General features: G+C 39.8%; 2 protein-coding genes across 10 annotated transcripts; one reads left to right on the top strand and one right to left on the bottom strand.

The window, feature by feature from the left end:
* Positions 1 to 3,690: 3,690 nt before the first annotated feature.
* LOC133522055 (protein Gawky) lies at positions 3,691 to 27,771 on the bottom strand. Of its 9 annotated transcripts, none has more exons than XM_061857237.1 (15): positions 27,290 to 27,758; positions 26,322 to 26,420; positions 25,029 to 26,046; positions 23,281 to 23,379; positions 21,095 to 21,217; positions 20,404 to 20,573; positions 19,056 to 20,329; positions 18,782 to 18,938; positions 17,757 to 17,879; positions 16,913 to 17,047; positions 16,109 to 16,260; positions 14,900 to 15,035; positions 14,150 to 14,479; positions 13,755 to 13,874; positions 3,691 to 12,498 (listed from the first exon to the last, which is right to left on the bottom strand). In XM_061857237.1, the coding sequence occupies exons 3-15, from the start codon at positions 25,813 to 25,815 to the stop codon at positions 12,241 to 12,243; spliced, it is 3,864 nt and encodes a 1,287-aa protein (XP_061713221.1). In that variant the 5' UTR covers positions 25,816 to 26,046; positions 26,322 to 26,420; positions 27,290 to 27,758; the 3' UTR covers positions 3,691 to 12,240. The 9 variants fall into 9 exon arrangements, with proteins under 9 accessions (XP_061713221.1, XP_061713225.1, XP_061713222.1 ...); XM_061857241.1 differs by having other exon boundaries at positions 23,281 to 23,382; positions 25,029 to 25,400; XM_061857238.1 differs by having other exon boundaries at positions 14,150 to 14,470; positions 23,281 to 23,382; positions 27,290 to 27,756.
* A 5,052-nt stretch (positions 27,772 to 32,823) lies between these two features.
* Positions 32,824 to 47,109, top strand: LOC133522054 (transmembrane protein 104 homolog). The gene is made up of 5 exons (XM_061857233.1): positions 32,824 to 33,089; positions 34,847 to 35,059; positions 36,625 to 36,869; positions 44,853 to 45,058; positions 45,663 to 47,109. The coding sequence occupies exons 1-5, from the start codon at positions 33,012 to 33,014 to the stop codon at positions 46,421 to 46,423; spliced, it is 1,503 nt and encodes a 500-aa protein (XP_061713217.1). The 5' UTR covers positions 32,824 to 33,011; the 3' UTR covers positions 46,424 to 47,109.
* The last annotated feature ends 4,606 nt before the right edge of the window (positions 47,110 to 51,715 follow it).

Here is a 51,715-nt window from a genome sequence, read left to right as displayed (position 1 = left end):
ACATTTAAAGGGCCATATGTACTGTAAAACGTTGTACGATACATGTGCGAATAGGTAATTCGCAACTCGTGTCGATTTAAAACACTCCCTTCGGTCGTGTTTTAATTTATCGCCACTCGTTTCGAATTTCCTATTTTTCGCACTTGTATCGTAATGTACTATTTTACATGGTGGTGATGCTAGTGTCTTATTCTAATGGTGTTATTACAATTTGCTTTTGGTGCAAAGTATACGGTTATAGTTTTGTTCTAACCTAAATATGAATGGAGCTCGAGCTCTCGAAATAAGACTGAATCCCAAACGAAGACCGGATAGAAGCTGGACAGTCCTTAAGAACCGTGAGATTGAAGACCTAGTGGCTGAACCTAACATCATGGGAGAAAGTAAAGGTCACAGACTCCGTTGGTTGGGCCACCTCGGGAGAATGGATGAAGATAGGAAGGTGAAAAGAGTGTACCTGGGTCGCCTATCGGACGCCCCAGGTATCGTATCACTGGAGCGATATGGTGAAGTCGGATCTGCGCGAACTTCGAGTCAACAATTGGCGAGAAGTCGCAAAGGCATAGGACCGAGAAAAGTGGCGCTGTCTTTTGTCGGAGGCCTATGCATGATAACGAATAAAAAAGGAGTTAATTAGAAAGATAACTATGAATTATTGGTGTGGGAAAAAATATCTAGAGCCTCTTCTCCTCCATGATTGCTTTGAGTGCGCTGTTTGCTGGTATTAGGTGGCCTAAACAGGGCTTGATAAGAAAAGGGACTTGAAAACTAAAAAAAAATGAAAAATAAACATATACTAAAATAATGAAGTGTTGTGTGCCGTCTCTCCTGTAATGTTATCACTCTCGGACACCTCGGGAGAGATGGCCAACAGTTTCTTTTTTTTTCAAGCTGATCTTAAGACGAACGTGGAAGACACGCGCGAAATCGCCTTTTTATACAAACTTAGTCCTGGATATTAACAATATTGAAAATATTTTGACGTAATTTGTTGTATATTAACCACAGCTATGCCCCTACGTTTGTTTTTTTCCGAATTTTAAATTATTATAAGAGTTAGGTAATAGGACTTACCCTAGGTATACCTACAAAAATATAAGTACTTAGTATAAGCACTAGAAGCATAATTAAAGTAACACCATTGTGAATTGTAATAAATCACGGTGCGTCATACGGTACGTCTTTGGTTTAATATTTTGGTATGAAACTCGAGAGGGACGCCGATTAAGGTCATGTTGGTATCTTATTTTTCTAAAATTTGAATACGCGTCCACGTCCAGAGGGAGATAAGCCGGTTGACTCGCTGCTTGCATTATTCATAGGCATGCATTTTAAACCACCCTGCCTCGCCTACTCATCTCAGAGAAATACTTAAGCATAGAGAGCTCACTCCATCCATCAGTTTTCTTACCTAAATGCTTATTAATTCAGAGTCACGAGTAACGCGACTGTCGAAAAGTGTATTGCTCAACAATTTACAACTAATATTACAAGCAGAAGGAGTTGAAATTAGAGTTCCGGTTAATCCGGTTATAATATTACACAATTATTACACACATACACACCAATGAAACTGAGCCATTAGACTTTTTGTTCGTCGCGACATCTATTGTCAAGTAGCAGTACTGATAAATCCGCTATATACTTGACGCTAGATGACGACTACGAAAATAATAAGCGTTTCGGTAAGAAAACTGATGTACGGAGTGACCACTATATTATGCTTACGTCGTGTGTCGTCGTGTTCTAACCGATGGCGTTAGGAAGCTAGAACGCATTTATGTAGAGCGCTACGGCGCGCTTACGGAGTTCCACATGTCAGTTCACAATGTAAGTATATTTACAACTTCTGGCCAATTCTCAATGGACATCGGTCCTCAGGCATAACACCAGCCTGGAGACAGTACTCTCTATTGGCCATCTCTCTACTTTTCCAAAGGTAAAGAAGTAAAAACTCTGAAACTCTGGGAAAAATAAACGTCTGCCACCTCTGCGGGAAGTTGTATTTTCCTTCAGCGAATACAAGACGTGAATATGATGATGTTTTTATACCACATCAGTGGCAAACAAGCATACGGCCCGCCAGCAACTCTGGGAGTGTTACATGCACGTTGTCGACCCTTACACATCACATTATTTGATTCGTATTCAGTTTACCAAATCATTCTTACATAATCACCTGAATTGCAATTTAAATATTTAAAAACTACTTGTATTCGATTAAAACGTGTTCTCGAGTGAGAGATCAATTGAATACTTACCTACGGGTAGGCTCATGATCATCGTTTGTAAATCGTTTGTAGAAGAGTGATAGAGATGACTACGCTACGCTACGCTGCGGAGCATAAACGATTGGCACGTTGGCTAAGCACTCCAGGGGCCTAGCAAAGATGACATTGATCACAATCATTCATATATAGAACACGGCAATCGAAACTTATTAACTTAAAAATTTTAGTTACCTATATGTTTAATCACGTGACTTTTCGTAGCATCCGCGATACATTTTTACTTTTGTTTGGCGTTTGACGATGTACGATTGTCATCTTGGCTAGGCCTCACTAATCATAACAGCCGTAACGGCCAAACTAGACAAGCATTGTTCTGATTTGATACGATACCTACTACATTCATTCGCATATCAACAACAAATCAAGGACAGATTTTTTCAACTTGAATGACGCTTAACACGTTTAGTGCTACGAGCGTAGCGGATAGCACGGTTTTCCCGTTGGCGAAACCGGAAGCAAAAAGCAAACTGGATCCCACCAAACTGAATCTTTACTTACACCAACCATACCATAATACGAGTTATTAACCTTTTCACCGCTAATAGTGTCATCAACGTCACGTCAAATATTGCACGCAAACCAGATAGACCGCGAGCCAGGAACAATTTCCATGACCAATCGCGTCCCGGCTGAAAACTCGTGTAGTGGTTAACGGCTAAGTATGATGAACCCTCGTGGACATCAGCTGCCGCTCCGTTGGTGGGTTGAGAAATGGCAGCCACCGAAACACGTAAAACAAAAAAAATGTCATCGCCTCCCGTTTGATACTTTGTCAAATGATAGTTCAGATGATGTTAGTTTAAAAAATCCGGTTATATCGCAGTGGTAAGAACATCAGCTGGTCGCATGAACATGTAAAAAATAAGCGCTATACCTTTTATGATAGCAATAACAAATCCACAGCTTTACAGCAACTTTGCATGTAGATTTCATCAGGCGTAAACGCCTGAAAGCTATCAACGGATTACGCATTTACACATTACATTACGCATATTTTGCCGCACATAAATTGGTAAGGCGCATATCATTTACATGTTCATTTTACAGCTGATGGTCATTCCACCGCGATAGAACAGGCTGACGGTTATTTTAGTTTAATATGTACAGCATAAACTATCATCTGACAAAGTATCAGCCGGGAGGCGATGACTGACGAAATATGCTCCTGACCCGCGGTCTAAGACCAAAACCACGACTTGATATGATATCGTGGAGTGTGGGGCACGAAATGTACTGACTTTATATCAAGTCACTGGCGGCGAAAAGGTTAAATCAATTTATTGCTGTACTTATAACCTATACATACTTAGATATAAGAAGTAAGAACCTATACGATTCAAACTACTTCGGATTAAAGGAATAGGACCGATTTCGGTGAGGAAGAAAATAAAACCACGCATTTTTATTGATTTTTTATATTTTTTACAATTAATCATATAACATACAAACCAGCCGAAGTATGGCTAAACCCATTTATTATCTAAACTTATGAACAATACAAGAAATTGATACATCTCAAATTCACCTTATTTTAAATATATAGATATATTATATATGCATTCACTCTACATATTAATCTACAACCTACTTAATCATAATCTACGTCTTGCATAAATTCAAAGTAAATATGCCCAAAAGAAATATTGTTGAACTATGAATATACATATAACTTTTTGGCAATTAATTGAGTATCATTTCTGTGCATAGCAAAATTAATTTTCTTTTAACATGTAACTTAGATCTTATTTATAAAGAGGCCACAAATATAACATGCGTTTCTGTCGTCAGTTCGATTACATAGGGACTTTTTGTTAAATATTATTTATTGCCTATACTATAAATGTTACTCTTATGAAATGTAAGAAAAATATCCTTACGCAATAACTGAATTAGTCTACCAGTGCTGTGCAGTGACAGTCGAGGGTACGGTCGAGGAGCGGCGCGGGGCGGGGCGAGCGGCGGCGCGCGCCTGCGCGTGGCGGCTGCAGCGGCCCGGCGCCGGCGCCGGCGCCGCCCCGGCCTTGTGCGTACACATTGCGCTAACGATACGATACGATACAACACTTCACATAATGCTCAAAACAACTATTTTGTCATCTACATAAAATTTGCTCCAAATGTTTTTATATTAAAATATTTCTACTTATTGTAACTTCTAATTAGTTACAGCCAACTTTACAAATAATTGATACATTAGACTCTCAAATAGATCTCTACTAACTATTATTAATGGTAAAAAATAAAGAATAAAATACTTCTAAACATTGCATTTCAATCACATAAGGTTTAGTTTAATTACACATAATAATAACATCTTTTTAAAACCCGAACATAAGTATTACAAGAACATTGATATCGTTGAGTTCTGGAATGGAAAATAGCACACTTAAATTCACTAACTGTTACACTTACATAATAATTATTGTTCTCCTGCTTTGTTTGTAAAATACATTGCTTTTAGGTAGTCCCAGAAAAATAACAGTAAAATACATCAACTACTCATTACGCTGATAAGTTTGATGATGATAATAGACGCCTTAAATTAACTTAAGAGAGGTTAGTAATATGAGTGTGTACCAAATAACAGTGCAGTGCTCGTGATAAGTACGGAGAGTCGATAAATAAGTCTGATATAGGACACTAGGTGAGGTTATGCATGAGGTATTAAGACGGAACGTGGCTGGCCGCAGCCGCGACGACGCCGCTACTCTATTATTTGGTACGTGCTGTCCCCTGCGGAACATTCAGGATGGATGGTGTACAGTATAGATTAAAAGTATTACTAAATAAGGCAGCCATTACTAACACTTACTATTCGAACATCCTTACGCATGCCTCAATATATTACGATATTAATTGAGTTAATCAATTTTAGACACGAGAATACAAGGTTCAAATAAATACCCAAAATAGTTAATTCGAATAAGAACATAAGGAACACTAGAGCAGCAATCAAATTGCGAACACATTTGTACTACATAAAAATAATACACAACCTTTTGCGCGAAAAGACTGATAAGTTTAACTTTAAAAGTTACCATGAAACTGTTTCATTTTCAGCTAATACTAGATCTTTAGAATAAATTTTCCCATCACAGAGATTTGCACAGAAAAAATCTCCTATTGTAAGCCTATTGATATTATAATTATGACGTAAATTTAGTAAGTGTTCCAATACATAGGGTATCAATGTTTAGTAGATGCACGCGAGAGGAGACCGAGCTAGGTCTACTCTAACTTATCCTTAGTTACAGCTGATATCCTTACGATGAATACGTCATTGAGACAAGTTTACAACTACATTGTACTTTAACTCAAAGGTGGTACCGAAAAATATATACTTTTATTATAAAAACAACGCCAATCATTACTTTAAGAGTGTCACTCACTACAAGGCATTCGATTTAGTACTCATTATTATAACACAAGGATTTCAATATCAAACTTAACGCATACCATGGGAATTACGGATATGAATGGAACAAAATTAATTCGAATTAGAAATGTAGTAGATATGCAACGTTCAAAGATATTTAGGAAAAACAAATTTCAGTTGACATCGGTGGTATTGACACTAGGAATATCAGTCTCCGGCGCGCCGCGTGTGCTCACGACGGGCGAGGCCGGTGGATGTCATGAACATTCACTTACGAGTAGTTCTCTTTGATACACACATTGGGATAGCTACTTTACACGTGGTGGGTGATTACTAGGTTAGCTTGTTCGTCTTTGTACGACGTAGGCAGTCATCCACTCGTATAATGCACGCAGAAAAATACGAAGCGGTTGTCTCGTCACCTACATACGGGTCGCTGGCAGTAGGAAACCTCTAATAAAATAAATATTTCATCCGACTCACTGGATAATATTAAAAATATTTTCTTAATCACAGCTATCAGTCTGTCAAAATTTAAATTAAGTATATTTTCAGAATTGGATTAGTCGTTCCTCACTTACATAGGTTTATTATTCAAGTACAATCAAGGTACAAAAGTGACTAAATAACGAGCGCAGAGTATTGTCGACGCCGATTCAAGTACGAGTCTGGGTGCAGCAGTGGAACTTGCGCGGTATGAACTGCGAGCACGTACGTATTCTAATACGACGTCAAGTCGAGACCAGCACAGTTCTTTAGAGTACAAATGATTGAATATAAACAATTTCACACAGGTACAACAGAGATCTAATGAAAGAATAATACGAATATAAACTAGTTTCATATAGGATATGATTGATAATTATGCTCGATAACAAAAGCTTATTTAAAGCGATATTTGAATGCGAGAGACTAGAGAAGCAGTGTTGTGTAGTTAGCGAGCAGCAACTGGAGTCTACTGCATCAATTAACTGGTGGTGGGGGGTTGGCCGCACGCGGTACATATATACAACGATCCGCTCGTGGGACATCCAACGCTACACAAATATAAGGACCGCTCGGGGAACTAACAGATAATGGCGACTTATCGATCTACAACTATACATATAGCAGTTAAAAATATTCTCAGCAATCACATTCAAGTTAAATTACCACATTAAAGAGAATTTAGCTTAGTCAACATTTTTTTATCAATGGCCCTCTGTTACACGTAAAGTCACTCAGTACATTTTTTTTTGTATTAATCAGTTGTTAGTGTTTATCAAGAACACCCTTTTTCTTACAGCTATATACCAATAATACAAAAATCCATTCACTATAATTAAGGTAAATTTTAGATATTTAAACACTAAAATGTAAAATATTAAACATCCTAAATAAACTCTTGATATTCCAAATGTAGGCGTTAGCTCAATCAATAATTAAATATATGCTTGAGTGACTATGACAAAAGAGAAATAAATGCATATAATAATACTAGCCAACCATTCCCTTGTAACGTGTTCCTTTCCAAGCTGCTCGGGCCTCTAACATTAGCGCTAACACTACGTATGTCAAAGCCTTCGTTATTTTATATTTGGTATCTATCTCTTATGTAATCGCACCACATAACAAGACTAGAGGAATGATTGCCTCTCGCGCGCCTCGCCTCCGCGTGCCGTAACGTCAAACAAGGAAGACTAGTTTTACAAGTAGATATCACTAATGTGCTTCTATTGATCGGGACCGGGACGACCCGACGACGAACGCCCTAACGTACAAAAATATTTATATATAAATAAATAAAGACAACAAGCAAAACTTTAACCTTATCAAATTAAAAAGGCCCTTCTGAATATTGTACACTATCACTATAATAAAGTTACGTTACAGTAAGTATTCATTAACAAGAGATTTTATGCGCTCGGAAAAACGTAAGTATTTAACATTATGGAAAAAATGTTTGTCTTTTAGATGTCACCAAATTAATGCTCAGGCAGGATTTTTTGTAGAATGAACGACCGCACACATATTTGGTCCCTTCGAGATGCGTGTTACACATATTTGCCGAGTTAGTCAAAAATTCGTCAAAACACCGATTCCACGCTCAGCCGCTTGCCGCACCATTATACTATTATTTTAATCTACAGGTAAGATTAAAAATTAGATTGTAAATTCATGAGTATTGGCCGAATAATTAAGGCAACGTTGACTTAGCAAAATGTAAATATATATTCTCTAGAGACAAAAGGTTGTCCTATGTGGAAACCATAATAAAACTTATGCAACTGGCAAGCAGCGCGGCGCTCGGCAACAGGTGACAGCGGTCTGACACGCAATCAAGCGGTATGTGATATTCGCCAAACACAACTCTCGATAACGGTTCCTTATAATTAAGACCTAACATCGGAGATTACAAAATATTACAAGAATTTTAAAAGCACTAATTAAGAGATAAACATAAAAATTAACAACAATATTATGAGCAAACTACTATTGAATACTTGAGCTAAAATAATACCAGAGCAGCTTGGAGACGCCCGCGAGCGGGCTCCGTTTTGTACGATCATACAGTATATTGTGATGATAGAGATCTACGCGGGACTATCTAAGAAAGTTAGTGGTCGTTATGTTTCAAATGGCAATTACACATAGACTTTGGCATAGTGTTATGGAATAGACGCAAATTTTGGATTCACATTCCACACGAGAGACAGACGCTAGACTAAAATTAAAAAGAAACCGACTCGAAAAAAAATTACTTACTTATTAATTCGGGTAAACTTCATGAAAAACAAATAAATAAATAGATAAAAATATTTACACATAGGTTTTATATAAAATATATATATAACTATTAGATGTTGATTGATGACATAACACTTACGATAAAAGTAAAACATAGCTAAGCTCATTAATGATTACACAAGGCGAGGGCACGGGCCCCGCGGCCGTGGCCGAGTATCGACTGCAGCGCGGCCGAGCCGAGCCGAGCCGAGCCGAGCCGAGCCGAGCCGAGCCGAGCCGTGCCGGACCGGACCGGGCCGGGCCGGGCCGGGTCTGACCTACCGCCCGGCTCTTGCGCCGAACGCACAATTCATTATATTTCTCTCCAAGGAAAAGTTTACACCTGCCATCGGTTACGGTAACGTACCACAGTTCATTGAGGCACAATCATTGGTTTCTTTTAATTGCTTCTTTTTTTTCTTTTTTTTTTCTTTTTTTGTTTTTTTTTTCTTACATCTCTTACCTATGATAATTATTATAATTACTTTTAGGTACGTAAATTTATTCTAAATAACAGAAACGAGTCACGAAAAAATGTTTTTAAAAGTGAAAGCGTGAAGCGTATTAAATCTTTTAAGAATATAATTTCACAATATACACATATTACAGTATAGGTTTAAGTATAAATATACAACAACATAATAATTAACATATACTAAAATTGCACGTGACGCAATCGTGTGCAGGAAATAATGATGCAGTCATTGAACCGAGAGGAGATTCAAGTGACGCGGCGCGCCGCGGGCCGCGTCTCACAACCTAGCTGCCGCCGGCACTCCACTCATGGGGCCGCTCGCGTCCCTGTTGCCACTGGCACATACTTAAACCCCGTTGACGCGATGCTTCTGACGTCTGTGGGGCAAGATGTGCAAAACGAGCGGGGGACGCCAAATAGGCACAGCCGGTTTGCGGGTCAGGCGACCACGACCAGCTTACATAGTGCGTGTTATGCGTCCCGCCACTCCTGTATATTGTTTCTCAGTGACAGTAGGGCGAGTGCCGCGTGCGGCCGCCGAGGCAGCCTCGGCGGCCGAGCCGCCCGGCGTGCCGTACTCGCGGCTTATACCGACACCTAACACCACTATACCGACGCCCCTACACTTATAATGTTTCATTACAATATTATACCCATTATTAAGTACTGATAACTTTTTAACTGACTAAACATTTTCAAGGCATGACTTCTTTCGTCTAAGTCTATGGACAACGTATTCTACAGGGCACTGGAACGTTATACTTTCCGTTATTGGCTTTATCTAACTTTAAAATGGAAAACGTTTTATAAAAATTATAATTATGACATTTATTGCTGTATTATAAAAATTCACATATGCACCAGGAAACTATTGCGATTGAGGCATTTCGAATTGGTGTAGACGTTGGACAGAACAATTTCTGTTAAATAATAATTATTTAAATTTAGTTATTACTTCAATAAACTGTTAAAAAGAACACGTTGATCACTTAAATTGAGCTTTACGACAATAGAATTGACGCTGATCTGTTGGTTGCGCGGACGCGCCGAGATAGGAACATCAGATCGATTACCCGTACCGCAAAAATAATTTCAAAACGATTTGGAAGATTGTCACTAAACGAAGAGATGCAAACCAATCGTCCCAGACACCTCTTACTTATCTTTGATACTCACTCTTTGGCACCTAACATTAAACGTCATGACATTGTCATAGTATCGGCCCCTCCGAGCCGACATTCAATTTGTATCGATAGCAAAAAAAATAATTTCGCGATAGTCACCCGAAGGGGCTTAAAACGAAAGCTATACTTAAAAAAATGTTAAATTATATTGGTGTTACTTTACTTGTACTGTCAGTAAAAAATAGAACTCCGCGTCACACCGAGCTCGCGGCGGGGCTCTCGCCCTTGGCCGCGTAGGGTAAGTATAGGTAGTCTATTTAATGAGAAATGCTGATCGTTTCCAATATGAACACATCACACATCAACACATTTAACACTAAACTACTACAGGTCCAAGCGCCTCCTAACTTACTTCATTAATTTGTGAAAGAGTTCTCGAGCGTGCGGCTCGACAAGGTACAGCTTTACTTACACCTAACTTAGCGCTACAATCGTTATGTTTAATCGTAAGATCACTGGAAGATGCTCGAAATAGAATAGATAATGTACATTATTTATTATATTATAGTCATTCGCTTTTGTGATCGTAGGTCGGGATCGTAAAGCGTGGTGGGTCCGTCTCGGGCGGCCGGGCGTCCGCCTCGGGCGGTCGGGGCATCCGCCTCGCGACTTGGCTGTCCCGTAACGTATTGGTAATGATATATTTTGGCAGAGTATCTCTGTGGCACACCATCAATAAATTAAAAGTAAATAAAAATGTAAATAAACTTTATGATAACGAACATTTACACGTGCGATCGTTGCCGTAAAATATCAATAGTATGCTTACCGAAACCTACGATAGGACTTAAGTGTAATCTTATACCTACAATGATGTAATACCGAGACGCCTACTGCTACAATATATTATTAACAGAATATCTAAAGCATATGTCACTTTGAATAACGTTCAAATTGAGCCTATAGAAAATACCACAAATCTTTTATTAAATAGATATTGATATGGCTAAATTTAAGTTAGAACTTTATTCTTACCTATAGGTACACAAAAGTGTAATATTTTAAATTACTGTCAATTATAGTACTTTATAACACTTCTCACAAATGTATGTAATATAAAATGATAAAACAATTTTCAATTTAATATATTAGGTTACCCTTACATTAATCGTATAATCTAGATAATCGTTTCATATATTAAACATAAAGTGGCACTTGAATCACAAATACTGGAAAAAATTTGGGGAAACAGTAGCATCGGCGGAGGCCGACCGCCGCCGGCGGCTCTACTCTGATACTCTCCAACAAAATAGATTATCCTTACATTAGGCAAGATACTTTACATCACAGGATTACTGGATTGCAAGGAGCGCGCCGCCCGGCCGTCAGCCGTCGTCCGTCATCCGGCGTCCGTCATCCGGCGTCCGTCATCCGGCGTCCGTCGGCACGGCCGGGCCCGCCAGGCGGCCAGCGTCGGCGTCGCTCGCTCTCGCGTACGTGGCTATCATTTCCGTCTCAGACTATACGGCTTAAAAGGAATTTACCACTACAAGAATGCACTTCGAATCTCATCAATTGCAAATTTTGTTATCTTTATAAAAATTACGAACTAATTATAAAACGTTTGTTAGTCTGCGAAATGCACTTACTCATTTATTGCTGAATAAAAATATCACTAATGGAAAACAAAGGCTCATCGCGAGTGAGAATTCGAAACCGAATAAATAATTAAAATACGATCAGTATATAAAACGAGAAGTAAAAACACGAAAGAAACTCGGAACGAAACATCTCGACGGGCGAAACAGCAACAGCCCTCGAGCGCAACAAAATAAATACACACTAAAATAAGGCCACGGGACGAGTGACTGAGGTAGCCCGCGACGCAACTACTCTACTCCATGCCTAGCTCTATTTGGTAAGGGGACCGAGCCCCCGCGACCCTATCCTATATATACTTCATACAGGTATAACCGTCGATACATTATATGTCTGCCGTTGTATATGTATAATTCTTATGTACACTAAATAATCTACATGAACACTTACAACACAGTAGATAATAGTATTGTGGACAGTTGGCTACCGCGGGCGCGTCGCGGCGCGACGAGCACCGCGGCGCGACGCGGCCCGCGCGATGTGACTAGGCGATTAGTCCGTCCCGGGGGACGAGAAGCGTAATTACAACCACTAGGCATGTGAGGGCGCCTAGATGGACTCGCCGCCCAGCAGGTCGGGCGGCAGGAAGGAGTTGAGCGAGGACGGCGTGGCGCGCTGCTCGTGCTGGTCGGGCCACAGGCCGGGGAAGCCGGCCCAGTCCTTGCCGCCGCCGCCGCCGCCGCCGCGCCACGCGCCGCCGCCGCCCGAGCCCAGGTGCTGCAGGATCATCTGCACCTCCGACTCGGCCGGCGACTCCGCGAAGATCGTCGTGTTGCTCAGCACGCAATTGTTCAGCGCCATCTGAGCCTGTGCGACAATCCATGTTATAGCTATAGTTCCACTTTATCATCGGACCTATTTATTTTAATTAAGGATAGAAATTCTTAGTCTGATAAATAATGTAAGGGTTTTTTAGGCAAAATATCAATCGAACCAATCAGATTTTGGTCTTTAGAATGTTCATGATGTGCGGTTAAAGAATTCGACTTTCACACACTGCCGATTTGTAAGCGAGTATTCGACAGTTCAGTTTGAATAAAACATTAGAACATTTTCATCACACTTGCTTGAAAAAGATCTTTTTTCATGCAGGTGTACTGAAGGACAAAGGCCTATCATGTTCCCGCGGGAGTTATAGATTGTGAAAAAAAAGCAATAACTCCCCAGGGAGTAATAGCTTTTTTTTTAAACTATGTCACTTATTCATACAAACCATGTAGCATAAATGAATTTAATTTTTTAAATACTTACGTTTATTATTTAATATTTTTGTTTGTTTAAAATTATTTAATTTGATTAATTCAATAGCCATTTAAAATATTTTTACATAATTTTCAATCGTGGCCGAATGCCGAATTTGTCTGTGCCTTTGTTGCCTAACCTGTCAAGAAATTACAAAATGGCGGACCAATGTTTCATATGTTACCATATTTAAGAATTATTTTGCTTAAAATTTCGTTTTTTCTTTGCAAGAGTGATGAAAAACATTGTGTAAATCCGAGGGTAAGAATATTGCAAATTCGGGTCTTTAATTCCCTCCAGCCTACGGCTGTCGACAATTACTACCCTCGTATCCAAAATGTTTCTTACCCGCCTCGTTGCACAATGTATATAAATCACGTGCGCGTATAATCGACGTGTGACGGATTCGCTACTCTTTCGGTACTTACCGCTTACTCCCGATCCACTTCCGGAACGTCGCCGGAAACACGCTTCCGAAACGGTCACAAGTCAACAGTTAAGAGTACTAAGGCCCGTAAATAATAATTGAAATTCAATCGGAATATTTTTGGTGACGTTCTTATGCTTTGAGTTCTCATTGGCGCCAAGCAGGATCATAAGGATCAACACCTTTCTAATATGATTTATAAAATCAAATTTCCACAGGACAAATAATCCGCAGGTGTAGTTGATTATCCAATGTCCAATAGCAAAATATAATCTAATTATGTCAAATGAAGTCAATGTTTCAATGACCAAAACATCTCTCATCTCTCATTTATATAGATCTGTTATTGACCATCACAAGATGGAACTGTTACTAAGTTCGTAATAGTACTCACTTTAGCTGCCTCTTCGCGAGTAGAGTAGCGCGCGAGCGCGAGTCCCTGGTTCAAGTACAGGTGGAAGTTCTGCAGCGGTCCGTGCTGCACGCACAGAGTCTTCAGCGTCGATCCGTCGATCTGTTTCAACAACATATACAATAGAATAAATGTTTTAAGTTATTTTTTATTCTCTCTATACATTTAAGTAAAACTTGCGCTATATTTTGCCAAGTTGGGACAAATACAGTGATCCCATTTTGAAGATAAAGGAATGCAAACCATACCTACTGTACAGTATTGATGTCGCACCGCTTGTTCACTTTCATCGAGTTCGCAAGCAAGTTCTAATTTACGAAGGTATCGTTCAGTACTAGTATAAGTCTCGCAATAAAAAGTTTGTATGTGTTCGTCACCTGCGCGGTAAGATTCTTGAGCAGCAGCCACGTGGAGGCCTGCCAGGAGGGCACGTTGTTGCGCGGCGGCTGCTGCACGTGGTGCTGCGGCCAGGCCTTGTTGAGGCCGGGCGGCGGCGCGGCGCGCGGCTTGGCCCAGGCGTCCTTGCCGGCGGCGGGCGGCGCGTAGCTCCACGTGGACGACGACAGCGAGCGCTCGCCGCCGCCCGGCGGCGACGTCTTGCCGCCCAGCATGTCCGAGTCCTTGATGGCCGTGAGCGACAGCGGCGACCGCACCACGGACCCGGGCGTCATCGACGGGTCGTCCTCTACGTTTTTGATCTGGTTGCCCTGTATTCGTTATAGTTGTAGGTCAAAAGGAACTTTTTGTAGCGGTAATTGTTAGACTAGTTTTAGGACTGGTTGAAGGGATGTCTCTATAAAACAAGCTCAAACTTTTAAGAACATTTTAAGCTATGGTATGATTCACACCCCCGCATTATAATATCAGGATTTATGTATACCAATAAAGAAAAGAAGAATTATTACCAATTATATTCAACAGATTAATTATTAAACTTTATGAGAATTACAAAGTTACCCTTTTCACTTAAAAATTTTAATTTAATGTCATAAAATCATAAAATAAGGAAGTATTTTTAAAACAAGTGTTTTGTTAGTTATCATACATTCAAAACTGAATATTTTTATCTAAAGAAAATGAGAGGGGTTAGATGCGGGAGTGGAGAGAGCGGCACCGCGGACACCGACCTTCCAGGGCTTGCCGGGCTCGAACTCGGGCACCATGTCGAACACGGGCTGGTGCTGCGGGTGCTGCGGCCACGCGTCCTTGCCGTCCGCCACGTCCGCCTCGCCCCAGCCCTCGCCGCGCCCCACCGTCCATGTGCTGTACACGAACACAATGCATTTACTTCGCGGAAAGAATCCCAATATGTAGTGGTACACAAGTGCTATGAGAATACTTAAAAATCAAAACTGTAAGATGAATCCTTATAGTATCGTAACCCATCTGCGCAATCAGTAATAGGGGACCTGGGGGCCTACCGCGAAAACCGTAATTCGCAAATTGCGGGGATTTTTCTCTTTTACTCTCACTAACACGTAATTAGAGTGACAGAGAATATTGCCCGCAATTGACGAACTTCGATTTTCGCGGTTATAGCCCTGGGCTACATCATCAATTCCATACATTATTTAAGTTTCGATTGGAGTTTTCTATAAACAATTTTCATTTGGCTACATGTAGACATTCTATTTCACTTGATTCTACGAGTAACTTTATTTAGCAATATTTTGAATACCTTATTGAATTAATTACCGTAAGATAGGGTTACGATAAACGTCAAATTGGGCACGACGCTAGGGGCTCAAACATAAATAAAAATTGGAAAAAGGAAAAACCCTTTTAAAACTAAATTAACTTCCAGATGATTCTGACAGTAACTGTTCTCCTCATCATATACCATCGAAAACCTAAGTACTAAAGTTGCATACTTGGATAAACATTATATTCACGGGTCGGGCTGCAGGCCGAGCTGGTTGGGCTGCAGGCCGAGCTGGTTGAGCTGCGGGCTGGTGGTGGACTTGGCGGCGCCGGGTGCGCGCGGGAAGTCCGTGCCCTCGCCGTCCTTGTCCAGCGACAGCAGCTTCCCCTGGTTCAGGGCGACATATACTCACGGGTCGGGCTGCAGGCCGAGCTGGTTGAGCTGCGGGCTGGTGGTGGACTTGGCGGCGCCGGGTGCGCGCGGGAAGTCTGTGCCCTCGCCGTCCTTGTCCAGCGACGGCAGCTTCCCCTGGTTCAGGGCGACATATACTCACGGGTCGGGCTGCAGGCCGAGCTGGTTGAGCTGCGGGCTGGTGGTGGACTTGGCGGCGCCGGGTGCGCGCGGGAAGTCTGTGCCCTCGCCGTCCTTGTCCAGCGACGACAGCTTCCCCTGGTTCAGGGCGACATATACTCACGGGTCGGGCTGCAGGCCGAGCTGGTTGAGCTGCGGGCTGGTGGTGGACTTGGCGGCGCCGGGTGCGCGCGGGAAGTCCGTGCCCTCGCCGTCCTTGTCCAGCGACGGCAGCTTCCACTGGTTCAGGCGCGACTGCTGGCCCGCGCCGTACGCCTGATACAGATAAACATTCATGGCGTTATTCATACAATTTTGCAAATCTAACAAGCTGTTGATAATCGTTTGTTCCCCATCTACCATTTACGACTACAACAAAAATGCAACATTAAAAAACTCGACATAGCAGGGCTTAAACGTGCTGCTGGCGCCCTACCTGGATGACCATCAACGACCTATCAATTTACTTATTGGTCCAGCTACATCTATCTTTCAACAAAATTCAATGTTTTCTCGATTAAACAAGCAGGAAACTGTCCAATTTTGTTGATACAGTGAGATGTAGATTTTAAACCCAAAGTATATCCAAATATGTTAATCAGTGTGTTACGTTTGCGAGATACACAGACATATTAAATATATTAGAACAGGTCACTCACGTATTTTAAGTCAAAAATTGCTCGACATGATTCGACTTAAAATACACTAAGTAAGTAAATATTCTTTATTGCACCAAAAATTATACATTTTATATACATAAAACTACAAAAAAATTTTAAAGGAAAATAGAACCAGGTAGCAACAGGCGGTCCTATCGCTAGAAAGCGATCTCTTCCAGACAACCCAACACACACTAAGCCCAACAGTCTAAGTGACCCTTTTAAGATATTTAAAAGTGTGTCTAATAATAAAATCGAAATGTACTCACGGCCTGCGAGTCCTTGGCGATATCCATGTTGCCGAAGTTGTTCTGCAGCTGCGACATAGGGTCCGGGCCCTGCTTGAACAGGTCGCCGCCCGCCTGCTGCTTCATGTACAACGCCTGCTGCGTCGCAATCTGGTTCTGTCACAACAAAAGTACCGTTGTACGAACAATTTTGATGGTCAGTGACCAGGCATTTTGCGGTCTGAGACAAAGTGACTTTAGGCCGTTTGCTTATGCGACAATCCATGTCTATTACACTATCAAATTTTGCGTATTTGTCGAATTTTTCCATATTACTCTTATTATTGGGGTGTTGCGGGCCTTTGAGTGCCACGTCGACCAAGCAGGGATCTATTGTGACGGCCCTTTAAAGTTCATTACTAATGCCCGTGGAATCGCGGTAGTTCCATATTACTCTTACATTGACGTCATAACTTTTCTTGAAGAGACACACTCAGACATAGGTGCAAACCCCACATGTAGAGCTTTAAGAAAATAACCTCAGTGCGTGCCGTTATGTCTCTCAGCCGTAAGAGGCACTTGAAAAATGTTTATGATTATTTGGACAAGAATAATCTTGTGACATAAAGAGAAATTCTCGCGACTTTTTCTGTCCATAAACGCTTTCGTATTAGTAAAAAAAAAATATTTCATGAAATAGAACTTATTCTTAATTCATAATGCATGTAGTAGCTCCTAAGTCCGCGTCCAGTATTTTGTACGATTTTAAAATAGCAATAAATTTGGTCCAAAAATAAGTCCACATTTCTCCAGGTGAAATTAAAGGTGATAAAGTGTTTAGGTGAAAATACAATATGTAGATATTGATTGTGAAAACAGAACTTACTTGCAAAGCAGTGATCTGCTGTTTAGCCTTAGTAATCTGCACCGAGTACTGCAGTGCGAGAGACGAGTTAGCCTTCGATATGGCGAGCGTGTGCTGCTGCACCAACTGCTGCAATACTTTGATCTGCACAAAAAAAAACTTAATGTTCCTTTTTTCACAAATTACAATGTCAATAGAGTTGGACTAAACTAATCTTACACTTCCACAGTTTAGCAATAAACAGAGTATAGATATCTAAGCATAAAGCCAATTTCTATGAAGTGTTTTTCTCACACTTGTGCACTTTGACACTTCAAAGGAGGTGCAAAGCTAGACGGACTCTAACAACACAACACTTGCAGTTGTTCATCTTCTTTAATTTGTTGTAATGTTAAATAGCAAATGTTCAAAGTTCTGTTTTTCTTTTATTTCTATTGTATGTGATGTATCTAATAAAGATTACTTGTAATGTTGTGTTTATACATTTTGTCGATATAATATATTGGTAATATCACAATTATCTTTGTTAAAGGTTAACTATAGTATCTTTTGAGCATCTTTTGCGAATTTGAGTTCTCGACAGTTCTGCGTTATCATTATCATTGACTGATTTCTAACAATACCAATCACAAATTATCCCTTTGCAACAGCAATGATCGCGTAAACAAGTTTATGAAGCGGAAAAAGACTGCTCGGTTGGGTACACAATTTCTCCGCTCCGTAAGGTACAGCATGGGGTGAGTAGGTACTTTACGACCTACAAACGAGAATTGCGTGCATAATGAAGTTTTAACATCGTGATTCGGACTAAAAATTTTCTAACATAAGAAAATTAGGCCTTCACCGTTAGGATTTTAGAAACTTTATTATCATACATATTTATTTATTCAATGTCTCTAAATTAATGCAATGGACGAAAAACACGTCTAAAAAGTCAGGAAATCCCTTTACGACTTCCGCCCGCGACTTGTGTGAAATTCATAACTTGATTTAAACGTGACCCATTAGAACGTGAGTTTCATATGTTGCACAAATACAACATATACCTGCTGCAGCAGCTGGTTGAGTAGCACGAGGGTCTGCGGCGCGAGCGGCTGGTTGAGGATCTGGTGGTTAAGGTAGCCGGCCGACACCGCCATCTGAATCTGCTGCACCAGCATGCGCAACTGCGCCGTGCTCGGCTGTCCACTGTTGGCAGTTCCACTGTCACACGAAACAAGTTAGACAAGTATAAAATTCGAACAATAAACAAAAGAAAAATGTAACTTGCAATAAACCCATATCTCAAAAATATTCGGTACTCGTTAAAAATAATAGTACCTATTAGGATTGTAGGACTGATGATGATGCAGAGCCTGGGGCGGCGGCTGGTTGAGCAGCTTCTGCACGACGGCCGCGCTGACGGGCGGCACGGCGGGCGGCGGCTGGAAGGGCCCGCCGTGGTGGCCGCCGAAGTGCTCGTCGCGGCGCCAGCCGTCCCGCGGCGCCGCCAGTATCTCCAACGCTTCCTCGGCGTTCATGTCGCTGCGGCGCAGCGCCGCCTCCGCGTCCTCCTTCTTGAAACCCATCTCGACCAGGAATCGGAACTGTTTGCTGTTCCACAGCATCTCCTTCGGGATCTGCTTGCCGAGCGGCCCGCCGCCCTGCGGCGGCTTCGGGCCGGGCCACTCGCCGATGTCCTCGGGCCAGCCGCCGCCGGGGTTCGGCTTCGGCTTCGGAACGGGCCACAGGCCCGGGTTGGCCGCGTCCGGCCAGGCGGGCACGTCGCGGTCGGGCCAGGCGGGCGTGTGCGGGTCCTCCCAGCTGCCGTTGCGCTGGCCGTGGGCGCCCCACACGCCGTCGGGCTTGGTGGGAGTGGGCGGGATGCGCTGCGGCGGCTGCGGGCCGGCGGGCGCGCCGCGGCCGGCCATGCCCATGCCGCCGCGCTGCGCCCACAGCGACGTGCCGTCGTCGAAGCCGGTCGGCGCGCGGCGCGCGGCCGGGGGAGACGGCTCCTCCCAGCCGGAGCCCTTCATCGAGTCCTTGGGCCCCTGCGCGCCCCACTGGTTGACGCCGGAGGGCATGACCTTGTTGGCGGGCCCGTGCTGGTGGTGCTGGCTCCACATCTCGCCGTTGAGGCGGCCGGAGATGCCGCCGCGCAGGTCGTGCTGGCGCGGGTCGGCGGGCGGCTGGCGCGGGTCGGGCGCGCGATGCTCGAGGCGCGGGTCGGCGGGCCGGTGGGGCTCGCCCCACGCGTTCCAGTCGTCCTTCTTGGGCACGCCCCACTGCTGCGCGTGCTGCGGCGGGCCGGCGGGCCATTGCTGCGGCGGCGGCGGCCCGGTCCACACGTTAGCGGACTCGGCGGCGTCGTCGTCCTCGCCCCAGGTGCCCCCGATGTTGGTCGTGGGAGTGTGTCCCCATGGCGTCTTAGCGGCGGGCTGCGGCGGTGGTTGGCCGCCGTTCCTCAGGTTGGCCTCCCAGAGGTCTGTGCCGAGGAAGGCGCCATTATTGACGTTCGGTTTCCAAGCGGGCGGGCCGCCGGCGGTGGGCTCCACCTTCGATCCGGGCTCTGGTGATCCAGGCACGTCCCAATTCGTATCTTGGTTTACGTGTTGCTGTGAAAGAAATAGATTTGTGATTACATGTTTCTGAAAGAATTACGACATTCAACTCGGTTGAAGTTACTTACACCGCCCCAGCCGTCCTGGCTGAACAGCGCCTCCCTCATGGAGTTGAGTTGTTCTATCTTAGCGGAAGACGTTGTATTCGATGTCCCGTTACCGTTGGCGGGGGGCGGCATGTTGGGGGCGGCCGAGTTAGGAGAGTTGCCGCCGTTGTTCCCGTTGTTGGGGTTTGTGCCTATTCAAACAAAAAATAAAATAAATATTATTACCTAACATAGTATAATTTTAGTTTGGTCCTATTTTCTCCATCATTCCAAGGTGGAACTACTTTAAGTAATAGATAGATGTTTGTTTCTAGCTTGCCTAAACATGGAATATCCCCCAAATAGCCAGTGGAATACCTTCCTATATTCAAATGTTTAATCAATTTATACTACTAAGTGAACCAATAAAAATTATTTAGAATATCATCCTTTTTACTTTGACCTTGACCGCGCATCGTCACAACAAAAAGTTGTTTGGGAGATGTAGTTGATGCTACAATTTCATAGAATTACAGAGTGAGACGAACTTATCCTACTGTGTCGCTTGAATTACAGGAATGTTTACCATTCTGATATCATTCCTAGTCAGTGTAAATCGTTGAGAGTTTTATAGCTGAGAGTCATTCAATGAAAACGTCAGACAATGACTACATGTTTGTATGTATTGTTCAAGAGCACCTGTACTAAACAATTCGATCGGTATGCGACTAACCATTGCTTGGAGGCGCACCATTATTGTTTGGCTGTGCATTTGGCATGTTGGGGGGACTGCTCTGCCAACTCTGGGAGGCAGCGCTGGTCGGTGGCATCTGGGCGTTACCCTTGTTGCTATTCACTGCAACGAAAATCTCTTATCAATGCACGTGGAACGATTTGCAAGCTCGCCAGTAACCATGCGATGTTTTATGGCCTTTGATATTACTTATTTATTGCTATGCGCAGCCTATTCGATCTCTACGGAAAACGATAAGTTTATTCTTACTATTAAGTAAGACTTGAGGCCCTATTTGAATGGGTTTTATTTTATATGGTAATTACAAAAAATTTATTCATACTTCCATTCTAGTCTATTATTAATTGTTGGTAGATAGAAGCATAAGGGAAACACATTTCATTCTCAATTAAAGGTTATAGTTAAAAAAAAACAACCATTCCTTATTTAATTGCTATTGTCATTCGTTTTCTTTTAATTTATTTATTTCAAATAAATTTGTGATTCGAGTATTCCAAGTAGGACTTAGCAATACAGATTTTATGAAATGAATAATAATAATATGTATATGTAATGTAGGGTTCCGTCGTAGTTACCATTCTGACAGAATAGGCTAAACGAGGGCTATTAATATCATGTACAGTGATCTGCGAAATTGCATGGAGAAATAATGAATTCATGAATTCATTCATACCGACCACGACTCCATAGTCGTGTATGTGGCTGATGGAGTACACATAACAAGCATAAGGGAGTACCTTCGCAGCGCTTTGTACGTCTTTTTACTAAGAAAGTTTTTTTTTTTTTTACCCCTCGAGAGCGCTGGTGGCCAGCGGTAAGAGCGTGCGACTTGCAATCCGGAGGTCGCGGGTTCAAACCCCGGCTCGTACCAAAGAGTTTTTCGGAACTTACGTACGAAATATCATTTGATATTTACCAATCGCTTTTCGGTGAAGGAAAACATTGTGAGGAAACCGGGCTAATCCCAATAAGGCCTAGTTTACCCCCTGGGTTGGAAGGTCAGATGGCAGTCGCTTTCGTAAAAATTTGTGCCTACGCCAAGTCTCGGAATTAGTTGCCAAGCGGAACCCAGGCTCCCATGAGCCGTGGCAAAATGCTGGGACAACACGAGGAAGAAGAGAAGAGATAATTTTTGGACTCTTGGTTCAAAAGTTAGAAGGGGGGGCACATTGTTAGGGTTCCGTACCCAAAGGGTCAAACGCGACCCTATTACTGAGACTTCGCTGTCCGTCCGTCTGTAACCAGGCTGTATCTCATGAACCGTGAATAGCTAGACAGTTGAAATTTTCACAGTTGATTTATTTCTGTTGCCTCTATAACAATTAAATACTAAAAACAGAATAAAATAAATATTCAAGGGAGGCTCCCATACAACAAACATTTTTTTTTTGCCGTTTTTATAAATAGTAAAATAGTACGGAACCCTTCGTGCGCGAGTCCGACTCGCACTTGGCCGGTTTTTTTTCATTCGGAGCGATTATTTCCTAAACAATTCACTTTATAAAAAAATGGTTCTTAAAGACCCGTTCGTGTTCGTTTTAAAAGACCTATCCAACGAATCCAACGATACTCCATATCATTGGGTTAAAACGAACAAAAAAACATTTTGTATGGCAGGTAAGGTACCCTAAAAATATGTCTAGTTTTTATTTTACCGTTCTATTGCCATGCACGATTTATGTATCCATGCCAAATTGCAGCTTTCTAGCACTAACGATCACGGGCCAAGCCACGGATGGACACGAACAAACAGACGGACATGGCGAAACTATAAGGGTTCATAGTTCACTTTGGAAACCTAAAAATAGTATGGCAAGTAAATCGATACGAAAACAGATCGAAAATCGATTATCGAAAGACTTGAAAAGTCAATTAGCAGATAATCGATCACTAATCCATAGATATTTTTTCATACTAGCATATTTTTTTGTTAAGAGTGAAAACATTTTAAACTTATTTGGTAGTGTATTTTTACGAGTTCTTAGCAAACGAAGTCGCGGCCTGTAGCGAGTTTGGTATAAAAAGGCATTTATTTCATTCATTAAGGGGGAAACAATGTATGGTAATTACGAGGTCCCGGTACAGGTTTAATTTAATTACCATCAATTACATAATTAGGTAGGTCGATTACTGATGCCAAAACGTCACATTTCCTTGGTACTTACTGTCTGCTTGAGAGGTGGGCGGGCGCTGCGCGGCGTTCCATTGCTGGTTGTTCGTGGCGTTGTTGGCTTGGTTGCTGCTGGAGTTGCCACCCCAGTTGCCTGCTGCCGATGAAAAAGACAATGGACACTTGTAAAAAACCGTTTAAAACAAGAGTTAATAGGTATTTTCTAAGTATGATATATGTTGAACCCATTGTTATTTACCATCAGATTTATTTTGTAATCAAATACTCACCTATGCCCTATCTGAAAACACTTTTGATCGGTATGCGAAATTATGGCTTTGTTCTGTAATTTTGTTTATGTATATAGCTTCACTAGGACAAAGCTAGTTTCTCAATAGACTCACCCAGGGTGAGACTAGGTTAAACAACTACAGTTTGAACACGAAGACCGTGGAGTCGACCCTGAAGAAGCGGAAGGATGTGGTGCGGTGCTTCGATATCTAGCGCGAAGCAAGTGGGGTGACATTTTGCTTCCTCGAACCTCGTGTTCGAACTGTTGTAATTTGTTTCAAAAAAATAAGGATGTCTCTGAAAGGACTCTATCGGATGATGTTTACAAGATACGATATCACAGCCGCCCCTTTGGTTTCGCAGTTTGTATACCTCAAACGATGCCGACTCCGTTTCCGCACATTCCGCCGCGTCAACACAATGCAACAATAGCAATACAATCAATAACACTGTTGCAGGAAAATTATATTTATATAGTAACTCGAGATTGTTTATTTTAGGATCAAATATTTCAGACTGTATCCCTCATTATTATGCTAACGCCGAGCCTCATTTTGAGGCCAAATCAACATGTCTGTCGTAATGAATTTTATGTTTATTAAGTTGGAGTGTGCCAGTTGGCTGAGAAATGGAGTTTAATGATAAACAATGTCAAAATAATTAAGCTCATTTTCCACCAGAGGTGCTAAGCTGCATAGCTAAGAATGTTTATAATATACTTGTTATTTAAAAATACTTTTTTCGTAGCTAAGCTTAACTTTAACATAACTCTGACGGGAAATAAAAAATCTTAGGTGTGGTAGCACCAGACACAATCAACAGACTTTTTGAAAAACATATTATTTTAGGTGCTTTACGCACAGTAGCGTCCTCTCTCCCCCCCCCCCCCCCCCCTACAAAAGTTTCAATGAAAGAAACAATCCTTATTAAATACTTAATAAAAACGGTTATATTCATTTTTTTTATGTCACACCATTTTCATGTTATAGCTAGATGAACTTCGACAAAATTTAGCCATTGAACAAGCTGATTCTCCCTATAAGATTTCTTTCAGTACTATGTTATATTGAACTTTAACAATGAATATATGGTATTGCTTACCAAAAAATTGCATAAAACCTTTTTTGTTATTTCTTACATTTACACTTTTTTCGTAAGTGTTTATGCTTTTCACAAAAATGAAAAGAAAAATCGGCAACCAAGACGCAATATCACGCTAAAAGGGGGGATTGTCGTCAGGAGGGACGGGAGGGGACGCTAGTGTGCGTAAAGGACTATACCAAAAGGTATCATACTGCATTCGTTTTAATGAAGCCACATTAGAACATAGCTTGACAGAATTAATAACTCAGCTAATTATTATGAATTTAACCCATAGAATATAATTTGAGCTAACCGAGGTAAAGAGCGCGCGCGAGTCCTAAATACATACTATAAGCACAAGCCGTCAACTGCTGAATAAGACAGTCAACCTAGTCTAAACACGCCCTCCAGTTATTCAAAGAGACTTACCGTTATTATTGGAAGCGGGCGGGCTGCCCCAGCCGGAGGCGGCGTTGAGCGAGCTCTCGCCGCCGCCGCAGAGGCGCATCCTCCGTGGCACGCCCCAGCTGTCCATCTCGCCCATCTTGGCTTTGGTAACGTCCTCGTTCCTCATCAACTCCAACATCGCGTCCAATGTGAGATCACCGTTAGCAAAAGTCTTCAAGGCAGACTGAGAGTTTGGTGTTACATCGACCTCCGATACATTATTGTCATGGTTTATCCTTATCGACTTCTCGTCATTATTTATCATTCGAGTTTTCGTTTTGCATATCATATGAGCAGACTTTTCGTTTAGTAGTTGCGTGTTATCCATGCAAGGCTCATCTCGTATAATACAAACTGAAGATTTAAAAGCGTAATCAGACTTGTTCATATACTTGGGCGCTCCAAACGCCATCTTATACTTTAAGTTAAAGCTACTGAAATACGGGTCACTGTATGAGATACCCTGGACTGTTATGGCGTTAATCGTTAAAGGAATGCAGTAGTTAGGCGTATCGCCAATCATTTGGTTTTGTTGGATACTATCAACAAACTCTACATTATAAATATTATTATCTACCATTTTTACACTAACTCGCTGACTCTCATTCTTTTCTTCGACTCGCTTTAAAGCACCAAATTTATTTGTGTTCGCCACCAGCATTGGGGTGGAGATTTTACATTGCATTGGTTCGGTAACAGTATAAATATTGGAGTAACAATTATCCTTAATTAGATGTGGAACACATAATATTACAGAAACATTAGACATCAGACAATTATCATAAATACCCTTAATAGAATAATTTTCTACAATATCCACCTAGAATTATACTTATTTTCACAGATTGCATATTGTTTCAATTATAGACTAAGTAACAATGGTTCGTAGTGATGCAGTCAATAAGCAGGTAGCAGTGTTTAGTGCCTCTGTGGCAGAGGGCAGGTGAGATCACCGCTTGAAGCTGCTGCGGACTCGCCTCTAGCCCCGAGTGGCCCAGCCCTATAAAACACATCAAGTCAGCACAATGCCATCTCTCGGCTCAACAAGAGCTCAATGACGGCAATGACGTACAAATACAACTATTTCTACCAGCTTTAGAAAACCTGCTGCTAAATGAAATAATTGAATTTAATTTAATCTAAACTGTTAAGTATCAAAATGATATGCCGCTTTCAGGCATTGTATTCAAATTTAATCAAATAGGCGTTATCAGACCAACTTCGTTTTCTGCAACCGAGAAATAAAGTATAAAATTTGATTATTTATTAACGCACCTTATAGGACGGACGAGAGGCTGAGCTGTATATCACAGATAATGCGGGCTCGGCAGATCCTTTAGAGCAGCTTCGCAGTCAGCTCGACGTTCAGATTATCTGTAGGAAGCACAAAAAACCAATCTCATTACTGAGAAACTCCGAAAACACTCCTAAAAATCACGGAGTTTTTTCTTCTTGTACGACAAAATTTGAGGTTATCTCAAGGACTAATAAAACAATATTACGGATTGAGGTTCTTGTGCCAACCAATATGAACTTTATTTACGTCGCGACGAGCATTCGAGCGCGATAAGAAGCTATCCTACACTTTACTACTAAAATCAAGCACTGGATTTGATATCAAACGGCAGCTAGGTACCTTACTAGCTAATACGCCATTCGACAAATGGAAGCCTGTGTACTTGTGACCATAAAGATCAAGATTGCTCACCAGATAAAAAACTTATCAGAATTTCATGATTTACGTCTTCGTAAGATCCTCTCCTCTTCAACACTATTGTTCTTTTCCCATATATATAACATAGATATTTGTGTATTTCGGCCTTGAGACTCTGCGACTCGATGTTATACCTGTACTGTATCTATGTAGCTATAACATCCACAGTGCTTATATCTATCTATATCTAGAGTGAAAGTTAGCACGATCTATAAGAAACGATGGGAATAGTATATTTAAAACAAAACATCATTACGTGAAAACAAACACACTATTGAACTGATCACAATAAAGTATCACTTAGAATTTTTACTGCTAGCAAAAATACAAAAAAATTCTTACGTGACACGACCGAGCACAACGGTGTTATATTACTAGAATGAGACGGAAAATTAAACATTATGCTAGGTTTCCATTCACTGAAGCGGGACAGAAGATACGCTTGAGAAAGCGATGCCATAAATGCCAAAAGCAATTGACGACTATAATGTTCACAATTTCTGAAAGATTTCGATTTTTCAAGGCATACCTTCGTTTTGTGTACTTGTTGGCACTAGAGATTTACACAAAAACACTGTTTTAAACCCCCCGAGAAAACAGCTTCGACGGCTGGATGGAATGATTTCGTCGTCGATTGGGGTTCGCACGATGAGCGGGACACGCGATTAATTTAAGAGATCTGTTGAAGGCATTGTAAAACATAGAACGTCAGGACGTTTTATCATGGTCGGATAATAGCAATTTGCTGTATAGCTATAGCTTCCTAAGCATATATGTACATGATACAGTTGTACCTATTATCTACATACCTATCTATACTAAAAGGTACTTACATACTGTGTCTTGCTCTTCTATAGCTATAGGCGCATTATCGTGCGAATACAATCAAGCAATATACCTATATACGAACGTATAACTACTTAATACTTTTATGTTGTGTATGTATACGAAAAACAGAACATCAATCTGCTATAGGTTGTACCTACTACCTACTCCACGGGTGTAACTTATTCATTTCATCTTATTAGATAATGATTTAATAGATATATAGAAAGGCATTAAGTCCACCGAGTCCACCATTTGTACCTTCATGTACCTCCTGTGCACTGTGCAATAATGATTAAATAAATAATATCTTTAAAAAATTATGTATATTAAAAGTCGTGAAAAATAATTAAAATTACATCTATTATTTAACTACTTATGTCCTTAGAAAATTACATGTATACATAATGAATAAAATACCTAAGTAATAAAACAAGTTAGGTATAAGTACCTAACAAAAGGTGCAATTTTAAATAGTACTTATCTACAATTATCTATAAGATACATAATACCTAGTAGGTATATCTACAATAAGCTAAAAGTAATATTTTTTTAGTTATAAAATCAGAAAAAAGTCCTTGATTCAATTATTTTTTTAAACAATACCTATAACAATGATTACAAAACTTTTTCAAAAAACTTTAAGCTTAGGTCTTAGGCTTAGGTACTTCTTGGAGCTAAGCTGAATGCATGATTGTGGAGGTACTAGAGGTCTCGGTGAAAGGCGAACGAGTTCAATGCTCCGTTCACTATAACGGTGGTTAAAATCTATTACAAATAACTAATAAAAGTAATACATTTTAATTTAGATTTTTTAGAACGGAGAAAATGCAAAATTAAAACTTTAGTTGACATTTTTGCATTGACGAGAATACTTGATAGTCTTGATCTTGATGCAAATATTGTTTACTAAGTATTTGCACACGGCGCAGGTATAAGTGGCATCTTAAGGTGGTATTCCACCTGTCCAATCTCTTGGTCCAATGTGCATTGCGTCTCACTCTCTCATAAAGCAATATGTGAGACGGACTATGGTACGTACGATGCCAATTTAATGACCCTGTCGATTGGCAGCGATTTTGTTATACACGCAACGATATATTGTCCCAGCTCTAAACCTGGTGTTTTAAAATTAGCCTGTATTTATATTATGTACTGAATATACCTATTTGCATCGACTGATTTAGTAATCAGATTTCAATATACACGAGGGTTGTTTGAGAAGTAATTTGGTTTGATATGAAAAAATAACAATAATGCAAATATTTTAGTTCTCTTTCTCTAGTTCTCTACATAATCCTCCCGAACTTGTCCCAACGAATCTGCAACTTCTCTTTGCCTTTACGGAAGTGCGTCTCTTCAAGGGCCTCGAAATAAGCATTGACCTCGGACTTATTGAACTTTAATTTTCGCCCTGAGAGAAATGTTTTGAGTTTCAGGAAGAGGTAATAGTCCGACGGAGCCAAATCTGGTGAATAAGCTGAGTGTGGAAGAAGTTCAAATCGTAGCTCCGACAATTTTTGTGCAGTGACATGACTTGAATGCACCGGAGCGTTGTCATGGTGAAATATTACTGCCTTTTTTGCCAAACATAGTTTTTTTACCGCTGTTTCTACCTCTAACTGATCCAAAAGTGATGCATAGTATGATCCAGTTATAGTTTTCCCCTTGGCAAGGTAGTCAATTAAAAGTATTCCCTTTGCGTCCCAAAACACGCCATCACCTATCCAGCAGACGGAAAGCATTTGGCTATTTTTGGAGCTGATTGACCAACGCATTGTTTCGACTGTTGTTTCGTCTCCGGGAGGATGTAGTGATGGATTCAGGTTTCATGCATTGTGACAAAACGGCAAATAAAATCTGTTGGATTTTATTAAACATCTGCAAATTTTCATCGGATATTCCAATGCAAATATGCATTTCTTCTGGGATCAGTAATCGCGGAAACCACCTTACACAAAGATTTTTCATGAGCAACTCATTGTGTAAAATAAAATGCAACCGTTCAGAAGAGATGTATATGGCTTCAGCTAATTTGCGTGTTTTCAATCTTTGGTCGGCTAAAACTAAATCATGGATTTTATCGATGACTTCGGGTAAAACGGCCGTTTTCAGGGCTTCAATGCTTGTCCTGCCTCGCTTGAATTCATTTACCCAAAGTCGAACCGTTTCGAAGGAAGGACACGAACTACCCAACGTAGGTAAAAACCTTTCATGGATTTGTTTCGCAGTTTTGCCTTCCAAAAAAAAAGAACTGAATAGGGAGCGTGCATGAACTGTAGGAGGCATCACAGGAGCCGTCAGATTTTTGGCGCGAGGCGTAAATGTGATGTTTATTGTTCCGATGTAGTCCAAAAGATGGCAGAACCTACTATGCACAAGAAAACACGTGACGTGTAAATGTACATGTTTATGGTTCCGATTCAGGCCACAAGATGGCAGACCCTCCAATGCGCACGGTCCCTATAACTCCACGAATTCCAATTTTCTCCATTTTCTCGCGTAACATAACTAACAACAGAACGTAGTGATTATATGCTCTTTGATAACTAAGAGCACATTTGTTTGAACTACTGTCAAATGTCAAATTCACGCCAAAAATTACATGACTCCACAGGTTAAATATTTTTAGTTACCAAACTAAATCAATACATGCAGAGTTGACGCCAACGCCATCTATCTATTCAAAACAAGTTACTTCTCAAACCACCCTCGTACGTGAAATTTAATGTCTAGGTTCGGGAAGTTGCTAGAGTCATCATCATCATCATCTCAGCTGAAAGACGTCCACTGGTGGATAAAAGATCTCAACAACGAACGGTTATTCGTTGGAAACCGTTGGTTGATTCCCGCGACTTTAACCAGATCGTCGGTCCATCTAGTCTGGAGCCTTCCCACGCTGCGTCTTCCGGTACGTAGTCACCACTCGAGAACCTTTCTGCTCCATCGGCCCTCGGTTTTGCGAGCAATGTGGCCCGCCCACTGCCACTTAATCTAGCAATTCTCTGAGCTGTCGACAACTTTGGTTCTCCTGCGAATCTCTTCATTTCTGATCCAATCACGCAGGAAAACTCCGAGCATAGCTCGCTTCATTGCTCTTTGAGTGACCTTGACCCTTCTTATGAGGCGCATTGTGAGTGACCACGTTTCTGTGCCGTACGTCATCACTGGTAACACACACTGGTTGAAGTCTTTCGTCTTAAGACCCTGCGGTATTTTGGACGAGAAGATGTTACGGAGCGTCCCAAACGATGCCCATTTAAGTTGGATTCGACGAGCAACCTCTTTCTTTAAGTTGAACTTACCTAACTGGACTGTTTGTCCCAGGTATATATAATCGCCAACAACTTCAAGCATAGAGTCTCCAACTTTCGAAGTAGTACGTGAAGTAGTGTCACCCAATGTTTGGGAGGTGCAAATTTTGGTATTGGAAGAATTCACTTGGCCTTGACAGACTATCCATACCTACGTTTAAAAATGCATGTCAACATGCAGTTATTTACTGTTAATTCAGTGTATAAGATCTTCTTTCTTAAAAAAAAAATACTAATGTGGTGCTGTTTGTAGGTGGTTTTGCAGTAAACGTTTTTCTATTCTATTCTATTCTATTTGCAGTTTTGACGTCTGGCAGGCTAACTTTAAACAGTGCTGTTAACACTGGCTCTGTAGATTGCACGGTTGTTACTAGTCACACATTTAACTTTAAAACCTTAAATTATAATGTTGTCATTATTTTTTTTTTACACTTCAATGATCCCGTTAGTGATTACTGCTACATGGAATCACCAATCGAAACTTTCTTGTTTTTTTTTTATCAAAATACCACAAGTGGTACAACTTATCTCACACTTATCATTTGTGTAACATCTTGCCTACCTTCCTCTCCAATAAATGATTATTGTTCCACTATAGGTCAGGTAGGCAGGTTGGAAGGTTTCACTTGTTTGAAACAGTGGATTCGATTTTAAACCAATTTTTTGCAATCTGACATAACTTGCTAATTAAACAACCAACCTGCCTTCCCTTTCCTCTTTTTTTTTCTTTTTCCTCGTCGCCACATGTAAAATACTGTATTTACCTCAGTAAATCATACGATATAATACCTACTTATATTTCCAACAGTTCGTCAACTCTAACATCACGCGGTACGACCGCTCTGCTCGTCGGTCTAACCGACCGCCGGTGCCGCTCGTCACTGCTCGTAACGCGAGCGATGGTCCACGCGGCACGATCATAATGTATAGTGACCGTGCGCGTTGGAGGGTCTGCCATCTTGTGGCCTGAATCGGAACCATAAACATGTACATTTACACGTCACGTGTTTTCTTGTGCATAGTAGGTTCTCCCATCTTGTGGGCGACATCGGAACGATAAACATCACATTTACGCCTCGCGCCAAAAATCTGACGGCTCCTGTGCTGCCTTCTACAGGTCATGCACGCTCCCTATAAGCTCCCTCCAGACTACATGCGTGAATCACGGCGCGAATTCGCAGAGAGAACATAATATCACGATCTAAATACACTTTATTGCACCACAGAAGAAGAATGTTGACGTATAAAGGCGATTTCGCAAGAAAAGGCGATTCGATCAGCTAATGCATTCGGCTAGGCATCAGCTGATCGAATTTAACTGTGAGTTAACTATTACGGCGGCAAATTTGTCCATTTAGTTTTGTTGTAAAACCGCTTAATATAATAATTATAATAAACATTTATCTTATTTTACTACAGATACGCCACAATAATGAGTAATGTGGAGTAGAGTCTTTCAAGTTTGCGTTTCGCGCCTCCTTTGATGCGGGCTAAAGAACAGACAAAAAACGAGGCGCGTAGGCGTGAACAATCTGCGAAATGACTTACGTTCGCGGTTTCGCTCCGTGATTCACGCATGAGTGTGGATGGTCTTATTGACTTCAATGAACCTGTTTTGGAAGTCATACCGCTTTTTGCTACATACGGAAAAAAATCGACCTAGCAGTGAATGTGTTAGTATTCAAGCTCCGTGTGCAAATAGTTTAGTTCCTAAGTTAAGAAACGCGTTGTTTTCATTATGGAGTAATAATGGTCTTTATCCAGCATTAATAATCAAGTTAATAAATTGTATTTCATATTATACAATTTCACTTGAAAGTCATTACATAATGAATTATAAAAACAGAATATTTCGCTAACTCAAATAGCTTTCCAAAATGTCATTAAGTGTCGAGTTGGGTTGACGTTTGCGGCCTCAAATTGTACACATATTGTACATTATATACATACATTACATACGTCATACGTCAAGTAGCGGTTGATTTGATTCGCGTTTCATTGGTAAATGCCTTTTACGTTATCGAAAATCGTATATTGAGCCTGATAAATGCCGTATTTGAATCATTGCTGTACGAATTATCATTCAGAAATGTCTTTGATTAACTTATTGCTATGCCGCGTCGTTTCTGGGGTATAAGACGGTTGCTAAGGATGCCGTTGGCGGAGGCGGGGGATCAATATTCAATATGGGTAAGCTCATTGTTATTATAAATCAAACATTATCGGCGAAAACAATACTTTGAGCTACATGTTCCGCGTATGGCATAATACAAATTTAATAACGTGGAAGTTCAATGATACTTCAATTAAAATTCCTTGTTTTCTGTTGAATTGACCTTCATATCGATGTTTATAAATAAGACCTTTCACCTACGCTATTTTGGTCAAATAAATTTGTAAATTTAGAATATCTAAGTCAAATGGATATTATTATATTTATATCTTATAAAATGATAAATTGATTAAGTAGTGTGTTGCTATTCTGTAAATGTGATACAAATTACAACTGCAGGTTTCATTAAACCGTTTCATTCTAAATGACACACAATAATTACTACCAATAATTCGGTATATATCTCCATTATAATACAAATCGTCATGTGCAATAAGAAATGAATCTACCCATCCATTTGGTTAGATATGGGTAAAGATGGGTATTTACCGGTTATTTACCTAGGTCGGTAAATTGGATAAATACCCGTGACCCTTCTCTAGTGGTAACTACTGAGAAATAAAATCCCATACCACTGGTACAAGGTGGGAAAATAAGTCCCAATAGTTACCACTGGTAACAACTTGGTGGTAACTAGTGAGAATAACCCCAGACAGTCAGTATTCAAAAGTACTAATAATTGGAAAAAATATATATTGGAAATAATTATAAAGTCTCTTTTAAGTATACTTATGTTCTGTGACACCTTGTTAATAAGAGATTGGCATACCTTGTAGTTTCAATGACATCACAACATTCACAATACTACAGTACTGTTTAAAGTACCTAGAAATAATAGGTCATGTTTGAACTACATGTTTAATGTAGAACTATAGATTATGCCTTGATAAGTTGTTGTATTGGACTGAATGAATAATATGAATGAATATTTTGACACCTTGACATTTGATTGTAATTAGATTATTTTAATATTATAATATTTTATGACCAATTTCCAAAGATCCAGGCAACAAGGCCCATTACAAATACCTTATAGACTAACATACAGGTGACTAACAATTTTAAGCCAACTACCTAGCAAAAGGGGGGTTAGGTTAGGTAAGAACTTCAACCCCCCCTGTAGAATTAAATACCTAGCAAAAAATTTGTTTAGTTAAGGTTTGAACTGCGGCCCCTGCAGAATCAAAAACCTTGAAAAATATGTTAGGTTGGGTTAGGTGAAATTATAAATTGTACTTAATTACATATAATAGGCCATAGCCTGCATACTGTTATAAAAATTATGTAAGACTATGTTATCATTAAATTAAATATGACAAAAGATGCTATACAATATATGTATTTATACTTGATTAAATTGTATGAAGTATTATGCTATACAAAAAACCGGGCAAGTGCGAGTCGGACTCGCGCACGAAGGGTTCCGTACCATTATTTATAAAAACGGCAAAAAAAAATATTTTTGTTGTATGGGAGCCCCCTTAAATATTTTTTTTTATTCTGTTTTTAGCATTTGTTGTTATGGCGGCAACAGAAATACATCATCTGTGAAAATTTCAACTGTTTAGCTATCACAGTTCATGAGATACAGCCTGGTGACAGACGGACGGACAGCGAAGTCTCAGTAATAGTGTCCCGTTTGACCCTTTGGGTACGGAACCCTAAAAATATATTAAGCATTACACACCCACTAAAACTTAAGCTTATTCAGACATATAACATGTTAAACAACATTCCAGGTTGGCCTTATATACGTGTTTAAACAACATTCCAGGTTGGCCTTATATACGTGTTCAACCTGATCGTGGGCACGGGCGCGCTGACGCTGCCGGCGGCGTTCGCGCGCGCCGGCTGGGGCCTCAGCACCATCTCGCTCGTGTTCCTGGCGTTCATGAGCTTCATGAACGCCACCTACGTCATCGAGACCATGGCGTGCGCCAATGCTGTGTACAAGTGGAAGTTGCTACAGTCTATTAAGAGGGACAGTGTAAGTTTAATTTTAGAAATAACAGGTAGGTAGTGGCACCAAAAGATGACCGGCCCCCAAAAGATGAACAATTGGCCTTAAAATTGATATAATTAAATCGTGAATTATTTTGCGCACCTGAGGGTCTTTTTTCCTAACGCGGCAACATTTAAACTCCCAGACAATTGTGCTGTGCGGGTGGCTGAGAGCGGTCGTCAAATGCGCGGTCCACACCAAAATCGCCATTTGTATGGAGATTTTAATGAGATTAGCGTTTCAAAGTATAAGCTTATAATTGCGTATAAAATTGAATTAAGAATTTACTTACATGATTTTACACAGAAAAGATTCTAGACTAATTCCTCTAACGTTTTCGTTATCAAGTATTGCATATTTTATCTTATTTTATTAAAATATTTGCAGTTCAAGTTATGGTTCCAATATTGTATGCTTAAGCCAATAGATGACCGGCGGTCAACTTTTGGGCAAGGGCTTGTTTTTTCAAATGCAGGTATGAAATCTAATAGAAAAGGTAGACGCATAACTTATGTTTTAAATTGATAGCTGGCTAGGCCTTGATTTTTTGACCAAAAGATGAACAAAGCTTTTATTTTATTTAACCCAGTTCTTTCAAGGTTTATTTTAGTATGGGCTGTTCAACTAAAAATCTTATCCCTAAAAGATGAAATATGATAATTTACTAGTTCATCTTTAGGGCTCAATTATATATACATATTATATTTCGTTTTTGGAGCAAAATTCCACCTAGGGCATTTTTTCTCCCTCTCTCTGGCACAAATAATTTAAACTGCAATTTTATGCATCATTTTTTTTCGCTGCCGATTATAATTGCTCAGTGGTCAGAATTTAATAAAAGGAGCAAAGTTACACTCTATCTATACTTGTTCATCTATTGGCATCTTGTCGTTCAATATTAGGGTACTTGATTTTGATTTTATACTGGTTCATCTTTTGGAGTCAAAACGTTCAGAGATAGGGCACCGTGTTCATCTTCTGGGCATTTTGCCCTATTTCATCATATAATATTTTTTATAAAAATACTGAATTAAAATAAGAGCATTTTGTATTATTAATTCTAATCTAGATTATATGCTGAATCATATTAAAAAATTAAAGTTGTTAAAAATAAGTTACAACATATGTAAAAAAAATTTAAAGTAGGGGTGATCGCTTAACTGGTCATCTTTTTGTGATATCACCCTACTTATGTTGATTTTTTTTGTGAAAAAAAAACCTGTGGTTTTTCATTTTTTATTATTGTAGTAAACAAAATAATCAGGTTGTTATTCCGGAAGGGTCATTTCTGTAAGCTGGCGCGGATTGAATCAACTCATTAGTGCATGGTTTTGTTTGTTTACATTTTTTAAAAGTCTTATTGGAATAGACTCACTGAACGAGTGTTTATGTATGGTGAGCTGAACCTCATATAGCTTTCCTATTCTTCATGCGTTTTGGTAAAAGTGCTCAGCTGTCTTAAATTTGGGAAGCCATTGGGAATCGACTTCTATCTATCTATGGCTAGCCACTGATATATCTACCTAAGTATATGCACAATTTGATTGCAGGTGCAAGACAATGAAGGCCACGATTCAGACGAACCGACAAACGACATGGAGGAGCCGCTCGTGTGTGCTTCCGTGCCTTCGCGATACTACTGCCTGGACCGGCGAGTCGAGCTCGGCGAGATGGCCAACCTGTTCCTCACCCGCACCGGCAGAACGCTGTTCTATTGCACGCTCTGCGTATATCTGTTTGGCGATCTGTCTATATACTCGGCGGCTGTGGCGAAATCGGTCATGGATGTTGTTTGGTAAGTGTATAAATTCAAAAACTAAACCTCATGATCATGAAGAGTAGTAGTAGTGCCAAGCAATGAAATGGAGAAACCTCTCGTTTGTGCTTCCGTGCCTTCTACTCTACTACAGCCGAGACTGACGCGTCGAGCTCAGTGAGATGGCCAACCTGCAGAACGGTGTTCTATTGCACCGGCAGAACGGTGTTCTATTGTACGGTCTGCGTGTATTTGTTCGGAGACCTGTCTATATACTCGGCGGCTGTGGCGAAGTCGGTCATGGATGTTGTTGGGTAAGTAAGGCACTTACTAAACAAACTTACTTTCACCGTTTTGGCAGAACCCTGTTCTATTGCACGTTCTGCGTGTATCTGTTCGGTGACCTATCTTCTTCGTCATGTGATGTTGGCCATAATTTAAGAGAGACTGCGTCGACCATCCAGTGGCACCCTCATTTGGGGAATTTTGTTTTCTAATAAACTAATTAATTTATGTATAAGTAAATGAGTATATTAATATTGCTGTCTACTGATTCCCCAACTTTTGGTCTTTGTTACATAGTTTTATATTACTTACTTTTGACTTTATCACCTAAACGGGAAAATGTGGCCACCATTTGCCGTTTAGTTGATAAAGAAAAAAATAAGCAAAGTAAAACTATGTGACTAAGACCAAAAGTTGGGGAATAAGTAGGACAATAATATTAATATACTGATTTTTGTACCAAGGCCCTAGCGATGTCTTTCAGCTAAGAACGGTTGAGAGATATCTACTGAGATATGGTAGAGATACTAAGACTCCATGTAAGACAAGAACATAATATTGAGTTAATGACTATTATAATTGTTTCAATTTTTCATTAATTGCCTAATAAAAAAGCGGCCAAGTGCGAGTCGGACTCGCGCATGAAGGGTTCCGTACAATTTAAGACGTATTAAAAAAAATCTACTTACTAGATCTTGTTCAACATTTTACCACTTTGGTTGGACACACATTTTACCACTTTGGAAGTGTCTCTCGCGCAAACTATTCAGTTTAGAAAAAAATGATATTAGGAACCTAAATATCATTTTTGAAGACCTATCCATAGATACCCCACACGTATATGTTTGATGAAAAAAATTTTTTTAAAATTTTATGACGTATTAAAAAAAAACTACTCACTAGATCTCGTTCAAACCAATTTTCGGTGGAAGTTTGCATGGTAATGTATATCATATATTTTTTTTAGATTTTTCATTCTGTTATTTTAGAAGTTACAGGGGGGGGGACACACTTTTTTTCACTTTGGAAGGTTCTCTCGCGCAAACTATTCAGTTTAGAAAAAAATGATATTAGAAACCTTAATATCATTTTTGAAGACCTATCCATAGATACCCCACACGTATGGGTATGATGAAAAAAAAATTTTTTTTTTAATTTCATGACGTATTAAAAAAAAACTACTTACTAGATCTCGTTCAAACCAATTTTCGGTGGAAGTTTACATGGCAATGTATATCATATATTTTTTTTAGATTTTTCATTCTGTTATTTTAGAAGTTACAGGGGGGGGGGGACACACTTTTTTTCACTTTGGAAGGTTCTCTCGCGCAAACATTCAGTTTAGAAAAAAATGATATTAGAAACCTTAATATCATTTTTGAAGACCTATCCATAGATACCCCACACGTATGGGTATGATGAAAAAAAAATTTTTTTTTAAATCATGACGTATTAAAAAAAAACTACTTACTAGATCTCGTTCAAACCAATTTTCGGTGGAAGTTTACATGGCAATGTATATCATATATTTTTTTTAGATTTTTCATTCTGTTATTTTAGAAGTTACGGGGGGGGGGGGGGACACACATTTTACCACTTTGGAAGTGTCTCTCGCGCAAACTATTCATTTTAGAAAAAAATGATATCAGAAACCTCAATATCATTTTTGAAGACCTATCCATAGATACCCCACACGTATGGGTTTGATGAAAAAAGTTTTTTTGAGTTTCAGTTCTAAGTATGGGGAACCCCCTAAATTTATTGTTTTTTTTCTATTTTAGTGTGAAAATCTTAATGCGGTTCATAGAATACATCCACTTACTAAGTTTGAACAGTACAGCTCTTATAGTTTCGGAAAAAAGTGGCTGTGACAGAATCGGACAGACAGACGGACATGACGAATCTATAAGGGTTCCGTTTTTTGCCATTTGGCTACGGAACCCTAAAAACGAAATTAAAAGCGACGAGTAGATTGATCTGGTTATTCTGGTTATTAGTGCGATAGAGAGACAGATAGTGTTTCCTTATCGTATCATAAACGATTGGCATGTTGGCTACGCACCCATGCTGCCTAGCCAAGATGCCAATCGTTTGCGAATTGGAGAATTACCGTTCTGATGACCAACTCCTGACTCCTGACTGGACCTCATCTAGATCGATGGCGCTCTTCAGGGCAAATCTATTGAGCCCAAACACGATGGAGTTATGATGAGTAGATTAGGAGTTCTAGTGACAAACTCCTGACTCCATCATGAGACCCTGGAACTCATCTAGATCGATGGTGCTCATCAAGGCAAATCTATTGAGCCCAAACACGATGGAGTTATGATGAGTAGATTAGGAGTTCTGGTGACCAAATCCTGACTCTATCATGAGACCCTGGACTTCATCCCCAAAATCAAAATAGTTTATTTGGTATCTAGTAGAATTGAAATAATATTGGTAATGGATACCTCCTGGTAAGTATAGCAATAATCCTAGCTCGTACCAATAAGTTTTTCGGTTTACTACCTATTCGGTGAAGGAAAACATCGTGAGGAAACCTGCGTACAACCGCGAAGAAATCCAAAGGTGTATGTGAAGTCCAGCGAACGAAAAAAACATGGAAGACTAACGTCGAACAAAATATCAGCGTAAAAGTGGCCCACTATTAAAACACGCAGTACTCATAACGGACCAATTGCAACTCGTCAAAATTTAGGTCTTGTTTTCTTCGACGAAACTTCGTTTGACCATGATTAGTCAATTAAAAACACCCGAACTACGATTGGTGTATTAGGCGCTGTGATTGGATGTAGCGTTGACACTTGAAAATACATCACAATTCCAACTCTATGTAGACGGTTTCATGCGATATAGAACGTTTTAAATGCAATATTTTTTCAATTGGTTCGTTTGTCGCACGTGTTTACAGGCAATTAAGCCTCCGAAATAATTAGTACATTGTATCGTTCATCTTAGAGGGCGGCACCTGTGGTGTTTAGTAAGGTGGCACAGAAATATGTCTGATAGAAATTAATGTAAACACCGATATCTGAGGACCTTTCTAACGAATTTTAGGTCAAATATGAAAAAAAAAACGCATTCATTAATTTTTGACCTCAGATTCATTATAAAGGTCCTTTAGGATCCTCAGATATCGATTTTCATCTTGATAAGAGCAAACATGCAGAAATTCGTATTGAATACGTTGGAAGAGTTTGTATGGGAAAATATAATGATTGTTTTTACTACTTTCCTTGCATTATTTCCATATTTTTTCACCGTTCAAACCGTCCCTAGAAATACTCCAATACCAAAATTAGCCAAATCGGTCCAGCCGTCCGCGAATGTAATGAAAAGTTATAAATAGCAGCGAGATACCAGGAGCAGGACTAAGTAAAAATGAACACATAAAAAATCGCCACCTACAACGACGATTCCTGTTTACTATCACGAATTTAAATGATTAAAACAACAACCAGAACAAATTTAAAATGAAAGTTTCTTAATATCAACGGTTGTTAAAATGCATAACATCATCCCCATATAAAATCTGTTTTGATCAAAAGAAATCAAAATAATATGATCCTAGCTAAAGTGTACGTGAAAGGTAATCCCATATTATTTCCAGTGTTTGTTGGAACCACTAGCACATCATTTATCCACACAATAAGGCATATTTCTTTTCTTAAAGATATAATTTTAATACTTTTTACTATGACTGTGACAACGGGCCGCGATTTGCGAACTAAACAGCTCCGCGGCACAAAGTTGACGCCCCGCCTGCTTCGGCACCATGTGTGTGGGGTCATTTTACAGAGCTAGTTCGTCATCTATGTTTATTATCAATCGCTGGTGAAGTCCCCAACTCGCATTGGGCCAGCGTGGGGACTATAGCCCAAGCCCTCTCGAACATGAGAGGAGGCCTGTGCCCAGCAGTGGGACGTATAAAGGCTGAATTATTATTATTAGTATATTATTTATATTTTGCAGCTGTGGTTGTACACAATTTAGTTTATTTGAAACAACTAAAATTAAAGCATACTAAACTTAAAACAGTATATTTGATGGAAATAACCAACTAGCCAGGCAGGCATGCTCCATAAATCAGTCTGGTAGACGCACGTTCATAACAAATATTGACACAAGTGCCAATGCTGCGTTATATGACGCTATGGTATGCTTAACTTTAGGCAAGATACATTCAGAAGGTAAAACGGAGCTTGGAAATGTATAATAAGTACAGTCGCCATTATATATGTTTATTTATTGAATCAAGTTATCATAACATTACAGCTTACGCCAAAGCGTTACGTAGATTCACAACTTAAAAACTACTTTTATCAATTAAAAACTAACTTACATTTACGAATATCTGTCTTGCATCCTTTCAAGCATTCCCTTTCACTCAGATATAAGCCTTCCTATCCCTGTCGCAAACAAATCACACCCTGGTAATGCCGTGAGTAAGAAGTTAGCGAGCGCAGTTGCGCGCAGTACGGGGGAGTGCAGGCGAAGACGAGTACGCGTCCGTACTATGGCCAGTAGGGGCGGTCGCCTCCGTCTACTACAGTACGCATCAGGTACATAAAGTTTTAGAAACATTTCTAGGAGGCCAATACTGTCTATCTTACACCTCAAAACCTTAACTATAACGCATGCTAGTCCTAGATTTCTACGCCCCTGCAGAAATCTAGTCGGGTACATGAAGGGGTAATATAGATGTATTTTCCTATATAGGTTGCGCAGGAATTTCTTTAATTTGGATTTGTTCTAGTGCCAGGGTATACTTCTTTTCATGCGAACTCCACACTACAGCGTTCGTCTCGAGTATGCTTCTTACGAGTGCCGCATATAGTGCTCGCGTCGCATCTACAGTGAGGCCGAGTTGCGTAGTACGAAGCCCAACCTTTGGAACGCCTTGCGGGTAACATCCTGTATGTGTGGCCGGAACGTTAGCCGCGAGTCGAATATTACTCCGAAGTCGCGAACTTCTTCGACGCGGGCCATTGTGCTCCCTGCCATGCGGTAGTTATGACAGAGAGGCAAGCAAGAAAGAGAAAAGGTCATTATCTCACATTTTTCAATGTTAAATAATAGCCTGTTTCGCAAACTCCATTCGTAAACCGCGTCGATGTCGTCTTGAAGATTTTCACAGTCACTAGCGGATTTAACTGCCATGATCAGCTTTACGTCGTCTGCAAATAGCAGTACCGTAGATGTTCGGATAACTTCAGGCAAGTCATTAACAGTGATCGGAACTATGGGAGTAAAACTTTAACAAAACTTGTTAAGCGGACATAAAATAGTGCATACAGCCCTAAAAATATTCATGTCCATAGGGATAGGAATAGTATAGTACTTACAGCCATAAAAATATTTACATTCATAGATATTCGAATATGTTTAAGGCTATAAGCACTTTTTTTACGTCCGCTTGATAAGTTTTGTTAAAGTTTTACTCCCATAGTTCCGATCACTGGTCATTAATCAGAATCAAGAATAGCAACGGCCCTAAATTTGATCCCTGACTTATACCCGAGCGTGTTGTGTACGGCTTGGAAAGATATGGGCCATATTTAACAAATTGTTTCCTGTTTTTAAGGTAACAAGAAAATAAGCGCAATAGGCGGGGGGTGAATCTCATTTTTCCCAGTTTGTCCACCCTGTCGAATGCCTTCTGAAAATCGAGATAGACGACGTCAACCGGACAGTGATCGTCCATCTTACTAGAGAGAAGGTCCACCAGTTCCACCAGATTGGTGGCCATCGGTGGTATATCGGAGCGTCCAAGATATTTACAGTTTCGATTATTAAGACGTAAAAGTGCATGCTCACATATTTTTGGGCACATCGATCGCCTTGTTATGGCAATTGTTCCTAATTTTAACAAAATAATTGATTTATTTGGTCTCAAAGTCTATCTGTTTTAAAAGGTATCTTATGCAGTGGATTTAGGGTATATTTTGATATGCAAAGTCACATTTCTTCTTATCACGTTACAGTTGCGATCAGATAAATTGTAGCAGCCTAGGTTCTTACCAATATCTGAACTCGACTCTCTGCTCTTAACAAGAAGATAATAGTATTTGCTCAGATATTTTTAGTGGGTACCTTTGCCGCTCCGATATTGCTGAAATCGACTTAAATATATTTGTTTCATTTGTTTGACGACCAGTTTGGCCTAGTGGGTAGTGACCCTGCCTACGAAGCCGATGGTCCCGGGTTCAAATCCTGGTAAGGGCATTTATTCGTGTGATGAGCATGGATATTTGTTCCTGAGTCATGGGTGTTTTCTATGTATTTAAGTATTTATAAATATTTATATATTATATATATCATTGTCTAAGTACCCTCAACACAAGCCTTATTGAGCTTACTATGGGACTTGCAAGGAAGGGTACCCAACTGTCCGACTCCGATTTGATTCATTTTGATATATATTATAGAGTAGTCTAAAATAACGGACACGTATTTTTTTTTAGCTGCCCAAACTCAACCTATTGGGAGAAATTGTCCTCCAAAGTACTAAAAAGTTACTAAATCTTCTAACTCCTATAGAAAGTGATGCTCAAGCAACTTGCTAGTTAATGGCTGGTTTGAGTACAGGCAAAAATAATGTACACGTGTTTTTTTATATATGCTTAAACTCAAGTTTTCCTAAAAAAAACACCCGTCTTTATGTGTAACTTTAGCGATAAGATATTATAAAACTTCGAATGTCGATTTTTTTAGGAAAAAATGAGTTTTAGCCGATATAACAAAACACGTGCTCATTATTTTTTGCTGCTTTCAAACATATACTCAAACCAGCCATTAACTAGCAAGTTGCTTGAGCATCACTTTCTATAGGAGTTAGAAGATTTAGTAACTTTTTAGTACTTTGGAGGACAATTTCTCCCAATAGGTTGAGTTTGGGCAGCTAAAAAAAAATACGTGTCCGTTATTTTAGACTACTCTTATAACATATATCAAAATGAATCAAATCGGAGTCGGACAGTTGGGTACCCTTCCTTGTTAGTCAATTTGTGTAATAATGTCCCATAATATTTATTATAATTATTTATTTCTATAGAATTCTTGCTTTGATTGAAAACCGCATCGCTAGACCTGACTGCACTATTTATAAAAACATTTCAACTCACCGCCCACCGCCCACTTAGATACCTACATAAAAAATTGTCTGAGTAGATTTAACCTTAATGGGTATCATCAAGCATGTCATGACCAGTGGCGTAGCGTGCCTTGGCGGGGCCCCGTATATAAATTTGTTTGGGGGCCCTTAGGAAGGGTAAAGATTTCTTACAAAAACTGAGTATTACTACCTGTTAAAATAAAGTGAACGTATTCGTTGGGATTTTTCATTTTTTCTAAATATTCCCCGACTTCTCAAAGAAGGCTCGAATTTAGTTCAGAATCTGATGATGGGATGGAATGGATCCTAGAGAAATCGAGCTAACTCATTTAAATTTTATAGGCAAATCTATACTGATTTGGGTATTTTTTATTGAATTTGTTGCGGAAAGCACCATTTGATGAAATGGTTTAATGAAGACTATAAAATACACACTGTCTTACGAAGGCATTTTTTTGTTATAGATAATAACGCTATTCATAAACGCCTGTTCAATTTAACTAGCCTTAGATAATCGTTTGTAATGTCATTTTGACTTTTGTGTTAGAAGGAAACAATTAACAAAGGTTTGCAAAGTTTTATTATGAATACGGGGGTATCAGCATCACATTTGTCCGCAGCTCATCCGTGCCCTCGAACCTGGCGAACACGTCCGACTGGGACGCGCTGCCGTGTTTCAACAGCACCAGCCCCGAACCGTACACCCGGGTCGCCTGCTACAGAACCGCTCTGCTCTCCTTCACTGCCGCCATTGGACCGTTCGTCTTCTTCAACGTGCAGAAGACAAAGTATCTGCAGCTGTTTACCACTGGCATGAGGTGGTTAGGTAAATACTTTCAGTTATTCTTAGGGCACGGAGCCCGCGGACTGCACGCAAGCGCTCCACGGAATGTATGAACGGCCATGACTTGCTGCTCGCCGCGCCGCGCGTCGCTTGCATCCAGTCTGTGGCCTAAGAATCATATCGTTTATCATATTACCTACGTACCTAAGTGACCACGGGAAGCGAATTGAATCAATTGGTGAGTGGCCGAGACCGGATTCAAATTGTCTTTAGCTTTAGCGGCTAAAGCGCGTACTGTGAACAGTTTACGCCCTTACAATGTGGTCAAAGGCGCCGAGCCTATCAATGATTACAAATACTCAAGTTATAAGAACCGAGACGGGAACGATAATCAAATTGTTATATCGTTACTACTTTGAGAAATCTCATATCTTAACTACAGGCAGTGTTACATAAAGTTAAATCGCAAAAACTTTCAAACATAATCATCATTTTTCTATTACTAAAAGACCCTTTCAAAGTAGCCACGATATGTAGGTACCTAAGTATTTTATAATAACACACACCTACTCGTATCAGTCGTATCCCGTACCTTAACTCCAGATTACCTGAAGGCAATCTCATTAAAAACTGCTATTTCTTACAGCTTTCACCATAATGATATCGTTCGCGATCCACCTGCTGCTGCACTCGGGCGCGCAGGGCCATCCGCCAGCCTTCGACTTCAGCGGCATGCCGACGCTCTTCGGCGCCTGCGTCTACTCCTTCATGTGCCACCACTCCCTGCCCGGCCTCATCTCTCCCATCAGAGGCAAACGACGCCTGGGCTTGCACATAGCTCTAGACTACGCTCTTATAAGCGCCTTCTATCTACTCCTAGCCTTCACTGGAGCCTTCGCGTTCGCACATTTAAACGACCTTTACACGTTAAACTTCATACCCACAGACGACGACAATTTATTCGTTAAAATCATTGAATATTTTTTAGCTTTATTCCCAGTGTTTACATTGTCTACCAGTTATCCAATAATAGCTATTACTTTAAGGAATAACTTGCAAAGTCTGTTTCTTGATATGACTCGTTTGGAGTCCTATAATTTTGTTTTACGTAAATTGTTGTTTCCTATAGTAGCAGTCGCGCCGCCTCTAGTAGTTACATACTTCTTAGAAGATATAGGTATACTTATTGAGTTTACAGGGTCGTATGCGGGTACTGGTATTCAGTATTTGATACCCACGTTTTTAGTTTTGTCCGCGCGGCGGCATTGCACTAATTTATTAGGTTTAGGGGTCGCGAATCAGTACAAAAGCCCATTTTCAAATAAAGCTTGGGCATTATTTGTGTTGGTGTGGGCTGTCGTTTGCGTAATATTGGTAACAGTAAACATTGTCGAAAAGAATTCATGACCGTAGGTTTCTACATATGACGCTGGCTGATATACATTTTTTTTAACCTATGTATGGCGTTTGGCATCAGCGTCGAGTGTGCGTTTCGTGGCCGAGTCATTACGTTATATCGCAGCTACTCCGTCGTTTAACATCCATTCGTCTATAGCACCTTGAAATAATTGTATTAAAAGATGTATTATTAAATTGTTAGTCGGCTAGACTAGGGACAATTGTCCCACGACACGTGTCGCCAGCGACGTCGGGTGAACTGCCGCGACGTTGCCGGACTTCGCTCGATATGCCGGGCGACATTGCGCGCCTTTATGATGTCGCCCGACACGTGTCGTGGGACACTAGTTCCTAGTCTAGCCGTGGCTATATTGTCAAAGCGCAAAGATAGTAATCGTGTGACGTAAGACTCAGTAATTAAAAATAAATAATAAGTACAATAATTTATTTAGCTTTATCTACCTACTTGTCTTTCTTTTCATAATTTTGTAATTATCTGAGCTTGCTATTTAAGGCTTACTACATTAAATTTGGTGTTTTTAATGATTGCATGTATCTGAGCTGCATGCATGCTTGAAGTCTTCCAACTGAATGTCTTCATGTGTTTATTTTTACCCGACTAAGAAAAAAAATTGAGGGTAATATTTATATTATTCAATGAATACTGCCAAAGTTGACATGTAACTAAGATTCTACTCTACCTACAATGTTTTAAGATTTTGTTAACTAACGATCAATTAACCTGGTCAACAAATAAATTTAATGCATTTACAGGTGTATGTTAGAGTATATTATAATAATTATAATTTAGTTCCTGTGATAAAGCAACCATTGTATTCGTGTTAAAAAGATGAAGATTTATTTAATTTAAGAAAAAATATATATTAATAAAGTTATTTTTTGTGTGTAATGCCTTTTTTTATCATTTTATCTACACACATATCATAAACCTATAATGCCTTAAAATCCGTAAATAATGGCCAACATTAAGATAAACTGTTTCTTACATTAATTTCTTATCTGTGAAAATGTAGTAATTGCATCACATCAAAATCGATTTGGTTATGATATTCAAATTTCGAACATCTCTGAAAAAAAGCAATTCGATTCGATGCCTTTTTGTTCGACATGAATAGTGCGAGGACACAAATTTTATACGTCGATGTCGATAAAAAAGCACGATGTACTGGACCACCGTTATGACATTCAGAAATATTATAGTTTTAAACAAAATTAAAATGAACTGTTTGTATTTTTTTAATATTTATGTAATTTTCATAATATATGACGGCACATCGACTAAAAAGATAACTTAAGAGCGTGTTAGACGTAAAATTGTAAAGAAGGCGCTAGACGTTTCAGCATGTCCGATTGTGTTGGACGTACTTGTATTTCACAGATCGGGTCGGGTCGTCTTACACGCTCTGACGTAGCGTAATCCAGAATACTGGTACAATTCGGACCGGACGCAACGGTCGTGATATCTGACAGTTTAATAGGCCTGGCAACAGGGTTGGTGGTCATGGCGGTTGGAAGTTTTATAGGTATTTTATAGGCCTGGCGATACAACGTGGGTGTCATGGCGGTGGAAAAGCTGGGATAAAGGACAGCACGAGTAGAATCGTTTTGAATCCGGTCCCAATACCACGTGTTCTGCAGAACGTCATGTGAAATTTATGATTTAAAGTATAGTGGTTAAATTGAAGACTGTATTTAGTGATTTGGATGTGCGATTAAAATTGTGAATAAGTTGTGCGTCGTTTTATCTCCTCGCCCAACTACCCACATTTTATAAAATCGAAGGATGGATGATCCAAAGGAAGGAAATACTTCTGCCGTGTCTTTATATACAATTAACATTTTTTCTAAATTTTCTAAACAGTTCGAGATTGAATCAATTTCGTGTTTTCGTAGAAACGTCCCTGTGCATTTTGCTTCTGATATGTCTTTATATGGAAAATTTGGTATGTGACATTTTGATTTCACATTTCTTACAAAAGAAATTTTCATCTCAATCTTCTATATATTCCGCGTAATCGGCTATCCAAGTACATAGTTTCATCCTGCGTGGCATATCAGCTCGATAATGTAAATGAATTAATGATAGTAAATTAACCTCTTACTGCATGTAATAAAAAACATTTGTTGAAATTCGATCTTTAATAGCTGCCAATAGAGTTGAATATCATATCTGCCACATATGGCTTCGTATGCGGTAAAGGGTTAATTCGTTTTAATATAATTTCTAAGATTGACATTGATTGACGTGAGTCAATGTCAGATAGCGGTTCTTTATAATTGCGATAAGCAAATATGATATGATAGACCAATAGTGGGACCGGATTTTTGCCCTATAAGTTTCGATAATTCTAAAGAGTTAAAAGTGATGTTTATCTGGTATGGGACATATTTTTAAGCATATTTGTAATATATGAAGAAAATTTAGAACGAGCGTTAGATATAAATAAGGTATTTATGTATTTTTATTGATGAATTTTGGATATTGAATTAAAGTACAAAATTTAAGCATCGTCTTTTATAATATGTATGAGGCTCTATGCTATCAAATTTTTAGAAAAAAAATCAACGTGCTACTTTGTCAAACTCAAATTAGCTTATTATTTTGTCAATATTGAATTAAAGTTTGAAAAATCCACAATATCATATCTAAATTCTTAAGTTAATAGGCAAGGCAAAAAATTAGAAGAATAGGATATGTGCTTTACAATTAATATGCGTTTTTTGTCCTGTAAGATCTAATATTGAATTAAAGTCCGTAGAGATAAGTCTATTACTATAAAATAATATATGCAGCCATTTTATGGAAAGTAAGAAATATCTGTGTGTAGCTTGCATTGTAATAGTAAAATCAACTTAAAAAGGCGCGAAATTCATAACCACGCCGCGCTGGTCCGTCAACATGTCGGCTCGGCGCGCGGGAGCCTATCGTAGCCGACCTAGTGAGCGATAGATACCTCGCCCCGCCCGCGCCCCCCGCTCAGCTTCGCAAGCGCTGTTTGTCTTTTCTTTCAAGTCATTCATTTGTTTGTTTATCGTGCACATAAATTAGATGCGGACATTACATGAATTTAATTATAGAATAAAAGTTATTATGACTTCAAAATGAGTGAAAAATGTTTGATATGTGTACTGTACTGACTTAGTAACAGAGAAAAAACGAGGAATTGAGCAGCTAATAACTGCGAGCAAATAATCTTTCTTGGTGATGGGAAAGTTAAATATTTCTACGGGAAGGAGGAACTACGTTTCCATAAAAAGTGTAGATTATACATTGAGTCGAAGGTTATACCGGCGTACAAAAGACTAATGGAGGTGGCATCAGAGAGCTTACCGCGAACCACGTTCGACGTGTTGCCTCCCTGTCATACTTACGTACGAATTTACAAGTGCGACAGAGAGGTAACACGTCGAACGTGGTTCGCGATATGCCCTCAAATGTACAGCCAAGTGACGATGATGAAAATTACATTTTCAAAACTTTTGTCTTTTGTTACCATAGCCGCCTGTACTTACTTTCAACATATATTAGTAGTTTATGTTACTGCTACATAATAAAAGGCATTAAAATACACGAGTGTGGGCTTAGGAAACGAACGAAGTGAGTTTCTTAAAAAGATCACACGAGTGTTTTAATGCCTAATTATCTTATACCTTTAAACGAGCAATTCTTGTATATATATATTTCCGGGATTTCGGAAACGGCTCTAACGATTTTGCTGAAATTTGGTATATGGCGGTTTTTGGGGGTAAACAATCGATCTAGATTAGTCTTATGTTTGGGAAAACGCGTGTTTTCGAGTTTTCATGCGTTTTTCTTTCGACGCAGAATATGGTCGCTAATTTCGTGTTGCCGGCCACTGTCCGTCTGGTCCAGCGGGTTAAGACGCGGACTGCTAAACGAGTGTTACGGGTTCGAATCTCGCCTGGTGACTAACTTTTGTTTTTTTTTATATGTTCAATTTTATATATAGTTTTTTAATTTTTATTGTTTTAGACAAGTTTAATTTAGTAAAAGAATGTAGTTAAGATTATCACCTATACACCACCATATTACAATAAATAGTTAGTTATAACCGAGCAAAGCTCGGTCGCCCAGGTACTGTATAGTTATTGCAGGTAGTTCGCAATCACATTTTAGCACAGGCATTATAAGAGAGGTATGGGCATTGTAAATGTCATCTGGCTCTGTGTGGTAGGGCACAGCACAGCGGATGTCATTTCAGCTCTAGAGCAGAACCCAACTGGGGAAGTACCTCCACCTTACAGAAAATCGCAGCCAAATAACACTAGACCCTACTCATAGTGTTGTGTTCCTGCCGGTGAGTAAGGTTGCCAGAGCTCAACGAGGGGTGGGAGGGTGTTAGGGTCGGCAACGCGCATGTAACTCCTCTGGAGTTGCAGGCGTACATAGGCTACGGATACTGCTTACCATCAGGCAGGCCGTATGCTTGTTTGCCACCGACATAGTATTAAAAAAAAATAAAAAAAACACACAATTAAAATATTTCATACGACATGTGCTAATTATTTGTCTCAGTGTAAACAAAAATATATTATAATTATGATATCAATTTTCAAATTCAAAATGGCGGACATGTTTTATAACTTATTTTAAGAAATTATGAGTATTTTAAGACTTTAAAAAGCAAGAAATTGTTTCTTGCTTCTGTTTGTATATGTATCATGTAGTATTTGATGTTTTCATTATTTTTGAAAGTCCTCAGGGTGCCGATTACGAAAATGACATCCATTATGGAACCCAAGATGGCGGACATTAATTTTTCTTAAAAATCGGTATGGGTGTCATCTCCGAGGTTCTTCGAGGTTCCGATTACGAAAATGACGTCCATTTTGCAATCCAAGATGGCGAACATTATTTTTTCTTAAAAATCGATATGGGTGTCATCTCCGAGGTTCCTCGGGGATCCGATTACGAAAATGACGTTCATTTTGAAATCCAAGATGGTGGAAATTATTTTTTCTTAAGTCGATATGGGTGTCATATCCGAGGTTCCTCGGGATTCCGATTACGAAAATGACGTCTATTTTGAAATCCAAGATGGCGGACATTAATTTTTCTTAAAAATCGATATGGGTGTCATCTTCGAGGTTCCTCGGGGATCCGATTACGAAAATGACGTTCATTTTGAAATCCAAGATGGCGGACATTAATTTTTCTTAAAAATCGATATGGGTGTCATCTCCGAGGTTCCTCGGGGATCCGATTACGAAAATGACGTTCATTTTGAAATCCAAGATGGCGGAAATTATTTTTTCTTA

This window comes from Cydia pomonella, chromosome 10 (genome assembly GCF_033807575.1).
Source record: "Cydia pomonella isolate Wapato2018A chromosome 10, ilCydPomo1, whole genome shotgun sequence".
Lineage (NCBI taxonomy): Eukaryota > Metazoa > Arthropoda > Insecta > Lepidoptera > Tortricidae > Cydia > Cydia pomonella.
This window is presented reverse-complemented; position numbering and strand designations above follow the sequence as displayed.

Coding starts and splice junctions, on each gene's coding strand:
- LOC133522055 (XM_061857234.1), bottom strand. CDS start 25,815: ATGTCTAATGTTTCTGTAATATTATGTGTTCCACATCTAATTAAGGAT. Junction 20,574..21,094: donor TGGTGCGCCTCCAAGCAATG/GTTAGTCGCATA, acceptor TTGTTTGAATAG/GCACAAACCCCAACAACGGG. Junction 20,330..20,403: donor GCCAGGACGGCTGGGGCGGT/GTAAGTAACTTC, acceptor TTTCTTTCACAG/CAACACGTAAACCAAGATAC.
- LOC133522054 (XM_061857233.1), top strand. CDS start 33,012: ATGCCGCGTCGTTTCTGGGGTATAAGACGGTTGCTAAGGATGCCGTTG. Junction 33,090..34,846: donor GGGATCAATATTCAATATGG/GTAAGCTCATTG, acceptor ACAACATTCCAG/GTTGGCCTTATATACGTGTT. Junction 35,060..36,624: donor AGTCTATTAAGAGGGACAGT/GTAAGTTTAATT, acceptor ATTTGATTGCAG/GTGCAAGACAATGAAGGCCA.